This window comes from Podarcis raffonei, chromosome 15 (assembly GCF_027172205.1).
Source record: "Podarcis raffonei isolate rPodRaf1 chromosome 15, rPodRaf1.pri, whole genome shotgun sequence".
In the NCBI taxonomy this organism is placed as follows: Eukaryota; Metazoa; Chordata; class Lepidosauria; order Squamata; family Lacertidae; genus Podarcis; species Podarcis raffonei.
The window spans coordinates 38,686,354-38,758,442 of record NC_070616.1 but is presented as its reverse complement, the minus strand read 5'-3'; the positions used below and the strand labels follow the sequence as shown (position 1 = coordinate 38,758,442).

The 72,089-nt window shown below is 43.7% G+C and overlaps 1 protein-coding gene across 2 annotated transcripts; it reads left to right on the top strand.

Moving 5' to 3' along the window:
* Positions 1–36,242: 36,242 nt before the first annotated feature.
* LOC128402842 (ficolin-2-like) lies at positions 36,243–40,153 on the top strand. 2 transcript variants are annotated; one of them, XM_053367236.1, is made up of 3 exons: positions 36,243–36,608; positions 38,628–38,757; positions 39,678–40,153. In XM_053367236.1, exons 1-3 carry the CDS (start codon positions 36,543–36,545, stop codon positions 39,959–39,961), a joined length of 480 nt encoding a protein of 159 aa, XP_053223211.1. In that variant the 5' UTR covers positions 36,243–36,542; the 3' UTR covers positions 39,962–40,153. The 2 variants fall into 2 exon arrangements, with proteins under 2 accessions (XP_053223211.1, XP_053223212.1); XM_053367237.1 differs by having other exon boundaries at positions 39,647–39,908.
* The last annotated feature ends 31,936 nt before the right edge of the window (positions 40,154–72,089 follow it).

Sequence of the window (72,089 nt, the reverse complement as noted above, 5' to 3'; positions counted from 1 at the left end):
CTTTGAATTTAGAGAATCAGTCTGGGGTGAAAAGTTAGATTCCCATCTCCATCCTCTTCTCCACAGCACCAGCCAAATTGGAGGATGGAGTACTTCATCTGCTTTTTTATAAAAGAAAAATACAGTGCAAATTCCAATCACAAAATTCCCATATCTTGTGTAGCTTAGCAACCCTTAAATCAGGGAAATGGTGAAGCAGGAAAGGAGTAAACAATTCATTTCCCAGTACCAATTCTTCAATCTTTTTAAATCTCCAAAGCATCCAGATGGGGCTGCTAATTGGGGTTTTTTGTGGGAAACCTTTAGGTCATCAGAATTATATATCTTTGGCACCATATCCAGTTTGGTCCTCACTGGGTCCCCTCAGGAAGGGAGTTGTGAATGGATGTGGCTGGAAGGATGGACAGAAATTTCCCACCTGTTGATCACCTGATGCCATGTGATACCAGATGAATCAACCTTGAAAAGGATCAGGAATACATTCTCTGTTTTCCCTTTGCAGCCCCAGCTTGAAATAGGTCCAGCAAAGATGGGGACAGGCCCTGCAGGACTCACAGCAAGGTGGTCTCTGGTACCTTCCGTAGCCGCTTTGCATCTGGAGTCAATCAAGGTGAGGCAAAAATAAGCCAGACAAAGTAGGATGCTGGTCTTGTAGGACCCACAGTGAAAACAGAAGAGCAGAGTATGAGAAATTTGGCAAATTTATATGCTGAATCAAATGGTGGTGAATTTTTGCAACATCACCAGTTGCCTCCATGTGGTGCTTCTTTTGACTCTGATACTGCACAATGTTGCTTTATGAGACTTGTTTTTTAAAAGAATTACAGTTATTAAGTTGTTGGAAGTTGCATCTGTTTCAGTTCCATAATTATGCTCCATTCCTTTCTCCTGCTTAATTGAGTTAAGAAAACCTTCAGTGTCTACACACAGTTAAATATTATGAATGGGATTTGTATTTTTTTTTTTTTAAGAGATCAAAACTGCAACCCCGTCACGTTGCTCTGCTACCTTTTTCTCATTTTCTTTGTGGCATCAAGGATGGTTGAATTCAGGATGTATCTCTCAGCATCTTACTTGCCTGTATAGTAAATTGTTCCTGGGCCCTTGATCTTCCATCAGATTGCTTAAAGTCCTGACCTGTCTCTGGCTGTACCCTTCCTCCACCTTGACAGCAAGCTTGGCTTTCACTTACTTTCAGTCTGGTGAACACAGACAATTTGATTTTTGTAATTCCTGCTCAAACATCTGCGCCACAGTGAGAGGTTCTTGTGCAACACGGGCCAGGAGGTGATACAGGTTTTCCTGGGTTTGAATTTTGAAACAAAGAATGTGCAGTTTCCAGTGCCCCCCTCCTCTTTCTTTGATCGATAGAAACTACAGCTGAACCCTTTGCTTTAGAAGAATTCATCCATTCCTTTCAACCCTGTAGCCTGTAAGGATAACATGCTCTCTCATGTCTGCTTATTAGAGATGAAACAACAATTCTTTGAGTTCTGAAATGTTAACTTGAACACAGTATAAACTTTTCTTCGCTTTTTGTGCTTAGGCAGAAATGCATTATGATGAATTCTGATTGTTCTGAAAACAGTCTGTATGCATTGAGCATTCCCCCTGCTTTGTTTGCCCAATGCTTGTGGGGAGGTTAGATGATGTCTGTTATTTATTAAGCTTTCCCCAAAGAATCCTGGGAACTGTCATTTGTTAAGAATTCTGAGCATTATTAGGATACCCTATTCCCTTCACACAGCTACAATTCCCAGAGTATCCTGGAAAGAGCAACCTCTCTGGGAATTATAGCTGTGGGGAGTACCCCAGAGAGTTGCCCTCAAGAGAATGCAGCCCTCAGAATGAAAAATAAAACCCTCTCCCCAACGTTAGGAAGTCATGGGGTCACATGGGCCAGCCCCATTCCCTGCCACTGATACATGCATCGGCCATGCCACCTGCCACCTGGTGCCACCTGCCACCAGCCAAGTATCTCTAGATACTTGTATCAGTACATGTGCAGAGCTCCTCCATGCAAGGCAGACCCCACTGGACATGTGTAGAGAGCTCCTCCACATGCTAACGTAATGTGTGGGTAGTTAGGGTGTGACTACAACATGCTGTAGCAGGAGGTGAGCCACCCACAATGCATGGGGGGAGTTGTCTGAAGCCCCTTTTATGTGTGTTCAATTTCAAACATTGCTCTAAGTATGGAGAGGGGAGCAGTTCCATGATATATAGTCAAAAGGGTTAGTCAATCAACACCCACTACTACTGGATTTCCCCAGAAACACAGAGAGCTCACCACTCCTCATGAGCTGGGTTCAATTTGGATGTTTCCCAGTGGATGTTTCTAGAAAAAGAGGTGCCAGAACTCATCATGATCTCCTCCCTCGTTCTCTTCTAATGGCAATGGCGCCTGCCTGAGAGGTGCTGGAACTGAGTTCTAGTGAGTTCCAACTGGGTGTGGGGGAGAGCCCTGATGCTGCCTTTCTGTCCAAAAAGAGGTGCGTGGAGAGTCACAACAGGTTCAAGTCATATGCATCTTTCTTCAGCCTAATAATAAGAGGTGTATAAAATTCCGCATGAGGTGGATAAAGTAGACGCAGAGCTCCATGAAGTTGAATGTTGGGGAGTTCAGGGCAGACCAAAGAAAGTACTTCTTCACACAGCACATAGTTGAACTATGGAGTTCACTCCCATAAGAGGCAGAGATAGCCATCAACTTGGATGGGTTCAAAAGAGGCTTTAAAAGAGACAAATTCGTGGAGGGTGATGCCATTGGTGGTTACTAGCCACAGTGGCTATGTTCTACCTCCCCTGTTGGAGGCAATGTATTTCTGAAGACCAGTTGCTGGGAATCTCAGGTGGGGAGAGTGTTGTTGAATTCAGGTCCTTCCCACAGGCATCTGGTGGGTCTGATCCAGCAGAGCTCTTCATATGCTCTTTAGCTCCTTCCTGCAGATTAGTACACTGTTATGTGCATGTGTCGGTAACAAAGCAGCCCCCAGCATCTCTTATCAGCAGGTGGGAAGCTGCTATTACCATGTCAGTATTTGTGAAATTGGGAAGAAAACAATGACTTTTATATGTTGTGCATTTTTCACCTTCCCATCATTTACACTCGCTTGTGGGTGCTTTTTTTCCTCCCCATGGCTACTTAATACGTTACCTTTACAAGTCTTGACTTAGGCCCTTGTTGAATGCCAGAAGGAGCTCTTAAGTGATTTATTCCTGCAGATCCAAACATCTAATGAGTAATGCTGCAGCAAGCTCCCTGGATAGAGGCAGCACGTTTTACTACTGATTGTCAGAAGCAATAAAAAAGAGAGAGGATATGTTGGCAGTTTTCTGTGCTTTCTGCTCGCTGAGATTTTGTCCTGAATTAACCTCTGCAAAATACCTTGGATGAATAACTTTGGAACCATTCTTCCCAAGTGCAGCAGAGAAGCAGGCAGAAGGAAACAGGCACTCTGGAGCTGCTGCAGCAAAAAAAAAAAAAAAAAAAAGATTGCCTAGAGAGGTACAGGTGACCCACTGCTTAGTTAGTGTCTGAGGTCTGATCCACAGGGAGTCCCACAAATTGTTACAGCTCCCACTGTATTGACAACAACATTCATGCAATTACAGCAACTAGCATTTTCTTGCTTGTTTTCATCCCCTTTGATTCTACTCCTGCTGGCAAATGGTAAGAACTGGAACCAAAGGAAACCAATGCTCATTTATGGCAATCTTTTGAATCAACTTTGCATCATGGGCAATTTTCTGCCTTCACTGTTAAAGGCAGCATCACTCTCAATACCAGCTGCTAGGAGAGTACTTGTCGTCCTTACGTATTTCCTGTAGGCCACTGTGAGACTAGGATGCTGAACTAGATGGGCCCTATGGCCTGATCCAGCCAGGCTCTTCTTATGCTATTAGCCCATGTTTTCTCTTAATTCCAGAATAGCAAAGAGGGTTGTATCCAATGTTAGTCATAGTGAGAGTAGACCTACTGAGATGACTGTCTTAGGGTCTAAGTTGCTGGATACAACCAAAAGTGTTTTTACAGGCTGCAGCCCTAGGCAGGTACTCAACAGGTGTACACTTCTTGCATGTGAAGGGAGAAGTTGGCAAACTTGTGCACATTCAGAGTACGACTTACAGCTAAGGATAGGAGACAGGTTCAATTCAGTTCATAAGTGGAATTCCACTTGAACCACAAGGCTTTGACATCTCTTCTCCCTGTTCATCCTTTGAGACCACCACCCCAAAACACACACACTTTGCCTTTTACCAAGTCACACCACTAATCTACCCAGCTCTGTGTAGACCAGAGATAGCCAAAGTGGTGTCCTCCAGATGTTTTTGGATTACAGTTTTCATCATCCCTGACATTGACCTTGCTGTCTGGGGCTGTTGGGAGTTGTAAGGATGCTGTCATTGGCTTGGGGGTAGTTGCCCAGGAAAGTATAATGACAAGAGAGAGGCTATAGAACCCAGCCTCTTGGATAATGGCATTGTCCCAAGTGAATCTCCACCCTACCTCTCACCCCCGTCTCTCCCACTTCCTCATTCGTCATTCTCATCATCTTCTCTACGGGTGCTGCTACGTGCCCTCTGTCTTTGAGCTCTTTGCTCTCCTACTTTTAAGGCTAGGAGATGGAGGGTCTGGAATGCTTTCTAAGACACTGTGTCAGTCAGCTGCCATTCTGGTCGTGCCTCTTCCTCTCCCATTATTTCCCAGCTTTCCCCCTCATCTGCCTCTGAGCTGTGACCTCCCTCAAACCACTGTTGTAAATCTATACTGTCTTCCTCTTCCTCCTCCCTGGAGGGGCCAGGAGGGGGAGGCGGTCTCCACCATTCCTCATCTGCCCAGTCCCTGACATCAGTTGTATAACAACACTTGGAAAAGCACCACATTGGTTACCTGTCTAAATTGACTGGCATTGGCTCTCCAGGTTTCAAACAGGAGTCAGTCCCAATCATATCTGAAGATGCTGGGGGACTGGATCCTTTTTGTGTAAATCTTTTTCGTGTAAAGCATGTGCTCTACTAACAGCCCTCCTGAGCTGCTCCTGAGAACCAGGGATCTCGCCCAAATGGTGTGGGATGGGACATAGGGTGTTGCAGTGGAAGGTGTGAATTCCGAATGACCATCCTTCACCAGCAGCAGTTCCTTCCATTCATGCAAAACCAACTTTAGACCCAAGCCATTGAGGAGCTCCTGGATCAAATCCATTGATCTCCATTGGACTTCTGTCAGCACTCATTTCAGAGTGGGAGTTCCATCTGACCATTGGGAACCAGATCCAACTGTACCTTAAAAACAGGCATTGTCACCACCCACCTCCCCCTTGTAGAGATCTGTCCTTCATTCCTCAGGCAGGGCATCTGCTAAGAGGGGAAATTGATTAGCAACATCATTTCCCCCCTTCAATTCTCTCTGCACAGGCTGTCTTGTGTCTTTATTTACGTGACTTGTCTTCCACTACCACCCTGCAAGAACTTCAAAAGGAGAAAATTGCACCCAAAGACTGACATCTTAGTTTCTTGACTTGCAAATGTCTTGACTTATATTCCAATTATTTGGCTGTAGGTCTTCTTGTCTGTCCCAATGGAACAAGATGTCAAACAATCCCCTTTATTACTGTCTACAAACCTTCCAAACAACTGGTAAGCCTATGCAATGATTCAAGCTTTATGTTCCCTAGAATACACCTTAAGTGTAAAATATGTACGCTATCTTTCTTGATTGGCTTTTATCTATCCAACTCTACAAAAACACTAGAGTGATATTTGGCTCCACAGCAACATGACTGAAGTGAGAGATGGATGGACCCATTAAAGTCTAGTTTGCCCCAGTTCTTAGAAGGGGCAGGATAATTCTTTCCCATGCTGGTATCAGGCAGATATTTAATGGGGAATCCTTAAAAATCCACCTTGAAAGACACATTTAAAGCAAGCGTTTTAAGTAGCTTACAAGATGGTTTGAGGGTGTTGTGCTGTTTCCACTGTGCCCCTTTTCTAAAATATGTATTAAACTTAATAAAGCTATATAACCAGCCAGCCTAAGCCTGGGCTTCTTTCCATGTGCTTTCAATGCACCGAGAGCAAGTCTCCCTGGGAAAGATGAGAGTTGATTCTGTAGCTCCCAGGGAAAATTGCATGGGGGGAGGGGATGACTGTCCCCATGTAAACCCCCTGGGAGTGACAGAAAGTCATCATGACCCATCACTTCCAGGGAGGCATGCGCTACATGCCTTGGTAGCATGAGGTGGCAAGGAGCAGAATGTTAGCTGCTCAGGCTGTAGGTGGAAGGGAACACATCTCCGAGGTCATGGGATGTTTCAGATCTTCCCCTATGACAGGGGTTGGCAAAGTTTTTGTGGCTTGGGCCAGTTCATGGTCCCGCAGATGCTGCGGTGGGCCAGAGCGTGTGTGTGTGCGCACGCGCACACACACACACACACACATGCGCAAATGCTATTTCCAGCACTCCTTCCGGTGTGGAGGAGGCATCCGCAGCTTCCCATTGGCTGCAAGAGCTTCCTGCAGCCAATGGGAAGCTAGCCAGTGTCGCGGAAGGTGGTCCCCGCTCTGCTCCACGCTGGTTTAGTGCAGCGCATGGGAGCCAACGGAGCAGGCTGCAGGGGTCCCCGAGCGGGCGGCGGGGGTCCATGGGCCAGTTAAATGACCACCGTGGGTCGCTTGTGGGCCATGGGCCTTGGGTTGCCGACCCCAGAGAGAGAGAGCGCACCTTGGAGGCATGGTGATCTTACCTTGTACAGCCCACCCCCATCATGGACACCTCTGTAGTCCTTCCCTCACTGATGTCGGGGGGGGGCATGCCAGAGACATCTCAGGGGAAGATATGGATCCAAAAGATCCTCTAGCCATCCCAGTCTCCTGACCAGGAAGGTAAGGAGGCAGCCAATTTCGCCCCATCCTGTGTTTGTCACAAACAGCACTGCTTCCAGATCTTTGCATCCAAACCAAATTGGGGACCATGTATACTTTTTCTTAAGATTTAAAACTCTAATTAAGCATGTGATTGGGAGAGGCTGCCTACTTACACCTTCTCCCACTCCTCCTTGCTGCCCAACTGCCCCTGCTTTGGACAGTCTGACCTGAGATGATCTGAGGCTGCCTCAAGCCACTCTAGACAAATCCCAAGACGAACCAAATTGGACCAATTCGGTTCAGGATCTGGAATCTGACCAGAGTTGGTATGCAGCCACTCTATTGTTTAAATGGTGTATATGTATATTTCACTGAAAATATGAAATCGTAAGTCATTCGGTTTTTATTTTTCCCAAGCAAGTAAAATAATTGGAGTGGGGCTTCTCTGTGTGGAAAGGCTTTCAATTTTCTGCTGAAAAGTGCAAAGGAATATCATGTTCTGCTGAGAGTCGTAGTGGTATAATTCAGGCTGCATTCCTGCTTTGACCTCCATTTCATCCAACACTGAAAGGCTACCTATATGTCACATCCATTCATTAATGCTTTTAAGTTGTCGGGCAAAAAAATAGCTAACGTTGGCGAATTGCAGTGGGACTGCTGCAAGACTGCTCTGGAACAAGCAATTTGTGGGCTTCCGTCACCATCATTCATGAAGCGGATTTAGGAGAGCTTGACTGGTTCCTCCGCACAGAGCATATGGGCCGGGGGGGGTGCCTTCCCACCTCCTTCCCAAATCCTAGTAAGCACTGGACTATGGGAAGGAGGTGGGAGGGCTCTTAGAGGGTCCTAGAGTCCTCCAATCTCCTTCCCAAAGCCTACTTAGCTCTTGCCCAACTTTGGGAAGAAGGTAGGAGGGCTCTAGGACCCTGCCAGAGCCCCACGCCTCCTTCCCAAAGCATGGCACCTCTATACCTGGCTTTGGGAAGGTACTGTAAGGGCTGTGGGGATCAACTTTTGGCCTTGCACATAGCACCATATTACTACAATCTACATCTGAGGAGGTTAACCCTTTCCCATTCCACTGTGATTCTCCACCCCTTTCCTCAAAGCTGCTATTCCCCCAGAAGTAAGCTGCTATTTGCAGCAATGACAGTTTCTTCTCTCCAGGGAGAAATAGCAGCCGGGGTTAATTTTTAATGTGACTGCACCACACCATTGTGGGGGAGAAAGTTACCTCTGCTCCCTGGGTGCTGTGGTCCCAATCCTGAACAACTCCTGTCCATGCATGACTGTTACTTTTAAAGGGAAATATAGGCATATTCAACTCTTTCATACATTTAACATGGGGATTGGCAGCCTTTATATTGCAGATATTAACATTTTGCAGCTTGAAGTGCCTGGATGCATAAAACACTGACTCCTTTTACAGCAGATTAAAGCATTGTCCAGGCCCACAAGTTTGAGTCAAAGCTTTATTTGAAGAACTTCCTTCAAAACAGAACAGAAAACAGAAAATGTTACCGCCAAAGAGTTCTATAAGATCTTGTGCATGTTCAGCACAGGTTCGGCACCTTATAAGAAATAACTTTATTATTTTTATTTGTTGAATTTATATACTTCACTTCTTCCAAAAATCAAAATTGTGTGTCTCTCCCATTCCAACCTGCACCAGCCTGCCTAAGGGTCTGCAGCTCTTGGAGAGTCATTATTACATCTTACTTCCACTCTGACTAGGAGCTGGTGTCGTGGGCACTACGCACACGCTAAAAGCATACATGTATATGCACATTCACCCCAGCAATTAGGGATATAATGTACTGTCTAGTTTGGACCTTTCCAGTAGAAAGAATTATAAAGGGATCCAGGAAATGCTGGCCTCAATAAACTTCCATTGCCTTTTCAGAGTCTTTGAAAATACCTCTTACCTTTCGGGGAATATAATTTATTGATTAATTGAATGCATTTATACCCTGTCTTGAGAATATCGCTCAAAGTTTCAAGGCAGCCAACAATATATCATAAACCTTTTGCAGCCCGGGGCCTGCATAACCTCATAGGTAACTTCCAGTGGCCGCATGCCAGACCAAAGACCAGTGTGGGCAGAGCAACAGGTACAACTCTCACCTTGAGACAATATGCTGCTTTTCAGCCATGCAAAAGTCAAATGTTCTACACACACACCTCGCCCCACCCTCCACCCAGACTAAAAAGAGCCATTATTACACATGCCATCCAGGAGTGTGGAGCAGGACAGGTGAGAGTTGTGGCCTAGGGAGAGGGACATCATCTGGGGAGAGGCCCAGAGGCCAGATAGACAGGCCTGGAGGGCTGCATTGGGTTTGTGGTCCCCTACCCTGGTCTATGGGGAAGCGGGTGGCGCTGTGGGTAAAACCTCAGTGCCTAGGACTTGCCGATCGCATGGTCGGCGGTTCGAATCCCCGCGGCGGGGTGAGCTCCCGTCGTTCGGTCCCAGCTCCTGCCCACCTAGCAGTTCGAAAGCACGTCAAAGTGCAAGTAGATAAATAGGTACCGCTTTATAGCGGGAAGGTAACGGCGTTTCCGTGCGCTGCGCTGGTGCTGGCTCGCCAGAGCAGCTTCGTCACGCTGGCCACGTGACCCGGAAGTGTCTTCGGACAGCACTGGCTCCCGGCCTCTAGAGTGGGATGAGCACACAACCCTAGAGTCTGTCAAGACTGGCCCGTACGGGCAGGGGTACCTTTACCTTTATGCGAGCCATAGGGACGCGGGTGGTGCTGTGGGTTAAACCACAGAACCTAGGACTTGCCAATCAGAAGGCGGCAGTTCGAATCCCCTCGACGGAATGAGCTCCCATTGCTCGGTCCCTGCTCCTGCCAACCTAGCAGTTTGAAAGCACGTCAAAGTGCAAGTAGATAAATAGGTACCGCTTTATAGCGGGAAGGTAAACGGCGTTTCCGTGCGCTGCGCTGGTGCTGGCTCACCAGAGCAGCTTCGTCACGCTGGCCACGTGACCCGGAAGTGTCTTCGGACAGCGCTGGCTCCCGGCCTCTTAAGCAAGATGAGCACGCAACCCCAGAGTCGGACACGACTGGCCCGTATGGGCAGGGGTACCTTTACCTTTTTTACCTTGGTCTATGCTTTTGAATTATGGTGCTGGAGGAGACTCTTGAAAGTCCCATGGACTGCAAGAAGATCAAACTTATCCATTCTGAAGGAAATCAGCCCTGAGTGCTCACTGGAAGGACAGATCCTGAAGCTGAGGCTCCAATACTTTGGCACCTCATGAGAAGAGAAGACTCCCTGGAAAAGACCCTGATGTTGGGAAAGATGGAGGGCACAAGGAGAAGGGGACAACAGAGGACAAGATGGTTGGACAGTGTTCTCAAAGCTACCAGCATGAGTTGGACCAAACTGCGGGAGGCAGTGGAAGACAGAAGTGCCTGGCGTGCTCTGGTCCAGGGGGTCACGAAGAGTCGGACACGACTAAACGACTAAACGACTAAACAACAACAACACCCTGGTCTAACCTGAGTGATATCTTCTGACTTACTACTGAGCCTTGCATTGGTCTCCTTTTGGCCACAATTGATGGCTCTTGAGGGATGCCTCCTCCTCCTCTTTCAAGAATGACTACACTATGCTAATAGCTCTCCAAATCTTGAAAAACAAAAGAATGAATCAGGGGGCCCATGATCACCAGCTTAGCTCTGAAGTTTGCAGCGGTTAAGCACTCAGCTCACGAGCTATTTCCATGCCTTCTTTCTACTCAGCTGAACTTAATTCACTAAGCAAGTGAAGCCAGTGAAATCCTTTTCTCATTTTATTTACCTTTCGAGCAAGGTCACTTGCCTCGTTAGGCTCTTCTTTTCCCACCTCGTTTTTATGAGCTGTGGTTTAATTTGGCAGAATTAAACGTGCCGGTTGCTGGCTTTGCGGCTGCTTGCTGGCTACATGCTTCTCCTCCTCCTCGGAGGCCAATTTTTTGTTTTACAAAGGAGGCAACTTAACGGGGAGACTGATGACATGTCTCGAGAAAATCTAGTGCTATAATTAAAACTTGCATGGGAGACAAGTGGGTGGCATTTGACTTCCTGCCGCTCATTTTAATATACTGCTCCTGTCTGTCTAATGTGAAAAAACCGTGATGTGACTCACACTGCACGCTCCTTCTCTCCCTCAAGGGTCCTAGTAGGGAATGGCCACTAATTGGTGATTAACCAGATTCTCCATTATTGTGTTCGCTAGGCGGGGGTTTGATTGCCACCCCAATGGTTGCAAAAATGTTATGCACATTATAAATTGCTCGCAGCTCTGCCTTCCGCTGCCAAAGGGCAGACCGCTTAGCAGTCAGAGCATCAGATACCAGGAAAGTGGACAGGAGATGGACTTTTTTTTCATTCTTTTACAGGTGCAGGCATTTGCTATTGTAATAAATTTTCAGAAATTGTCCTTAATGGTTAAGGGGGTTGAAAGTTACTCAATCAAGGGTTTCCTGAATGCATCCTTCTTACTGAACATTGATGATGATTTGTGCTGATGATGTTTTAGGGGAGCTCATACATGATATTGATTTCAATACTCTGGGCACCTGCAAAGGTTTTTTGAGGGGAGGGAGTCACACAGCTTTATTCCCAGCCAATGCATATCCCATAACTTCCTGCTGATAGATAGCTCAATCAGTAGAGCATGAGACTTTTAATTTCAGGATCGTGGGTTCAAGCCCCATGTTAGGCAAAATATTCCTGCATTGCAGGGTTTTAGACAAGATGGTCTTTGTGGTCCCTTCCAACTCTACAATTCTATTATTCTATGTAATGTTTTACACTACAAATGTTCTAGTTTATTTTTGTTTGTTTTTGTTGTGTTACAGCTCCTCCCAGCAGGGAAATTGTGGTAGCATTGGGGAAGCTTTGCAGAACAAACTAAAGCTGAATAAATCCACCACTATTGCACTGTTATTGTATCAATAACATGTTGCAGAATGCACCTGCAATAAAAATACCAGTCTGGTTGGGCCCCAGAATTACACATCCTGGAACCTGAGGAGGGGCCATCCTATAATGAATTATAGTGAGAAACTGCTTGACAGCTCAGTGATCCATTACTCCCCAGAAATCATTGTTCTTACCATTCTGTCATATCTTGCAGATTTGCGGAAGTTCACAGGAATTTCTTTTTGGTATATGAAAACATTTATTTTGCCTGATCACCCTTTAAACTGCTGGCTTATTGTACTGATTTTGCGCATCTAGAAACGATTGGGGAGTCTCCGCTGCTAAAACTAGCATTTAGACAGTTTTTGAACATGTCCGTTGCTGGAATGGAATTTACATTATTCCATTGGTGGGTTAAATGTACTACAGGGTGCCTCCAGACTGCCATTTATTTGCAGGAGGGATTCAAGCAATACCAGAAATGTAGATTGGTGCAATTAAAAGTGGGTTAACAAAACATTGAAGTATGCATGGTAACATCTTGACAGCAAGTGCAGCTCCCTCTGCAGAGGTGCTATACGGTTCTCCCTGTGCCTCAAAGGACAGGTCAAATGGTTGCCATATTCAAAGTCGGGAAGGAATTAGCCTGCAAACAGAATGGCCCTGTTTGGAGGTTTCGCCTTCCTCATAGCAATAGTCGCAACTTTTGGCAGATAAGGCATTGGATGGAATGCCTCTAGTTTAGTATGAGGTTGGGGTGCATTTTTTTGTACATTGTTACCCGTTTTGTACATAAATGTACAAAACAGGTAACAAAGCTTGTTGGAAATGTAAGTGTAAGGATGGGGATCTCTACCATATGTGGTGGATATGTGATGAAATGAAAAAAAATTGGGAGCTTATATATAATGAATTAAAGAAACTTTTTAGATATACCTTCCCAAAAAAGCCGGAGGCATTTTTATTAGGAATAATAGGTGATGAAATAAAAAAGGAGGATCAGAAGTTATTCCAATATGCAACGGTGGCAGCTAGGGTTCTTGTAGCCCAAAAATGGAAGTCATCAGAGATCCCTACAGTTATGGAATGGCAGGCAAAATTATTTGAATATACGGAATTAGCGAAAATGACATACAAAATTCGACACCAAAAAGGGGCAAAGTTTATAGAAGATTGGAGTAAATTTGTAACATATATAGAATGTAATTGTAGAAGTTTAAGAACTACAGCAGGACTAATATAAATCTTGCGACGTGTACAGAAATGCAAAAGAAACTGTAAGAGAAGAGGTATTTCAAGAAAACTGCAACTGGGAAGGAAGGAAGTCGAGGCGTGATTTAGTGCAATGTAAATAAGATGATATTAAGAATGATTGTAAAGATTGTTTTATATATTTTTTGTTTTTGATTTTTGTTTATTGAAAAATGTCAATAAAAAGCATATTAAAAAAAAAGTATGAGGTTGGGGTGAAGTGGTGCAAGATCCCTATCCCAAACAGGTGCGATCGCAGGGTACCCCATTAGAGGGGTGCATTGGGAAGACTCTGTCCAGAAGCCAAGCGTGGTGGCAGACAGGCCACCTAGGGAGACCTGCATCTTGAGGTGGTTCCTTAAACCCGGGTACATCCCTGCTGAACCATCAGCCCTCCATCAAGAGGTTGAGAATGGATATACACCCAGTTCCTGAGCCAAAGCCTACAACTGTAATCAATAAATGTTGTGGCCAATTTTAAATCCCAGAACATTGGTCTTGTACAGTTTGTTAAAACTATCAACATCCTGGCCCTGGTCCCCTGGGGGCGAGAGTCACTGCAAGTGGGTCTGCAATTTCCACATTACATTTGAGCTTTCACACTATGCAAAAGCCACTTCCAGAACTATAGTGGAATATAGTGCAAGTTGAGCACTTATTTTTGTGTTTTTTTGCTTCCAGAATTTACAATTAGCATGGAAATGAGCACCAAACTTGTGCTATATTCTGCTGTATTTCTGGAATTGGCTTTTGCATCATGTGAAAGCTCAAATATAATGTGGAGATTAACAGGGAAATTTGGGGGGGGGGCAGAATAAGCTGCCATGTGAATGCAGAGATCTTTCCCAGTCTGTATCTACATTGGAATTGTTTTTCATTGCTTTTTCATTTGTGTATTTGCTGCGCTGGGCTCCTTTGGGAGGAAAGGCGGGATATACATTTCATAAATAATCAATAATAGAGCAGGATTTGTGTACATTTATGCAGTACGAAAGCAAAGAGTCAAAGCCTGCTGGGTTGACATGAAAGGGCACAATGCATTTTCCCCTCACCAAAGTCCTTCAGCATTTGGAAGCATCGCTGGTATGCATTTTTCATGTTTACATCACAGAGCAATTTGAAAACAGCAGGGGGAACCCTTCTGTGTGCCTGTGTCATGCACGTTGCTAAACATTAAGCCACCTCATTAAGCGTTTCACGCTTACAGAACAAATGAGGAAGCAACGAATTGTTAAATTTTGCAGGGATCTTTGCTTGCAGGCAGACGCCGCTGTTTGGAAGCCTGGTTGTTGTCACTGTATTTGTGCAGCAAGGGCAGAACAAGCCAACAAAGAATCGCATCAAACATGACAAACTTCCCACACATAGAATGAAATAGTATATAAACTGATGGTAGGCTGTACACTTGTCTTACATATGCAAACAAACTAGCTAGGGGAGTGCGTTAACATTAATCATGGTTTTGGTTTTTTTAATTATTTTCTTCTTTGTATGATGATGATTAAAAAGATACATAACATAGCAACCCCAGCCCCAATAATAGACATCAGGTTGTCCATCAACGTAAATTATCCTTATTAATCCATAAAGTCCACCATATAATGGCCCGGGAACAGCACACAAATTACTTAATCCATCACAGATAGTCATTCCCTGGGAAGAATATACCGTATTTTTCGCTCTATAGGACGCACCCGACCATAGGACGCATCTTGTTTTAGAGGGGGAGAACAAGAAAAAAAAATCTCCCCCTCTCTGCTCAGCGCCCTTTTAGCAAAGCGGCAGGAGAAACGGAGCCCCTTCCATTTCTCCTGCCTCTTCGCTGAAGGGGTGCTGCGCAGAGAGGGGGAGAATTTTTTTTCTTCTTCTCCCCCTCCGAAACAAGGTACATTCTGTGCATTCAAGGTACGTTCATGCGAAGCCTCCGGAGTGCAGCGGGAGTTTCCGCTGCGCTCTGGAGGCTTCAGGCAGCTACCTTGGAAGCCTGGAGAGTGAGGGGGGTCGCTGCGCACTGACCCCTCTCGCTCTCCAGGCTTCAGTGAAGGCAAGCCGAAGCCTCAGGAGCGTGACGGGAGTTCCCGCTGGGCTCCGGAGGCTTCGGGTTCCTTTCGACCTGCTCTTTGGGGCTGGTTCATAATTGAACATAAATATACATTGGAAATGGCTGTGTATAGTGAATACTTATCTACTTTTAAAATTCTCATTCTTGATCTTATTTCTTCGTTTTCTTTATCTTCTTCTTGTTCTTTTCTTTTATATTTTACCTTTCATTTCTTTTCTTTATTGTGAATATTGTTTTGTAGAGGTGCAAATAATTGTAAATATGAAAAGAGGTAAAATGTTTTCTAATTTTCTATTGGTTACATGTATTTTCCTTTTCTTGTATATTTGTATTTTTTTCTAATTTGTACTCAATAAAATTAAAAATAAATAAATAAATAAAGCTCATCACGTGTCCATCTCCTCGTCCCACTTGGCGGCGTCAGGCAACTTCATGTTTTGTCACATGAAATCAAGGAACATGGAGGCCTGCAGTAACCGGCCCAGCCTCTGGAAGTGCCGTGTATGGCAGGAGAGACTCCACAGCTGCTTTGATCCCTTCGTATTGCAAGAGGCTCTCTGGCGTCTCATGCTTGAGGAGGGTTTCCACCACTGCCTGAGCCTCGAGGTAGTTCCGCCAGTTTGTGTTCCACGTGATGGAAATCTTCAGCACAGCCTCTGGAAGAAGGGGTTTGGGGAAGACACGTCAGGAAGGAGTGGAAGTTGCAGGCAGCGTGGCCACCTTGAACCAACACACCTCTCTTGCGAAGCGTGGCCAGGTCTGGGCACACATCTGACCTGCGCCTTTCTTCAAGGCAGGGAAGCAGATCCAACACCCCTCCCCACCTAGTAGAAACAATTAATGGTGGGAGGGGTGACTGAGTTTATTCCAGACTACATGGCTTGCAGGAATGGGTTTTATAATATTTATAAAAGTACAACAACAACAATATGCATTATAATCTTTGCTCTAGTATTACAGAGCTGGTGGAGCTAATTTGAGGCTGTGTACACACCATACATTAAAAGCATTATCGCTTCTTCCCTGTAAGAATCCTGGGAACTGTAGATTACCCTTCTACCACATAGCTACAATTTGTAGCACCCTTTACAAACTGCAATTCCCAGGATTCTTTGGGAGAAATGTGCTTTTAATGCCTGTTTTTCCTGCAGCAGGCATGCTCAGCTATCCCTCTGGAAGCTCAATCCCACAGAAAGCTGTGACGGCCACCAACTTGGATGGTTTTATGCAGGAAAGGCTATCAATGGCCACTAGGCATGATGGCTATGCTCTACCTCCACAGTCAGTGGCAGTAACGTTTGTGAATAGTAGTTGCTGGAAGATGCAGGAAGGGAATACAGAATGCTCTTGTTTCCACAGGCCTCTGGTTGGCCACTGTGAGAACAGGATGCTGGACTAGGCAGGCCAATGTGGCCTCATCCAGCAGGCACTTCTTATGTCCTTACATGGTTCAAGGGTAGAGATTGTGAGAAGGCATCTTCCAAAGCAATCCCACCCCGCAAATAGCTTTGGAGCCTTCTTGCCTCTAGCCTAGCCCTCACCCCTTTTCCTGTTCCCGCTGGAGTCTTCTTTTGCTTGCCACGCCTGCGGGCTCTCTTCTGGCCACGCTGCCAATGACAGATCTTAAAAACTTGGGGTCGGTGAGATTCGGCAATCGCAGCACCTTGCACCTGCTGGACCTCCTGAGTGGAGCGGGTTGTGTCTTGCTCCTTGTGAAGTAGGGTGAAATGTGAGGAGTGTTGCAAGCCGGTGCAGAGGCAGAAGGTCTGGCAAAGATGGTAGAGCACGGCTTCTCTGTCAGGGGCTTCTTCCTAACCCAGTAGAACACCAGTATCATATGCCTCTTAGATGGGTTGGACATGCTGAAGAAGGTGCTGGAGGCCCAAAGACCAGAGTGACTTCAAAGCGGAGGACACAGCAGGCAGTTCCCTATAAATGGTGCCAAATCCAAGCAAATGTTAGCTCCAGTCCTGTTAAATCGATCCAGCAATTATGAACGTTAAATAAGGGATTAATTCCTCAGGCAGTATGAAAAGACTTTCTGTGACTTTTTAATAGATGGGAGCCCCCAACTACTGCCACTGTTGACAGCCTGTTGCCCCTTCACTCTGCTTGAGTGGGTTATGTCACAATGGTTCCTTCATCAGGTGTTTGTGAGCATGAAAATGCTGTTGGGAGTTTCAGCAATGAAGGCTCAGGCATAACATACTGTTTGAAAGTCTGAACATTTCCTCTTTTTTTATTTAACAAAATTTATATACCACTTTTATAATTTATATACAAATTATTAGGAGAGTAAGTTAAAAATATACTGTAGTTTATTCACAGGCTAGTTTACATACTTTATTCCTTCTTAAACTTCTATCCCACCTTTCCTCCACAGAGCATACACACTTCAGTCTCCACCTTCTCCATTTTATCCTGACAGCAATACTGTGAGCTAGGGCCATAGCTCTGTGGTAGAACAACTGCTTAGCATGCAGAAGGCATCAGGTTCCATCCCCAGTATCTCCTGGTGGAACTGGGAGCGCTCCCTCTGCACTTCGGAGGCTGAAACCAAGGAGCCTGCATTCGCTCCATAGGACGCACACACATTTCCCCTTAATTTTTGGAGGGGAAAAAGTGCGTCCTATACAGCGAAAAAAACGGTACTTTAAGTCACACTGTTCAGTACAGCCGTATCTGCAGATATGCTTTAGGGAGCTTATCTTTAAGACTAGTTTCATTTGTATACTGAATAAATGGCCACCACAGTGCATACAATTTGTCTGGTTTTTCTGTTCCTTTTATCTCTTTTATTTTCTCAGTGACAGCCTTTTGCTAGACATTTCTATATCGTAAGTCAAGGGTTCCTTCCAGGTTTGAGCTATAGAGAGCCGAGTGGCCACTAAAAGAAAAGTCAATAAAACCGAAGTCTTTCTATTAGCGTTTAGGCATTCAAAGAAGGGCAATGAACAAAATCAGGTTAAGAAATCCCTGGGCTCCCGAATTATTTTTGATACTTCCAAGGACACCAGTCCTCAAAATGCCTGCTTTTCCGGACAACCCCAACATACATGATAATAAGTCCCCTTAGTACCACATCACCATGAGCTTCATGGCTGAACTGCGGGCAATATATGAGCAAACTGAATCACTATGCAGCACCACAGCTTTTCATGTACAGTATTTTCTCTAATATATGCAGAGATGGATTTTGTTAAGGCCAAAAGCCATAATTTCCATTGCATTTCACCTATGCCCTGCCCTAAATCTTTCCCCCAAACCCTTTAAAATTCAGCCAAGGCCCCCATTTGGTTGTTGACTACTTTGTGACTAATGACTCATTCTGGTTTCATAAACCATGGTTGCACAAATTGTGATTTCATAAACCATGAAACAATTGCTGTGATTTGGTGTACACTTTCCTATTTTGCCCCCCTCAGGCCCATGAGCAGATCAGAAACTTGACCTGTGGGTTGACACTGCATAAACTACAAGATGAGTAGCTTGTTCTGGAAGACTTACTGAATAATAAAGACTTGCTGAATAGGGACGCGGGTGGCGCTGTGGGTTAAACCACAGAGCCTAGAACTTGCTGATCAGAAGGTCAGCGGTTCAAATCCCCGTGACGGCGTGAGCTCCTGTTGCTCGGTCCCTGCTCCTGCCAACCTAGCAGTTCGAAAGCACGTCAAAGTGCAAGTAGATAAATAGGTACCGCTCCAGCGGGAAGGTAATCGGCGTTTCTGTGCGCTGCTCTGGTTCGCCAAAAGCGGCTTAGTCATGCTGGCCACATGACCCGGAAGCTGTACGCCGGCAGCCTCGGCCAGTAAAGTGAGATGAGCGCCGCAACCCCAGAGTCGGCCACAACTGGACCTAATGGTCAGGGGTTCCTTTACCTTTACCTTTAAACTACAAGATGAGTAGCTTGTTCTGGAAGACTTGCCGAATAATGACGTTGTCACATGGCAGCATTCAAAACAAGCAAACAAAGAAACCCAGAAACTATACCACAATAAATACTAAGTGGTATAGATTTACAGATTACTTGCATCATTGAAATGGCTACACTCCTTTCATTCCATAAAAAAAAATAATCCCCCAACTGTCTGTAATTTGCATGTTCCAAGACTAAAAACAACAACAACAACAACAATAATAATAATAATATAGGGGGAGAAAGAAAAAGCAGGGTGATCATTTGGTTCCTTAGTGCCATCTAGTGCTGAGAGACTTGTTGGTTTTGCTGCAAAAGACTTAGATCAAGTTTCATTCACATGGCAATTTATTATTTTTGAGCTTCCCCAGGATTTAAAAGCCACTTCCAGAAACGTAGTGGGATATAGTGCAAGTTTGCCACTCTTTCTGTGTTATTTGTTTCCAGGGGAGGGAAATCTGTTTGCAAATTACATGGATTACTAAATTACATGGATTACAAATTACTAAACTTGTACTATATTCCAATAGATTTCTGGAAATGACTTTTAAATCATGAGGAAGCACAAACAGAATGGTCAATCAAAACAGAATAAACTGTTATGTGATTGTAGCCTAGCATAGCTACCCCACTAGTAATTCAAATATTTGGTATCCATTTCACTCATTAGTCTACAGTGGTGTGTGTGTGATATTGGGAGCATTTTTACATTGGACGCTTGAAGCCATTATGTTGCTGAGAGGCTGCGTAGACATGCTGCCACTCCAAATAGCAGTGGTATGTTTTGCATGCAGAAGATCCCAGGTTTAGCCCCTGGCAACTCCAGTTAAAGCCAGAGTAGCTCCACAAAGCTACTGATGCCATAACAGGCATGTCCATGATGAGCAGTGATGTTGTACGATGTCATAAAATGTGCTTGCTTACAACTTACTTCTCCCTGCACACAAACATTCTCCTTGGACTTTTAGCACCTAAGTGACCTCCCCGGGGTGCAAGCCTGGGCAGTGTGCATGGAGGTCCTGGGCTGCCTAGACAAGAAGAGCCCCCTTTTAGTCTTGCTGACGGGATCCAAAGGAAGAGAAAGCAATATGTTTGGCACCAGCTTGGCTGCAGGAGTTGCCAGAAGAAGGTGTACAAGGTGCCATCCAACCGTCTTAGGGACTCCACTGTGGATTTGTGTAGGGTTACTCCTTAGTCTTCTCTTCTCTCAAAGATATCCCGCAGGACAGCAGAGGTTTAGGATCAGAGTTTTCCTTCTCCTAGATGGTCTGCCTTTCCAGCTGGATGAGCCCCACCTGCCCCTCACTTTCCTCTACAGCAGGTGCAGAAACCCCCTCTCTTGGTCTTGACCACTCAATCCACCAGAACCTGTCTCTACATGTCTAAATCATCATCATCATCCAAGTTCCAAAGTCCTTTATAGGGCATGCAGGAATCTTGATCCATATTCTCCTCGTCACATAAAAAGGTCATCCCTATATTGTACTGAGCTATTGCCTCCTCAGACACAGCATCAACAATCTCTGAAACATTTCATGGTGATTTCCATCACACAACTATATTGGAAAACCTATCCCAGTCAGAGTCCTAAGCAACTCACTGTGTCAAGAAATCGACACAGCAACCAAAACTGCACAGATTTAAGTGACGGATCGATCTTCCATCACATGGAAGCCAAAGCCCAAATTGTTTTCTATGGTATTAAAGTTAAGGAAAGGATGCTCTCTGGGCAAAAAAGAATCCCCAAGAGTTTTATTTTATAATTAAAGATTTAAAAGGGAGAAATAATACATAATGAATCTCCCAAATTCACATTGTAACATATTTATTATTTATTCTAATATCCTCATCCTTCTTAGAATTCTTTCTAAAGGGGACCTGGCAATTTTAAAACAGAAAAGAATAAAGAAAGACTCCATTATTAAGCAACTAACCCCATATTTGAAAAATATTCAACCTCCTGAAGCATAAAAGTCTATTGCATTATATATGCTGCTGTATATTTCTGGGCCAAAATAAATATTTAACTTTCAGGTTGTTTTATTTTTCCCCAGACATAAGACAAATTCTGGGGTTGCCAAATTTTGAGGGGGTCTGTGGGCATATTTGGAATTTCCAGAGTGCTGTGAGAGCCTCTTCTTACTTATTCCCTCTGCCCCCAGTAGACAGAAAGAGAGAAAAAACACAGACATAATCATTTGCTTTTCCATGAGGTCTGGGTAAAGGTCAAATCCAGTAGCATTAAAACATCATCTTGAATTTTTGTTTCACATGGGGTCTCTCCCCACAGCAAACACACAATATTCAATTCATACCAGTAGACTATTTAGATTGGTAGATTATTTAGATCCATTCCAATCTGCGTTCAGGCCTGGCCTGGGAATGAGTTGGCCTTGGTCACCCTGACTGATAGGGCAGGACAAGGGGAGCGAGACTTTGCTCCTGATTCTCAGTCTCTCAGTTACTTTTGATACCATTAACCATGGTATCTTCCCAGACCAGCTCCGGGAATTGGGACTTGAAACCCTGTATTACAGTGGTCCTGGTCCTACTTATAGGACCTAGTCCAAAAAGTGGCATGGGGAGAGTGCTTTTTGGACTCCTGGCTATGGGGGACTACGGGGTGCTGTTTATACCCAATGCTAAATAATTTCTATATAGGTAAAAAGGTAAAGGACCCCTGTAAGGTTAAGTCCAGTCAAAGGTAACTATGGGGTTGCGGCGTTCTTCTGGCTTTCAGGTAGAGGGAGCCGGCATTTGTCCACAGACAGCTTTCCAGGTCATGTGGAAAGCATGATGAAACCGCTTCTGGCGCAATGGAACACCGTGAAAGAAACCAGAGTACATGGAAACACCGTTTATCTTCCTGCCACAGCAGTACCTATTTATCTACTTGCACAGGCGTGCTTTCGAAATTCTAGGTTGGCAGGAGCTGGGACAGAGCAACGGGAGCTCACTTGGTTGCAGAGATTTGAACCGCCAACCTTCCGATCAGCGAGCCCAAGAGGTTCAGTGGTTTAGACCACAGTGCCACCCACGCCCCTCAATTTCTATATGAAGCCACTGGGAGTGGCCGTTAGGCGTTTGGGAGAAAGGTGTCATCAATATGCTAATGACACACAGCCCTATTATTCCATAGTATCTCAATCAGGAGAGGTTGTGTGGTGAGGTGGATGAGAAAAAATAAGCTGAAGGACTGTGAGTGGCTCGGTCCTCTGTCAGACAACTTAGTCAATTGCCTGACCTGGATAGGGTTGCACTCCCCATGAAGGAGCAAGTATAAAGTCTGGGAATGATCTGGCGCTTTCTCATGCAGCACAGATGTTGACTGGAGTGAGAGCCTGTCAGCATGCATGCAGCACCTCTGCTGGTTGATGATTTGTTTCTGGGCCAAGTTCAAGGTGTTAGCACTGGTATATAAAGCTTGAGGGCAGCTCGCTTGCAGAATTGTCTTGTAAATCTCAGGTCTGGTGCTTGCCAGCACTGCAAAAGGATTGACCCTATACACAGATCTTCATGAATCTTCAGGATGTTTACATAAGAGGACAACAAATCACAGCAGGATGCATCTGTGGGCGCACATCAGATTCATAGTTTTTAATTGTTCAGTCAATGTAATTGTGATTTGATGGTGGCTGGAAATGGAGGCAGGTTGAGGGGTGGGTTTCAGCAGAACCTGTGTGTGTAGGGATGAGGAAGAAATTTGGTTCAGTTATCATTTAAAGCAGAACCTACAGGTGAAACTTGGAAAATTAGAATATCGTGGAAAAGTTCATTTATTTCAGTAATTCAACTTAAAAGGTGAAACCAATATTTGAGATAGACTCATAACACACAAAGCGAGCTATGTCACGCCTTTATTTGTTATAATTGTGATGATTATGTGGTACAGCTTATATACCCCAAATTAACAATCTCAGAAAATTAGAATATTAAATGAAATCAGGAATTTTCTAATTTTCCGAGTTTCACCTGTATCTAATCTGCACATCCTGAAACAATACGTGAACCGAAACACAGCCAGCATCTGAAATTTGCACTTCTCCAAATTCTGCAACTCTAGCCAAGTTTTGTGTATGAAAATGCATATGCTAGAGTAAAGTATGCATAAAAGTGTATATGGTAGTGGAAACCATGCAGAAATGCATGTTATTAGGTGAAATAGCTCTGCAAAAATGTGTACACTAGGAGAAATTTACATTATAATGCTAATGAATTTTCATGAGGACCTTCTTTACCAAAAATGCAAACTGATATAGGAACACAAAGAACTGGAGAGTGGGAAAATGAGAAAAATTGACACTGAAATTAATAATTTGTCCATCTCTGTTCTAAACCTATCTCTCCCCCCCCCATTCTCTCCGATTCCTGCTGTACCCCATTTTCTCTCCCCCCCCCACCTCCTGCTGGTCACTCAATTTTCCTTCCCCCCCCCAGTCTTCTTGATTGTTCTCTTTTCACCCCTAACCAATCAAAGAGGGGGAGGCCTCTTCCAGCTTTGTCCTTCAGCTCTATGTACTTTTCAAGGGAAAAGGGAGAGGAATTGCTTACAGGTTTTGTGTGTGCCATGGTAAGTCCTCAATAACCCACAGGCACCACACTGCTAGGGATGGATGAATATATCAATTTCACTTTCTCATTTTCCCCATCTGAAGTACTCCAGATTTCTTCTTCAGTTTGATCCATAAAAAGAAGAAGTAGACCTCATGAAAATTCATTAGCACTTTTGGTGCATCTGTGGGCCTAAGAAATGCTTTGATGCCCTGCTCTGGTTGTGTTTCCATGCTTCTCTTTATCCATATGATTGAACTCTGGCCTTTTTTTTATTTAGAACATCATCATATTAGAAGCTTCTTCCCTATAATGGGAGGTGAGCAACTGTAGTTGTAATACAAACGTCTTTTTTTCCCTTGGGGTGTTTTCAAAGCCGCCTTTGAAATGTTTGAAGAGAACAGAAGCCTTCCATCCAGGCTGTTTGAGCCAAAAATGCTGGCAAGGGCTTGTAGAATGAACCAAGCAAGGACATTCATCAGAAATACAAAAGCAACAAGAAAAACCAGCCTCTCTTTCAAAAGAAAAAAGCCCACAATAGAAAGCCACAATGAGTCTGTCGCATTTCTAGAGCCAACATTTCTCTCCCCTCTCTCCATTCCCCCCTCCCTTTTGTTGCATAGCCCTGCCATTTTAAATGGGTTGGTGATGCACTCTCTGTGACAGAATATGAAAAGGAAGCAAAGTAACTATAAGTTTGGTTTCAATACATCCAGAGGAACTTTGTACTTATTTATAAGCAGACTCGATCTTTTGCCTGTCAGAAAAAAAAGAAAGTAAAAATGCCCACCAGTTTCAGAGCTTTTATCACATTTTCTATGACCAAAAGCAATCCAGGAATGGTAAACGACAAAGCTTTGTGCCCGATGTTAGTCACAAAGAAGACCCATTGAAGCTAATGGCCATGACTAACTTAGGTTCATATGGATCTACTCTGAGTAGTACTTAGTTATTTGTTTGTTCATGTTTCACAAGATTTTTAAGCTGCTTGGTTACAACAAAACCTCAACCAGGCTACAAGAAGAGTAAAACGTTGAAATTGCCACTTTAAAAAGCAACTATTTCGGTTTTTTTAAAATAATGTCTATTGAGTTTCCAAAAACAACAACATGCACACAAGACAAAACAAAGAAACACAGAACAATGACAGTGTGCAGCACCTTATTGCATTTGGGATAAAATTAACAGAATGTTAAGGACACTTTTGCAGAATCGTAATAAAATAGATTCCACAAAGGAAGCTTTTTTAAAAAAGTAAGCAGCACATATCAATAAAGTAATTTCACCAGGTAAGGTTTTGCCCTCGGAAAGTGCTTGTACTGTTACCAGATAAGCTGTATATGATTAAACATTTCAGCACAACACTAACTCTCGTGGAATTTAGAGGATAAACAGAGAGAGGCACCGAGTGAGAGCAATGAGAAAACTAAGATGATAAAATAGAAAGATGGATGGTTTGACTTTAGAGACACTTAATGAATCAATCAGTGTTTTAAAACCCTGGCTTTATGAAAGAACTGATGATAGATAGATAGATAGATAGATAGATAGATAGATGATAGATAGATAGATAGATAGATAGATAGATAGATAGATAGATGATAGATAGATAGACAGACAGACATATGTTCCATAGTCTCCCTGGTCAGAAGATATTTGAAAATGTAATATTAGATGAGAAGGTTTCAGGAAAAAAACAACATAAACTGAATGTCGCTCTGTTGCTGGGTGACCTCCTCTCTCTCTAATATTTACTAGCACAACCTCCCTGACCCAGAGGCAAGGGAGATGGATGTTTTACAGTTTGCAAATGCTTCTTGAAAGACACTGAAGACTACTTGAGGTAGTTGGTCTAACTCTAGGCTCAAGTGATCAGAGAGGGTGAAAGGATGAATTAGAAGCAAATTGCCTGTAGTCAGAAAGCGTCCCCTTGGGAATAATAAAATGGGCATCATAATCCGCTTTTCCAAATTATTGCAGAAAAGAGAATGAACTCAGGGTTGCTGTGAGAGGCATAGAAAGCAGAAGTCTCTTCCCACAGCACAGCTTTGTTGGAGTTTTTTTTAAAAAAAATGGAGCAGTAAGGTTATCAAAAGCAGGAGGATGCTTTTACAGGTTTGCAAGAGGGGAGGGGCTACTAATCCGTAGTGGAACTTTGGCTTTGCACAGTTCAATCCCTGTTCTGATATACTGTTCCTTGTAAATTTCACTTTACTGTAGGTTTGCTTTCTGTTTCCTATTTCACTTTCAATCAGTAAAACGATGCTAACCATGGCTGCTGGTCTCCCGTGAGTTGCTTTACGGCAGGCATGTCCAACTTCAAGTAGCCTGTGATCCGCGATCCAATATAAAAAACAGGCAGTGATCTACCACCCAGGGATGGGTGCAGGGTGGAAGGGCGGGCGCTGGCTGCTTCCACCAAGGGGGCAGGGTGGGTGGCAGGCTGGGTGGGTGCCCAGCTCTCCGCCCCAAGCCAGCCCTTTCTCTCTCCCCCCACAAACAGCTCTCTGTCTCTCTCTCTCCCTCCACAAACCAGCTGGGCTGCAGAGGTGTCCAGGGGGATGCTTCTCCTCCCTCCCCCCCAACCAGTGTGATCTCTCTCTCCCTCCCTCCATCCCTCCCTCCCTGTTAAAGGGAGCCTCGCAGCTGATGTGGCTCCCAACAGTGTCATGTGACAAAGACACATGAGAGCAGAAGCAGCAAAGCAGGCTGGGAAGTGCTGGGACTGCACAGTGATTTGGGCCTAACTGCTAACTGTTGAGTCACTCTGACATGTGACTTAGCAGCCATTTTCTCTGTGTGTTCTCTGTATGATTTCAGTCAGTCTGCCTCAGTTGTGAGCAGTATCTAATCTCAGTCAAACTGTTTGGAACCATGTTGTTTATGAAGAAGTTTATTTTAACCCTGTAAAGCTCTTATTCTTTCACTTAAAAACTCTGCATTATTAATTTACGCTGCGCGTCAAATAGTGCCTGCCCTCCCTCCTTCCGTCCCTCCTTCCCCACTCAAATAGGGCCACGCAGCTGGTCCTAATCCTCATCCATCCTTCCCTCCCTGTCAAAGGGAGCTTTCTCACACAGCTCCTCCTCATGCCTCTCTCCATCTCTGGCAGCCACCCCCTTTCTCAATTGGGAAAGCCACTATAAGCCCACCTCCCCTCTTCCAGCAGCATTGCGCAGGCCTCTCCCCAGCTTCCTCGTGCCTCCCTCCGTCCCCCGTTCCCCCCGTGTGCACTGCTCACAGTTGCATCGTTGCAGAGACTGGCAGCGGCTGCTGCTGCACCTGAGGTTGCAGAGAAAGGCCCTGTAATCTTGCGATCAATGTGCTGTACATGGCTGCTGTAGTCTACCACTAGGTGCCACACTTCGTGTACAGTGGTGCCCCGCAAGACGAATGCCTCGCAAAACGAAAAACGCGCAAGACGAAAGGGTTTTTCGGTTTTTGCGCCGCTTCGCTAGACGAATTTCCCTATGAGCTTGCTTCGCAAGACGAAACGTCTTGTGAGTTCTTGCAAGTTTTTTCCCTTTTTCTTAAAGCCGCTAAGCCGTTAATAACCGCTAAGCCGCTAAGCTGTTAATAGCCGCTAAACCGCTAATAGCCGCTAAGCCGCTAATAGCCGTGCTTCGCAAGACGAAAAAACCGCAAGACGAAGAGACTCGCGGAACGGATTAATTTCGTCTTGCGAGGCACCACTGTATTTTGCTCACCAAGGTTATTACCGTTTTCTATAATGTTATTTTCTAATTTATGTGATTCAACTGCACTACATATTCCGGGGATAGCCAAGCTGTGTGCCTCCAGGTGTCCCTAGACTCCAGCTCCCATCAGTCCTAGCTACCATGGGATTATGGAAGTTGTAATCCAACAATATATAGCTGCTCTGAGATGACTTCCAAGTTTTGATGACTTCCAAGGTTACCTCTGAACACTTTTGTGTTCAGTAATGTTCAATAGTATGCGAAGAGTGTGTGACTCAGTGCATGCAGAAGGAAATCCTTAGCATACTAGCACCTTCACAAAAAAAGTGTCTCCTAAAGCATATCTGAGAAGGACTCAAGAGGAAATTGTGCAGAGTTGAGAAGAGCTAGGTATTGGTGTCCTGGAAGTGGATAACTTGCTGTAGATCTGCTAGGTAGCTCTACCTCTTTGGGAAGTAAAGCTAGCTTTACTAGAGCCTTTGAAGGTTATTGTGGCGTTTGCCCATTCCTTGTGTTTATGTTTGTACAGGGGGGTGGAAATGGTTAATGTAGATTGACCAATGAGAAAGCTAAGAGGCGGAGCCTACCTGGTTTTGAGGCTCAGCCCAGGGGTTTTAGCATTGGGAGTCAGTCAGAGCGAGTAAAAGTCGAACATAGCGGTTGTGACAGCTAGAGTGAGAGACGGGGATAGAACTCAGAGAGAAGAGTGTGACAGTGTGAGATAGTGCCACATCTAGTTAAGGGCGCGCATTTGAGAAACTGTTCTAAACTTATTTAAAACTTGTTTGTTCTTCAATAAACTTTAATCTTCGTTGTTGACTTTACAACCTGACTGAGACTCAGTATTTCACCAGAGGAAACCTGGTTGGTGGCAGCGGAAGAATAAAGCAGTGGTGTACAGGTCAATAGTCCATGAAACGACCGGAGGCTCTGTACGAACGCCACACTTATCAATAGCCTGCTATTTTGTTTTTTTCCTTTTGCCCACATTGTTATTATCAGAAGGGTTTGCCAGGTGGCTCAGACCTACATCAAATTTCCTAAGAAGCTCATTGAACCTCTCAGTTGGCAGCTGACAGTGTGCCTGAGCTACTTTAGGTGTGAAGGGTCTCAGAGGGGTTGTGTAGCCTCTCTTGCAGACCTTTGTATGCCAAATGTAGCTGTTTAAATTACTTTTGAGCAAGCAAACATTTTAGTGATTATTTTGTACTTGTTTATATCTTGATCACCGTGTAGATATTTTAGGAGTTGGTGGTATATGACTCTATCTATCTATCTATCTATCTATCTAGGTCTCATCAAAAATTGCAGAGCATCATGGGAAACATTGGGACCTCTTTCTCCCCACCCAGTATGCTACGCAAGTGATAAAACCACCAATTTCAGGAATTAAGAAACATTTACCACTTAGAGGCAGAGAGTGGTCATTGTGGCTAGTAGCTTTTGCCGGCCTTCTCCTCCATGAATTTGTCTGATCTTCTTTTAAAGCCATTGGCCTGACCCAGTAGACCCTTCTGATGTTCTGGTGGTGAGTTTGCCCAGAGGAAGGGCAACAGGTGACCAAGGGTCACTGTGACTCAGAATGTGGCAAATACCTGAAGGACGGCCTCCTTCCCTACAGACCCTCTCTGGTGCTACAATTGGCTGCTCCACCACCCTCAGAAGCTGGGGTGGGTGTGATGCAGCCTGGGAATGGGTCTTCTCTGGGGAAGCTCCTACCCTATGGAAACCTCTCTTCAGAGAGGAGTGCCTGGCACCTTAATTACCCAGCTTCTGATGAATGCTGAAGATGCACCTCTCAGGGGTAAGGAGGTGCATTTTTTAGACCTGCATTACTGCTGCAATTTTATTTTGCACTGCCTTTGGGCTGTAATTATTGAAACCTGCCCTGGCAAAGGATGGGTAATAAATAAATACATGGCTGGACAATGGATGTTACTTTGCACATCCAGCCAGGAAAAGTCTGGTGCATATTTTGCCTGGGAGCAAGTGCCACTGAACACAATGAGACATTATAACAATGTGAAAGGCCATAATTCAGTGGCAGAGCATCTGCTTTGCCTGCAGAAGCTCATGGGTTCAAGAGAGGGCATCACTAGGCAGCGCTGGGCACATCCCCTGCACCTGCTGCTCTTGAGTCTTCCCCGCTTATTTTCATATCGTGGGGATAAGTGACAAAGGCAGGAACCGTACTGTTTCCTGCTTTTGTCACTACAACTTCCTCTCGGCTGGCCATCTCCAGAGTGCAATTCTCTTTCTCCAACATCGTCTCCATGAAGGGAGTAACAAACTGCAAAGGAAAATTCAGATGACTATGTTTAAAAATAGGTAGGGAGCATTTGTGAAGATGAATGGTCAACCAGGAAGGGTGAACTGATCACCATTTTCTCACGCCTGGGCTGCTCTTCCACCTTCCATGATGACATCATCTGATTCTGATTCTAATATTCTCCTAGCCCCTTCCTCACATTCCGCAGGGTTAGCATAGAGACAGCAAGAAACAACTTTGCATCATCGCTATTCCGTTGCCAACTTCTTAGCGGCCATCTTTGCCAGTGCGAGACAGTGGGAGACGGATTAGAACATTGTGCTTTTTGCGTCAGCATTATCAACATGGCAGGTAGGAAATTGTGCCATCTAGATGTTCACCTGTTCTGCTTCATTGTCCCATGAAGCAGACAGAGAAGCCAGCTGAGAAGTTCAGGATTTATAGCTGGGGAATGGATGAAATCTTTGGACAATTTAGAGACAGTAACATACATGCAAGTGGATGCTGTGATAGACAGCAATAGAAAAGGGAGAAAGACAGATTCCCTTAAAAAGCCACTCCAGTTAGTCAAGGTCCCAGTACCCACCATGGGGCTTAGATAAGCCATGACTAAGGCCCATTCAATGGCCTTCAGTGGAACCTAGTCTTGAATCTATCTTTCACTCGATGTGGCGATAAAGTCTGAGGCACCTTCAAAATCAAATCTTTATTAACGGTACTACTGTCAATCTACATTGCATTTTGTAGAGCAATGTACGTTGTACTTTTCCAAAGCAGCTTACGAACCAAGAGTTTCTAGGAAGAAACAACACAAAACATCAGTTTGGGAGGGGAAAGCAGTAGATAAATAAGTAAATATCCATCAATGCTCCACATTGATCCTGAACCAAAAGCAGTTTGGTTAGATTCTGCTCTTGTGTGAGAGCCTGAAATAGCCATTGTTCTTTAGATGAATCTTTCTTGCTGTTGTAACCCCTATCTCACCGAATTAGAGAAACAGGTGAGCTTAAGAGGTGTAAGACAAACTAGTGTCATTGGAAATAAGGATTGTACCTCCATTTCTTTTCTTCCAGACTTCTTCCAGAGAAGGCGAAGGACCCTGGAACAATGCGCACCTACCCGTGGGAAGCAAGATAGGGGAGACCTGGCCATCAAGGGGATAGGAATACCTATCCCCAAAAAAGAGAACCCCCAAAGAAAACCCTAGAAAAGCCCCAAAAGGAAGCCCCCAAGGTAGAGAAAGGGGGCATTCTCCAAGGCATCCGAGGGAACAAAATCATCCTGGAGGAAAGGCCTAAAAAACATCCCCAAAACTTCTTTCGACCCGGACTTCCGGGTTGGCGCCATCGGCAAATGGCGGAGTTCCTCTGATCTCCTGAGGAACTAGCTCCGTGAGATCGGGTCCCGCGCTGCGGCGAAAGCGGGGACGCTTCAAAAATCACAGGCGGGTGAAGCCTGTGAACTTGGGATTCGGCGGGCACCATTTGCGCCTCCCCTACTCGCGGGGAGACCCGATTTTTCGGGGCTCCGGAGCGAGATAGAGTGAGCGGCGCGGTGCTGCGAACAGACTGCTTCTTTCACGGAGTGAAGCCGGACAGCCGTTGCCGGAGAGCGCTGACTTTTTCCTATGGACAATTTGATCCTAAAAGCAACTACCCGTGAGTAGAACAAATCGGAAGATTTTAAAAGAAAAGGGGTCAAAAAGAACTTTAATTTTAATTGGAGGACATAAAAAGGGAAAGAATCAATTTGGCAGCTACGCGGGGAGGCTCAAATAGGAAGTCCGCCTTCCGCTTTTGTATATAGATCGAAACAAAGACCCTACAAGCTAAAATCTTGAAAGTTTTTGATAAAGGTTTAAATATTCATCGATTAAAACGCAAACTCCCCTTTTGAAGAAGTAGGGGGAAACTTTGAATTCAGCAAGTCTTAGGAAATTAAAAAACTGCAGCTCTGAGCCTGGGAACGGGCTGCCTTTGACGTTCGGAGAATTACATTAAAAGATTTTTGAGAGAATGGACTTGACAGTCAGTTAAAATACAAAGTTTCTTCCGTCCTCTTCTGCTTTTAAGATGGAGGAAAGTAACTTAAATGGATACAAATGGAGACTGTGTCCCTCTAGTGGGAGATTTTTGATACTATTGCAGGAGTGAGTGCCAGCTGGAAAGATAAGATCCTGAGAAACTAGAGACTGACCTTGAAACACTCAAAATGTTGCTTACTGAAGCAATTGTGAACTCACTGTTTAAGATAAACTACTTGCTGGAAGAACTCCATAAGAAGGTGAATGACAGGATTCCAAAAAAAATTGACAATTGGGAACAGGAAATTCCTAACTACAGACAAGAAATGAGCACCAATGCTAGTTCGTTACAGGAATCTACTTTGGCAGCAGCCGTTGTTTTAGAATCCAAAACAACACAAGTGAGATCCTTAGTCCCACAGAAGCAAACTGAGGACTACAAATGGAGGATGCTTATGACTGAATTTGGTAAAAGTCGGATTCTGAAAACCGGATCCTGGCCTGGAGTGAAGATGGAAAGTTGGAAAGATTTTATTACACAGGGACCTACAGACTGTTGGTATTCGGAGGGAGTTGAAGGCTTGGGGGCTCTTGGACTTGGAGACATTTTGAAATATAACTCTAGCTTCAGCTATGAAAACTTGGCTGGATTGCTCAGAGGATACAACCGTAATATTAGGATGGAATTTCCTTGGGATCTGTTATTTGGCATTAAGGAACATGAAGAAAATCTGCAGAAGGGGCCTGGAGGGGACTTAAGAGCCTCGGATATTAGATTTCCAGAATGAAGGACTATAGGGAATTGACGGAAAGGACTGGCAGTTTTCCAAAACCAGGGGGGGAGCTGAGGGAAGAAGATTGGAAATTTAAAGTTCTTACTAAAGTATATATTAAGTTTAAGGTTTATATGAAACTAACAAAAAAATTCTTTTGAGGGCTAGAAAAACGGAGGATTGACACTTCATGGATTTAGCAGAAATGTTATCAGAAGTTAAGTACTTATAACTTTTAGCTTTAAGGTTAAAATAAGGTTAAGAAAATTATGTTATGTATAATTGAGATTTAAGAGAAAGATGGAAAGGATTTGTTGAAATTATCTAACAGAAGTGGAATACAAGGAGGGAGGTGTGAGGAAGTCGAGGAAACAAGTGAAAGAAAGAAAGGTTGTGTTTTGAAATGTTTTTTCTTTTTTATTCTTTTTGTATTGTGTTTTTGGTTTGTCTTATTTTTGTTATGTTTTTCCTTTTTTGTTATTAAAAGCAATAAAGATCATTTTTTTAAAAAAACTTCTTTTGCCCGGTGCCCCCTCCCCAGCACCCCTCCCTGCCCAAGCCATCAGCCCCATTTCGGCAGAGGCTGGCACCCCTCTCCCTACCCACCCATGTGGATTGCCACAAGCCCTTAACATCTGGCTTGCATCCACATGGGTGGGCACCCCCCTCTCACCCTTCCCTCCTCACCCGCTGGAGACCCTTGTCCAGCATTTCTGGCTGGGGTCCCCCCCCTACCTGACCCGTCACCTTTGCCCCCCCTTCCAACCCTCCATATGTCCAGACACCCAGCCCCCTGAAGGAGCCCCTTCAGCCCACCCCATCCAACCCCAGCCCATCAGAGCTGAAATACATATGAAGCTTCCAGAGAATTGGAGACATTGAGTCAGGCGATGAGAGCTTCCCTCCATTGACCAAGGTGAGTCTGTGCCCGCTCGGTAAACCTCTCAGCTTGGACCAAGAGGGAAGGGTCTTGCCCAACTAAGGAGTGTTACCAGTACAGCAAAGTAGGACATATAGGGAGATTTGGCCAACAAGCCAACAATGCTAACCCAAAGAATTCAGAGACGTGGCAAAACTTAATTCCCAAACGCCTGCAAGAGCATCCTCTGAGGGGCGAGGCACCTCATCAACAGACTAATCCTTTTTCCAACCAAGAGGGGTGGTGTGTGCCTTTGCCCCACCTCCAAAACCTTCTGGCAGTCAAATAGGAGAATAGCGACAACTAAATAGGAATCCCATCCACTCAGAACTCCTGTGTCCCGTCTTAACCCTCTCTGCCACTGACCCCATGGGCAAAATGCACCTAGATGGCCACCAGTCCAATTGCCAACTAGACACAGGAGCCGTGTTTTCTACCTTGAGTGAAAGCCACCTAAAGCCAAGGAAAACTTGCTAGAGGTAAAGCAGGAGCACCCAGAGATACCTTGGCAACTGGAGGCAGCAGTGCTCTCTTGGTTCTGTGGTACCACTCAGTGGCATAGCTAGAGGGGTGGGGGAAGGATGGGGAGAAGGGGAGCTGTGGTTTCTTGCTGAGGACAAGCTGTAGTTTGGTGGGTAAAAGACACTTGTTGCATCCAGAAGGGTCACAAGTTCAATCTCCAAGGAGAGCTTTGGAGATCCATTGCCAGTTTGTGAAACCCTGCAGACAATGGTGGGGTAGGGACACCTTGATGTCCTGGTTTTGGAAGAACTTTATCTCTCCTTGCCCTGTGGGTGGGTGAATGGTCCCACCCATCTCTCAAAGTGGGCCCCCAGGAGCTTGAGAAGAGAAAAAGCAAACAGGACAGGCCTCCCTGCAAATCAGCTGATGAGGGGCACCACTGGGTGTGTTCAGCCCTGCTTCCTGCAGGGTCTGGCCAAGTCTCATGAGGAACTCTCTCATGGATGCCAAGCAGGAAGGATTGAACTCATCACCCATCGGCTGAGCTTCAGGCAGCTCAGTCCCGCTCTCCACAGGGCACAGCGGATGTCAGGTGTGGGGCAGGGGGCCCCGGTTTGGACAAAAGACCTTGCTGCCCAAACTTGGCCCACGCACTGGAGGTTCCCTGGTGGTGTGGGCATTGTTGAGCCAGACAGGCCCCACAGATTTCCACCATTGTTTGTTAATCAGGTTAAAACGTTAGCAGGGTTATTGTAAATTCAGTAGTGTAAAGTATGCTAGATATAGTGGGAAGGGAGAAATAGGAATATATGGGGAAATTAAAATAGGCAGTGTGGCATTTGTACGGAGCCCCTGGTCGTCTCACGGACTATTGAACAAATGCACTCTTAACATGCTCTAGGAGATCCCAGCCGATAAAAACTACTGCTGGAACCTCCTCAGAAATGGCTACCTGCCACTTCCCAGACCAATCACGGAAGTTAATATCCACTTCAGCTACTTTTAGGATCACTGATTCTTTGGCAATTCTTTTTAATTTTATTGTTTTCTCAGGTATTAATTTAGTGGTGGAAATTATGTCCGGATGGACGATTGTAATCTGTGAGCTGGTGTCCCTTAACCCAAGATACTTTTTATCATCAACCCAGATGTTTTCCCCAGCATTTCTCTTTTTTTTTTATATTTAAATTTTTTATTGATTTACAAATAAAAGATAAACAAAAAATAAGAAGAAAATAAAAAGAAAAGAAGAAGAAGAAAAAAATAGTACACGTTACATGTTTCACATCAGATATTTCACATTTCCATCTCTTATAAGACTTCCTTCAGCTTGTCCGTAAATCATTCGTGGTAATAATTAAGATTACGCATTTCCTAGCTTATATTGACAATATATATATCTCTCTCTTCTATTCCCTTTAGTCAATAACTCTTCGTCTTTCACAATGCTTCTTTAAATCCCCTTAACGTTGTTTGTCCCTCACTTATATATTCCAGGTAATCTACATATTTTCCCCAATCCTTAATGAACTTTTGGTCTCTTAAATATCTAATCTTTCCTGTCAATTTATCCAACTCCGCGTAGTCTAATAATTTTGCTCTCCACTCATCCACCGTTGGTATTTCCTGCTGTTTCCACTTCTGGGCTAGCGTTACCCTTGCTGCTGTAACCGCGTAGTACACAAATTTACAATCCTTCTTTTGTATCTCGTTCCCTAGTATCCCCAATAGGAAGATTTCTGGTTTCTTTAAAAACGTATATTTTAGGATCTTCTTGAGTTCAATATATATTTTTTCCCAGAATTCTTTCACTTTTCTACACTCCCACCACATGTGGTAAAAGGAGCCTTCCTTGTCTTTGCATTTCCAGCACTTATTACAAACCTTGTACATTTTCGATAATTTTATAGGTGTTATATACCACCTATAAAACATCTTCATGACATTTTCTTTTATTGTCGTACATGCTGTAAAGTTTAATCCATCTTTCCACAGTTTTTCCCAATCTTCAAATTGTATACTATGCCCCACATCTCTAGCCCAGTGAATCATAACGGACTTGACTTCCTCATCTACTAAATTCCAATCTAACAACATCTTATACATTTTAGATAAAGTTTTCACATCATTGTCTATAATTTCCGTCTGAAATTTAGAGTCTTTATCCACATATCCTCTTTCTTTGTTGTCTTTTTTAAACATTGCATTTATTTGGAAATACTGTAGCCAATCAAATACTAGTTCTTTAACCTGCCCATAAGGTTTCAATCTCCATTTCCCACCTTCTTTAATTAATAATTGGCTGTATGTTACCCAGTTACTTCTCATATTAATCTTTTTCACACTTAACACTTCAAGAGGTGATAACCAGTGTGGAACTTTAGGCTCCAACAGGTTTTTGTACCTTTCCCATATTTCAATTAGTGGGCCTCGAAAGATGTGGTTTTCGAATCCCTTATGTACTTTCCTTTTTCCGTGCCACAAGTAGGTGTGCCAACCGAACCTGTTGTCGAAACCCTCCAGATCTAGCAATTTTCCCCAGCATTTCTCAAGAGGAAACTATCCTGTTTAATCAAGTAGCATTGTACCACACGAGCTTCAAAATTTTCCTCAGGCTCAGGCCTAGCTAAAACCTCGGTTTCCTTCGCAACCTGCCTAGCCTCTTCCTGCGCCACTGAGTGGATACAATAAGTCTGTTTTTGAGAACCCAAATTCACAGTTTTACCCTTTCCATCCCCGCAGTCCAAACTCCTGTGGCCTAATTTACCACACATCCAGCACTTTATTTCCCTGTACCCAGTATAATTATTTTTATTTCCTTCTCCTTCAGTGGGACCAATGTTAGTCAGGGCCTTGTCAGTTGGACTTTTAGTTTGTGGCATATTTCCCTTATTTGTCACTGAGGTAGGGCTTTCCTTGACATATTGAAATTTGTTTTTGGGGTACTCCCACACTTTCCCACCAAATTTCAGACCATCACATCCATGGTCTCTAATTTCATCAATTTGGTCAGCTAAAGTGGCTGCCTCCTGTATAGTTTTGGGATGTCATTCTTTTACCAGATATTTCAATTTCTCATTGATGGTTGTATAAAATTGTTCAAGCGCTATAATCTCCCTGATCTTCTGAACTGAATCGGCACCCTCCTGCTCTAGCCACTTTGTGAGGTAATTTGAAATTTTGGCTCCAAGTTGAGCAAACATTTCTTCCCTCACTTTTGTCACACTCCTGAACTTCTTTCTTAACTGTTCTGAGGCGATTCCAAATCGGGTGTAAATTAATTGTTTAAACATGTCAAAATTTCTAGACTGGTCTTCTGGCATTTGTGCATATATTTCAGCTAAGGTTCCACTAATTCTAGCCCTTAATATTATCATTTTTTCCTCATCTTTTACTTGGAAATCTTTGCATGCTCTTTCAAATGAGACGTTAAAGCCTCCGGATTATCCTTCTCTTTGAACTCAGGAAAACGCTTGAGGTCTATCTTAACCTGACTTTGATCATTTGTGCTATTATTATTATTTTGGTTTTCCACAGATGCCAATTCCATTTTCTGCATTTCTAACTGAAATTGCATCTCTTTTCCCCACAGATGGTACTGCTCCCTTTCTCTTTCTCTTTCTTGTTCACCTTTCATTTTACCTTTCTTTTTCTTGTTCAACTTTCATTTTATGTCTTTCTTGTTCAGCCTTAATTTTTTCTCTAAATTTCTTGTTCAGCCTTAATTTTTCTCTAATTTAAATTTGTATTCCTGTTCCAACTTCCATTTTTCAAATTCTAAAGAGAGTCTAGGCTCTACTGCCTCAGAAGGAATTTCTGATATCTCCTCTAAACTCTGCCCTTCTCCCTGAGGATTCCCATTTTCCTCTCCCTCAGAGCTTCCATAGGTTGGTTCCCTAACAGGATTTCTTGACTTTTTGGGTGGCATATTGAGCACTTGTGGCCTGACAGCAAAATAGAGTCAGTTGAGAGATTTTTTTCCCCAAGTCAAGTTATAGTTCCCAAGTTTTCCCCCCAAGTTATTCTTTCTGGCTAGGTTTTCTTTTAGACTTTGGCCTTGAAGCCTTGCACTGGGTCTTCACACTGGCCCTGCACAGACACTTCTTCCAACAAGTCCAATACCTCTGCCAAAATAACCTCACTCCCAGATCCAACTTCCTCTTCACGAGCGTATAAACCAATCCCGCCACAGGCGTATAAATCTATCCCATCACAGGTGTATTTATTTCTCCCACCACAGACATATTCTTTTATTCCACCACGGGCGTATTTATTTATCACGCCGCTGCCGCCAATTTTGTGGTGTTCGTACGGAGCCCCCGGTCGTCTCACAAACTATTGACCCGTACACCACTAATCCGCTGCCACCAACCAGGTCCTCCCCGGTAAAATCACTTCAGCCTCAGTCAGGTTCTCAATTAATAAAGAAGAGTGTATTTTATTTCAGACACAAACTGTTACAGTATTCCAAACGTTCTTACTCTTTACTTTCTTAGTCTTATTTTCCTCTCTCTATCTCTTCTACCTCCCCTCAATCAAGAACCCACCGCCCTGTCTATCTCCAACTGCCTGCCAACTGCTCCTCCAACTGCCTTTCCCAACCAGCCAACCCACTAAAGCCAACCAACTACCCACTAACAACTCCCAACAACAACTCACTCAAACCTCGGGCTAAACCCTTTTATACACAGGTAGGCTCCGCCTCCGGCTTTCCTATTGGTCTATATTTTTAACCCTATCTCTCCCCACGTTCAAACATTTTCTAAATGAACGGGCAAACGCCACATCCAGTCTTAATGGAGAAAGAAATAGAACCATGGAAGGGGGAAGGGAAGTCAAGGAAAGAATGTACGGTTGTATTCAATGAAATGTAAAAGACTCAAATGAAGGCCTAAAAGATACCTTGTCATCATGTCCTTGCAGGTGTTCCAAAGGCCCAGTGATGGCTCTGTGGATTTTGACCAGGACTGGGATTCTTGGAAGAGAGCTTTTGGAAGCCAGCTGACGGAATTCTGGCTGGGAAATGACCACCTTCACCTGCTGAGCTCCTTGGGTAATTGGCTCTCCTTCTTCATTCAAGTCCTTCTGCTCCGACCACCACTTTCTGTTTCACTGCCATCTCCCAGGTCCTCTCCTTGGGAAGGTGGGAGAGGCAGGGTGGTGTGGGACAGTTAGAGTGTTGGACTAGAACCAGAGAGACCCGGGTTCAAATCTCATGGCAAGACAGTGGTGCAAGAGTCACCTGGTGCACATGTGAGAAGCTTCCTGCCGGACTGGGACTGTGTCTAGGTCTCCTTCCATAGCCATCCTCCGCCCCCCTCTAGGGAGGAAGGGTGGCTGTGGCGTGGAATCGCAGGGCTGGGGAGAAGCAGCAGGCAGCGTGACTCCCCCCAGACTTGTGAAAGTGTTTGGGCCAGCTGAAGTAGGCAAGGAGGGTGAGGCCCTTCAGGGGTGGGGGCAGGGGTGGGGAGGATGGTTTTTTGTGTGACACCCTTTAAAGACCATTTTAACCTTATTTGTCACACTGGGGGGGGGGGATTGCAGCTGCTGCTGCTGCTGCTGCTGCTTTGGAATCTGCAACCCAAGGTGTTGCTACAAGTCTTGTTTGTTTGTTTGTTTGTTTGTTTGTTTGTTTTTGTTACTACAAAGGATAATAGACCTTGGATGACTCTGTTGCACCCCCTGGTGATGTCATTGGGAGTGCAACATGGTCCAGCTTCCCCCTCCCTCCCTTACAGTTCGAAGTGACTAAACCAGCCTCCCTGGCCATTATATAGGTGACGCTGTAGCAGAGGAAAAATGAGGTCAACAGTTTCCTTTGCCTCCATGGTGTGTAGCCGGAATCTCTGGCTTTCCCCCTCTTACAAATTGGCATGGGAGGGATTGGCACATAGGTGCAAAGTTGGTCTGACTTTGACTGGAGTTTGTTCTCTTCCTCACAGGCGATTCGCTTTCCTATGATGCCTTTCTCAGCCAAGGACAGACAGCAGGAGCCCAAGAAGAGGAAATGGGCAGAGGTGTATCAAGGAGTCTGGTGCTACGACGACTGCCACCTCTACAACGCCCACCCCTCCTTTGCAGATGGGCTGAACTGTGAAAGTGGCCAGGAGGACCACGATTGCTCCAAGCACTCAGAAATGACATTCAGGAGCATGTCATCCCCTGGCTTGATGTTTTCCTTTCCTCCAGAGGCTCTGTGTGTCTTTCATCCCCTGATGGGGTGGGCTGGAGGTTTGACTTCAGGGTGGTTTTTTTAGGCCATTCCTCCAAGGTGATTTTGTTCCCTCAGATGCCCCCTTTCTCTATCTTTTTGGCTTCCTTTTGGGCCTCGTAGGATTTTATCTTTGGGGGGTTCTCTTTATTGGGGTTAGGTGTGCCAGGTCTCCCCTATCTACCTTCCCACGGGCAGGACAGCTTTTTCTGAATAGGTTCCAGGGTCCTTCTCCCTTTGCTTCTATCTTTTTAAATATATATGAGTGTGTGTCATTAAAGAATTATTAGTTTTAAAACATATGTGCATTGTCTCTTTTTTCAGGTTGCGGTTTCCACAGATCAGCTTCATTTGTTGTGAGACATTAGTGTTCCATACAGTGTTAGGTTAGGAAGAAAAAGGGGCAAGAGGGGGCGGCAGTGGTGAGTGGGGTGGGGTGGGGATGCTTCTGTTCTTCTACTTACTGTATGTGGGGGGGGGGTTGTGTCAGTGTCGCTTGTGTGGGTTCTCTTACTATAAAAAGTATAAACCTAAATCAAACAAGTGTTGGAAAGGTAAAGAGAAAGAAGGTTCTTTTTCTCATATGTGGTGGTGTCAGCGCTGCCCGAGGTCCCAGCTCACACAAGACCAACGCTGCTTCGTTCTTTAGTATAAAAGTCTTTATTGAAGTTCAGTTTCACTTCCACACGCGCAGCGTGCAACGCTACGTCTGTAACCTTAGACCGCCGAAGCTCCGTCTGAATCTCCTCCCCCCTGACACCAGCTTAAGATTCTAGCCTTACTCCACCTCTTCCTCTGTTCCTTCCTTCTCTGGGTCCGCCTGCTAGTCGGGGTCTCACCCTTCCTAGACTCTTCTGACGCTGAGTCCCCTGACTCTTCCCCCTCCCTCCTTCGGGCTTTAGGACCTGGCTCCCAATCCGGGTTTTCTGCTGTCCCGCGCTCCTGCACATTTGAACTTGGCGCGCGCGCGCAGCCTCCCACTTTCCTTCTGACCGTTACACTTGTGTCACTGCTCCCTCCTTCGGGGAGGCTAGCTGGACCTGACCTCCCCTCCGTTTCCCCACTTTCCGATGGGGGCGTGGTCAGCCCTGACTCATCTTCTCTCCCCGCTGGAGGAGAGGCTGGTCCTGACACATGTGACTCTTCCCCCCCCCCCACTGCACTCTGGTGGGGGAGCCTGTCATGCTCTTCCGCTGCTCCCTTGGGAGTCCCCGCTGGCCCCTTGCTTCTGGTGCGTCCCCCCTGGGACCCCCCTTGCCCTTACCATAGGCGCCCCCTTCTGGGAATCTTCTGATTCGCTGGAGAAGCTCATGGAATCTCTCGGGTCACTGTCATATTCCCCTACGCTCCCCTCGGATTCCTCTCCTCCGCTCTCTATTTGCTCTCTCCCCTGTGCTTCTGCTCCTGAGCCTCTGACAGGTGGTTAAAGCTTACGGGGAAATTATATATAATGAATTGAAAAGGATCTTCAAAATAACCTTTGTAAAAAAACAAAAAACAAGAAGCTTTTCCTTGGGGAATTATACCGACAGCACTATGTAAACTGTATAGAAATTTATTTATGTATGCTACTACAGCAGCAAGAATGCTACTCGCCCCAAAATGGAAAGAAGCGAAGTCCCAGCAAAGGAAGAATGGATACAAAAACTTAATGGAATATGCAGAAATGGCAAAATTTGCTGGAAGAATAAGAAATCAAGATAACAAACTTTTTATTAAAAAATAGAAATGGTTTATTGAATATTTATAGGTAAATAGCAAACAGATAAAAAACATGCGTAAGATTCTTGTAATAACCTGCAGTTTCATAAAAATGTATATTTAAAATAGATAATTAAATGAGCAAGTAGATGAATTTGGATATGCAGAAGATATTAAAAAATAAATTTAAGGAATCACAGAAACAGAGGGAAGGAAGTCAAACATTGACATGTTAAAATGCTTGTAAAATTATGAAATTTATACATTTTAAAAGTATAACCAAAAACCTAGAAAAAAAGAGAAGAAAAAGGATGAGTTCTTGGTCTAGGAAGGTGCCCCTTTGTAGTCCACTGGGATGAGTCCTAAAGAACTGGTCTCTCCTGGAGGAAGGGCTGGGGGCCAACTGGACCAAGCAAAAAGTAAGGCAATTTTGCCAGCAGGAATGGCCCCTTTATGTCCTCAGTAAACTTGTTGTTTGGCCTGAATTTGGAATGATAGATGGCGGCAGAATTTTGAATTTGTTGGAGTTCCTTAGGAACACTGGGAAATGGGATGAACATGACTATGGAGAATTGTTGAATGATTTGACGTTGAAACCTGCTTTGAGGAAGCCTTGCAAGTTTCTGCCAGTCTTAGAAAAGGTTCCTCTGCATAAACCTTCTGTCCCTGCCCCCGGTATTTTCTGATCCTGAAGAAGAGGACCCTCCCCCTTATGTGTCTCACCCCAATCCTGTCCCTCTCGATCACACTCTTCTTCACCCCGACCTGGCGCCATCCCCAGTTCAAGAAGCACCCTCAGGCATAAGGTCCCCATATCAGACTCGCTCATTTCTTTGGTCTCAGCATCCTGAGGACCCTGCAAGTGGGGGGAGGACAACCCAACATGGCTCCTCTGGGTGTCCCCTGGACAAGCTGAGGGAATTGGGTGCTGTAGGCAAAGAAGAAGAGCTTGGGGAGGCCAATGAGATGGAAATCTCCCTGTTGGATTTGCAGTATAGAGGATTTGAGCAGAGGCCTTGCTCATCTGGAACAAGTGAAAAGAAAAACACCGTCCTCACCTGTGAGGGATGGGGATGAATTGGGAACAGCCTTAGTTGATGTAAGAAGACAGGTTGTTCAAAAGGTGGCATGAGAAAGGAGGAGGCCTGACCTCACAGAGTCTTTACCCTCTGAGGCAAATGCCTGCAGGTCTCCAGGCACAACTCACCTGGGTTCACGTCCCATTCTCCAGCACTGACCTTTTCAACTGGAAGAATCAAAGGCCCAGTTTTTTTCAGCTGAAGCAGATCAAATGACCAGTCTAATGGAATCAGCCAGTCCTTTCTCTCCCCCCCCCCAACAGCTCTCTCTCCCCTCAAACCAGCTGGGCTGCAGAATTTTCCCTCTCCTCCCCCATCCCTAAACCAGTGCGCGATCTCTCTATCCCTCCCTCCCCCCCATCAAAGGCAGCCTCGCAAGTGATGTGGACCAAAGCATCTGTCACTGTGACTAGATGAGGAATGGCCATAGCTGGAAATAGAAATTCTTTGGTACCTTGGCCACCTGGGCCATAAATGTTGGGTCCATAAATGTTGGGTCCTCAAGATAAGCTGTTCCGTCACTGAAATTCCCTCTGAAATAGGCTATCTCCACACTTCCTAGACACATCCGTCCTGTCAAGATGCCATTTCAGTTTGTTTGTTTGTTTGTTTGTTTTATAAGATATTTATTAAGATTTTTTATAATATTACAGTAAAATAAAAAAAGAAAAAACACAATAACAAAAATACAGAGTAAAGAAAATTTAAAAGAAAAAACACATAAATTTTCAGTTACTTATTTTCTTTTAACTTGTTTCCCGGACCTCCTCATACCTCCCTTTTTTGTATTCCACCCCAAATTGTTAGTTCAGCAAATCCTTACCATTATATTATTACCTATTTATAATCCTTTTTTCATATTCTCTTAAAGCATTACAGCTGGAAACCACTTAATTTCAATCCAACATCATTCTAACACTCATTAATTTTACAATATTTCTGTAGATAATCTTTAAATTTCTTCCAATCTTCTTCCACCGACTCTTCTCCCTGGTCTCGGATTCTGCCAGTCATTTCTGCCAATCCCATATAGTCCATCACCTTCATCTGCCATTCTTCCAAAGTGGGTAGATCTTGTGTCTTCCAATACTTTGCAATAAGTATTCTTGCTGCTGTTGTAGCATACATAAAAAACGTTCTGTCCTTCTTTGGCACCAATTGGCCGACAATGCCCAGAAGAAAGGCCTCTGGTTTCTTCAGAAAGGTATATTTAAATACCTTTTTCATTTCATTATAGATCATTTCCCAGAAAGCCTTAATTCTTGGGCACGTCCACCAAAGGTGAAAGAATGTACCTTCAGTTTCTTTGCATTTCCAACATTTATTATCGGGCAAATGATATATTTTTGCAAGCTTGACTGGGGTCATGTACCACCTGTATATCATTTTCATAATATTCTCTCTTAAGGCATTGCATGCCGTGAATTTCATACCTGTGGTCCACAACTGTTCCCAGTCAGCAAACATAATGTTATGTCCAACATCTTGTGCCCATTTAATCATAGCAGATTTCACCATTTCATCCTGAGTGTTCCATTTCAACAGCAAGTTATACATCTTTGACAAAATCTTAGTTTTGGGTTCTAACAGTTCTGTTTCTAATTTTGATTTTTCCACCTCGAAGCCAATTTTCTTGTCCAAATTATATGCCTCCATTATCTGATAATAATGAAGCCAATCTCGCACTTTGTTTTTTAGTTTCTCAAAGCTCTGCAGTTTTAGTCTATCTCCCTCCTGTTCCAAAATTTCCCAATATTTCGGCCATTTGGCCTCCATATTGAGCTTTTTCTGAGCCTTCGCTTCCATTGGTGACAGCCACCTTGGGGTTTTATTTTCCAATAAATCTTTGTATCTTAGCCAAACATTGAACAATGCTTTCCTGACAATATGGTTTTTGAATGCTTTATGTGCTTTAACCTTGTCATACCACAAATATGCATGCCAACCAAAAACGTTGTTAAAACCTTCTAAATCCAAAATGTCTGTGTTCTCAAGAAGCAGCCAGTCTTTCAGCCAGCAGAATGCTGCTAATTCATAGTAAAGTTTAAAGTCTGGCAGGGCAAATCAGCCTCTTTCCTTTGCATCAGTTAATATCTTAAATTTTATTCTGGGCTTCTTGCCCTGCCAGACAAATCTAGAAATATCTTTCTGCCACTTCTTGAAACAATCCATTTTGTCCACAATCTGCAATGTTTGAAACAAAAACAACATTCTAGGCAAAACATTCATCTTTATAGCTGCAATTCGACCCAACAAGGAAAGCTTCAAATTTGACCAAATTTCTAAATCTTTTTTCACTTCCGTCCAACATTTTTCATAAGTTCCCATTTTTTGCTGTCATATTAATCCCCAAATATTTCACTTTCTTGACCACAGTTAAACCTGTCTCATTCTGAAACCTCTCTCTTTCGATCGGTGTTAAGTTTTTCTCTAAAACCTTAGTTTTTGACTTGTTCAGTTTAAATCCTGCCACTTGACCAAATTCTTGAATTAGTTCTAAAACCCTTTTGGTACTAGATTCTGGCTCCTGTAACGTCAATACTAAATCATCCGCAAATGCTCTCAATTTGTACTGTTTGGCTCCGACTTGTATACCTTTAACCAACCGGTCCCTTCTAATCATATTCAGCAAAACCTCCAGGACCGATATAAAAAGCAATGGAGAGATTGGGCACCCCTGTCGTGTCCCTTTTTCTATCTTAAATTCTTCCGTCACCACATTGTTTACAATTAATTTTGCCTTTTGTTCAGAATATATTGCACCTATACCATTTTCAAAACCTTGGCCTACCCCCATCCCCTGTAGATTCTTCTTCATAAAGCTCCAAGAGATGTTATCAAAAGCTTTCTCCGCATCCACAAATATCAGAACTGCCTTAGTGTTTATATTCACTTCTAGTTTTTCCAATATATCAATTATATTCCTCAAATTGTCAGACAAATGTCTTCCCGGGAGAAAGCCCGCTTGATCTTTATGAATCTCTTCCATCAATACTTTTTTCAATCTCTTGGCCAAAATGTCAGCAAAAATTTTGTAATCCACATTAAGTAACGATATAGGGCGGTAGTTCTTAAGTTGAGTCTTTTCAGTCTCTGTATAGTATAGTTAATATACTATACTCTTTCCACGACTCTGGTACCCTTTTCCCTTCCAAAATTTCATTGCAGACTTCCTTCAAAGGTTGTAATAGCCACTCTTTCAAAGATCTATAATATCTAGAAGTCAGCCCATCCGGTCCTGGAGATTTGCCCAATTGCATATTTTGAATGGCACCTTCTACTTCCTGTTCAGATATTTTATAGTTCAACATTAATTTACTTTCTTGGGAGATTTTCAGTAATCCATTTATTTTCAAAAATCGGTCTATATCCATTTCTTTCTGAGGCCCTTGTGAATATAATTGTTTAAAGTACTTCTGGAAACAGTTTCTAATCTCAATTGGGTTGTGTGTGTTCTTTCCTTCCACTTCTAAATTTGTAATAGTATTTAATTTTTGTCTTTTTTTCATTTGCCAAGCCAGCAGTTTCCCACATTTGTTGGCTGATTCAAATGCCTTTTGTCTCATTTGTTTAATTTTCCATTCTATTTCCTGATTCATCATTTCCATATATTGTACTTGATATAATTTTATTTCTCTCAAAATCTCCTGCGACTTTGGTTTTGCCCTCAATTTCTTCTCACTTTCTTTTATTTTCTCCAAAATTTTATCTTTCTTCTCATTTTGACTTCTCTTCTTTATTGCATTCTGTTGTATCAGAAACCCTCTCATAACAGCTTTGCTTGCGTCCCAGATTACTCTTTTTTCTACATTGGTGTTCATGTTTATTTCAAAATAGTCTCTCAAAGTTTTTTGGGCCTTTTTATAGACTTCTTCATCTCCAAATAAGGGGTCATTCATCCTCCATCTGAAGGAGCCGGATGATATTTGCTTCATCTCCATCCTTAGAGCGTTATGGTCGGAGCAAGTTTTTGGGCAGATTTCCACTTTCTTTATCTTTGGTGCCATTCCTCTAGTTACCCATATTTGGTCAATTCTAGTCCATGTCATCTTGGCTTCAGAAAAGAAGGTTCCCTCTCTTCCCAAGGGATTCTTCGTTCTCCAAATGTCCACTAAATCCATATTGTCTGTCATCTCAAAAAAGGTTTTGGGTAGTCTCCCATCCTTGGTGACTACCTGCCTTTGTGCCTTGTCCATGTTTGTAGATACTACTCCATTCATGTCCCCCATCAAAATCGTGTTATAATCCAAATAGTCCAATAAAATCTCATGCAACTTTTTAAAGAATTCAGATTTCCCCTCATTCGGTGCATAAATTCCTACAATCAAAAATTTCTCTCCTTGAACTTGAATTTCAATTGCCAAAAATCTTCCTTGTTCATCTTTGAAAATTAGTTTCGGTAATAGTCTCTCCTTTGCATATATCACAACTCCTCTTTTTTTAACTTTATCCGATGAAATAAACTCCTGTCCCAATCTCTTGTTAATAAGTATTTTCCTGTGTAACCTTGTTACATGGGTTTCTTGTAAGCAAATCAAGTCCAATTGTTCCTTTTTTAGTAGGTGAAAAACACTTTTTCTCTTCCGAGGGGAGTTAAGGCCATTACAATTCCAACTTAAAAGTTGCAGAGCCATGGTGGGGTTACTTCGCTTTACCTCCAACTGCTCCAAGTGTCTGTTCTTGTTCTGTCGGTGGTGTCTCTTTCTCTGGGCCGTGTAATCCAAAGGATAAATTTGCTATGTCTAGTATTCCTTTTTCCAATGCTCTTGGCTCTTCTCCGGCTTCCACTTCTTTCTGTAAATCTTCTTCGTGGTCTTTCAAAAACCTGTCTTTGTCGCTAACTGATCTTATTTTTATCTTTCTTCCTTTATATTTAAAGAATAGTCCTTGAGGAAATTCCCACCTAAAAAGAACTCTATTTCTTCTCAGCAGGGCAACTAGGTCACTGTAGTTAAGCCTTAAATCCAAAAGATGTTTTGGGATATCCTTGAATATCTCCACTCTTGAGTCGTCAATCTCCAAAGTCCTTTGATAGTGCAAATTCAAAATTTTATCTCTCTCCTCCTTTGATCGGAAAGTAATCAAACAGTCTCTCACCTTGTTCCTCCTTTGTCCTCTTCCAAGTCTAAATGCACTCACTATCTTAAATTCTTCCTTCCCCAAGTCCTGTTGCCAAAAATCTGTAAATTCCTGTGTAAGAAAGTCAGCCAAATTTTCTTTCTCACGTTCTGGTACCGCCCTAATTCTTAAATTCTTTTGTTTATCTTTCAATTCAATCATAGACAATGTCAAACCGTGGTCCTCCAATTGCTTATATACTGGTGGTATCTTCTCTTGAGTAGCAGTTGCTATGTCTTTTGCTTCTTCAGCTATCTTTCTGGTCGAAGCAGATTCCTGCAATAGTTTTTCAATAGATTGTGTATTGGTAGTGACCTTCTGTCCCAAATTGTTAATGCTTGTAGTATTCAGATCAATTTTAACTGATGCTTCAAATACTTGTTTATTTGTCTCAGCTACCTGCTTGGCTAAATTTTCCAAGGATTCATTAATTTTTCCAAGTGCATGTGCTAAAACATCTTCAGATGACATAACTTTTGGTTTAACCTGTGAGGGGGCAGCCCCTGGTATTCCAGATGCACCAGATGTTGAAGTCCTTCGCTGTTGTGCAGTGTCTGTTCGGTATTGCCTGCCAGACCTAGTAGTCTTTTCTTGCACCGGCTCTAATTTTCCTCTTCCATCTGCCATAACACTCTCATGAGAATCCAAGGTCAGCCCCACGGTTTGAAAGATTGTTTTGAAAATGAATTTTCCAATCCAGTTGTTATTGTAACAATGTCAACCTCCTCTAGGGGGACACAATAGCAGCCAGAACTTGCAACTTTTAAAGTACAAATATAGTCCTAATAAGTCCCCCTATTCACTTAAAAAGAAGACAACAGTTTCAGTCCACTTAAAAAGTTACTTTAAAACCAGGAGAAGTCCAGAAACGCTGTATCTTTTTTTGCAGGGCTAAGTCAAAAATCCTCTGCTTACCGATAGGCTTTCCACTAAACGGCTTCTTTACCTGGGGGCAGTCCGTTCCCAGGTTTTAGGCAGCAGATTTTAGCTTCCTTTTCCTCTTATTTTGCAGGTAATTAAGCCACAAACTTTCCCCCTTCCACTCCTGCAATTTGGAGGGGAGACCGCTTTCTTGATGTTAGGATTTGAGCCTTTTTTAAAACGTCTTTCCAAGCTTCCGCTTTACAGTCTCTTTGCTTTGATCTATTTACAAGAAAGGAAGGCAGACTTCCTGTTTATACCTTCCCGCTTCGGTATCAAATTAGCTTAATTTAGTCCTTTTAAATCCAATTTTTAATCCTACTCACGAGTAGTTACTTTAGAATCCAATTGTCCCAGGAAAAAGTCAGCGCTCTCCGATCACGGCTGTGCGGCTTCGCTCCGTGGAAGAAGCAGTCGACTCTCAGCACCGCGCTGCTCCCCGTCCCGCTCCGGAGCCCTTAAAGGGGTCCCTTTGCAGATTGGGGGGGCGCAAATGGTGCCCGCCGAGTCCTCCATTTCAGTTTGTTGGTCTGGTCCTCATTTGGGCTATTATCACCTCTAGACCCTGACCCAGCCCCTGCAGAGACCCACCTGGTTCAGATGATACGGAGGGATAGAGCTGTCTGTCATCTGCATATTGGGGCCACCTCACTCCAAATCTCCAGATCATGACCTAACGCAGCACAGATGTTAAAGATCATGGGGGACAGAAAACATGGAATCTTGTGGGACCCCCACAGTGCAATTTCCACAGGACCGGGCAGAAGTTCACCAACTTCTGGTAGCAGTTCTGCAGATAGGAGTGGGATCATCATTGTGCCTCCAATATACAACTTGCAAAGTCACTCTAGGAGGATACCATCCATGGTCAATGTCATCGAAAGCCGCTGAGAAGTCAAGGAGCATTAGCAGAGACACACCTTGGTTGTCTCTCTCCCAATACATGTCATCAAACAAGGCAACACAGGTCTAAATCCAGATTGAAATGGGTTCAGCTAATCTATTCATTCTGAAACTGTTTGGTGACCATTCTCTCAACCACTTTACCTCAAAAGTAGTTGTTTGTCATTAAGTGGTAGTTGTCATACACCTCATTCTGTACTGGAATATTTAATCAGAATATTTAACCATTTTGCAATCAGAATCAATATAATCATTATGATATAAATTTGAGCAACAATTATCATTATTTCTCTTCTGTTAAGATTATAAATTCATTAAGTATATTTTTAGGATTGAGAATAGAGGGAACTGTGTAGACAAATGGTGTTAATGGTTCTATAATGTAAAATTGAATTGTATTATGACACTGAATATCAGGTGTAGTAGATATAGTTGAAAAAATTGCAATTTATATACCTTTGCTTTTCATTGTTTGCCTACATAACTTATTAAAGGAAATCAAATAATAAATGTTGCACTTAAAAAGAAAAGAAGAAAAGAAAAGAAAAGCAACGATGGTAATCCAATTAATCCACCATTGCATTCTCAAGAATTAATAGAGAAGATGCAGGAAGAAAAAAGTTAACATAAGGACCCACAAAGGGGAGGAGGGAAATTCATGGGAATTGATGGAATTCTCTTTCTGGTTTTGGTTGTTTGACAATTGTTTGTAAATTTCAAAATCTGAAAATTAAATACAGTGGTACCTTGGTTTTCGAACGTCTCTATTGACAAACATTTCGGAACCCGAACACCGTAAACCCGGAAATAAATGCTTCGGTTTTCGAACGAGCCTTAGAAGTCAATCAGGAAACGCGGCTTCCACTGAGTGCAAATCCCCAAAGCCTAGCTGTCAGCTATTGAGGTTTTGGTTTTCAAATGTTTCGGAACTCGAACAGTCCAGTCTTCTGGAACAGATTACATTTGAAAACTGAGGTAATGCTGGAGAGAGAGAGAGAGAGAGAGAGAGAGAGAATGCAATGGTGGTAGACAGAGGCACCAACTTGTGAGCGAGATTGGGTGTGTGACATCCCAGTGTTGTGTCAGGACATTGGAGGAGCCAGATGTCAGAGAAGCGCAGATGCTGACAGGAGGAGAAGAAGCAGGCACAGAGAGAGGACAGTTAACAGCAGAAAGCAGAGAGGAGGGGGAGAGCAGCTGCAATCTGAGCTCTGACCAAAGGGACAGACAGATGTGCGAGAACTACGATAGTGGGCAAGAGGGGGTTGTGCCCGTGCCTGACCCCAGGGGAGCACCTGGGGAGTGAACAGAGTCTGTTCCCGGGTGTTATGTACTGAAGTTCTCACCCTGGGCCAGCAGGGGGATACTGTAGATAGTCATGCAAATGAAGGATCGAAAGTGACGTTCAGTGATTGGATAGCTTGTATGCAAATGAAGGATCAAAAGTGACGTTCAGTGATTGGATAGTTTTAGAAAGTTGCTACAGTTACATTGTTCTGGAGCTCTACATAAGCAGGCTGACTGAGCTCTTCAGTTCAGATCTATTCTGGCCTTTGAATAAACAAGAGCTGTTTGAAGAATCGCTGTGTCGTCTGATATGTTCGCCCACAACTTAACACCAGGCTTTTCACCTACCTCAGGTGTTCACCCTTGGCTGACCTATGCTGGAGCCCTGGGTCAGCGCTCCCTTTCTGATGCCCGGTGTGCTGTTATATGGCCTGCCAGAAACAAGTTGTGACAGGAAATGTACGGTAATTTCCCCAAGGACTACAGGCATCTAGAAGGAGTGGGGCAAGGGTGGAAAGCTAAGGATCGGGCACTGAATGGGTCTGAAGTGATTTGGATTGGCTTACAGTTGTTGAGCTATTTATTGATTTGTAGAGGAGGTGAATCACTTGGCTTATCTGAGCCTAGGGTAGCACCCATTATTAAAGCTATGGGTCACAGAGGAGAGAGGTACGGCTGTCCTGAAAGAAGGGAAAGCCTTGCTGAGCATAAAGATTTGCTTATCCATTTCTCTGGATTCAGCCAAACAGTCCTGTTAACTTGATCTTTGAGTGCTGGAGGCCAGATATACGTTGAAGGGAGTAAATGTTGGAAGGTAATCAGAAATTTGCCATAGAAATTAACGATGCACCTAATGCAGAATGTCTGAACTCATTTGTTATTTGGTGGGGAGAATTTAATGTATGCACAGTGCAGGTTGAATAAACACCAAATTAGCACCCAGCCTGTCAGAGCTAAAATAATAATAAATTACTGTTTTCAGAATTCAATCTTGCCTCTGAAAGCAAACATTGTCCTTTGTTCAACTTTAATTGAAAAAATATATATTGTTTTAAACCCAATGAGACAGAACGCAGACATTTATACAGTCTACATATTACCACGACAAGAAATTTAGTTCATTATAAGTTGTTTTTCAAAAGAAACAACATTTTATGACTCAGAGGTGTCTTTCCCTGGCAATTAGGCCGGGGAGCCTAATTAAATATTAAATCAGTGTTCAGATAAGCATAATGGAATAATTCTGAAAAACCCTCTAAGCTATTAAGGCACAGTAACAGCTGGAATACAGTTTTGGTTTTCTACATTTAAATGCACTGATGAATGTTCATTAAAGCATACTCTTAAGGTTTTTTTTTAGCCAAAAAAGAAATCACCTTTGAGTAACTTTGGCCACATTCACACAATACATGTTAAAGCACTATGATGCTTTATGTCTTCCCCCTCAAAGAAGTCTGGGAGCCATAATTTGTTAAGCATGCTAAGAGTTTAAGTTACCCCTAACGACTTTGGCATAAGAAGTGAATTGTTACAAATGTGTCCCATACCACTTAACCCTCCCGATTTAAGTGATACATCCCAGAATTACAGAAACCATCCCAGCTTCTGATTGGTACCAGTTGGTATAAAAAGTGCCCGTATTTTTCACTCTATAAGATGCACCAGACCATAAGACACACCTAGTTTTGGGAGGAGGAAAATAAGAAAAAAAATATTCTGAATCTCAGAAGCCAGAACAGCAAGAGGGATCGCTGCGCAGTGAAAGCAGCAATCCCTCTTGCTGTTCTGGTGTCTGGGATAGCTGCACAGCCTGCATTCGCTCCATAAGACGCACACACATTTCCCCTTACTTTTTAGGAGGGAAAAAGTAAGTCTTATAGAGCAAAAAATACGGTAGTTATGTAATATGATATCTAACCACTTCTGAGAGGAAGAAAATAACCACTGAGCCTCTATAAAGGCTCCAATGCAGACAAACAGCCAGAGGATCTGCTTCTAGGTTCCACATTTGCATAACAAATGAATTTCTATTGACACGACAGTCAATGTATTAAAACTGTTCAAAAAGGGTTATCTTCCTGAAATTGAATTTTACTTAAATAAAACAAGACAGGTACGGCAATTAACCTACGTTCAGCTAATTGATTTCCTGTTAACCTGCCACAGGTGCCTTGGTGTTTGCTTTTAGAGCCTAAATATACATTGACGCTTTAATCAATGGTGAAGATTGTAATTACACCTTTATTGCACCTTTAATTTTGAGTTAATTATGATCCCACTTGACTAATGCCTCATAAATATGAAAACTCAAAATATGGTCTTTTAATCGTGTGAACATTACGGTGTGATAACCTCAATAAACTCCAGTCTAAATGTTTATTTTAACTTGTAAAAAAAAAAAATCTTTAAAAGGCTACAGCAGTCAGGTAAATTGTCCTAAGGCAGAGCTTTTCAGTGATGCAGTGTAGGGCCTAGTGGTTAAATTGAGGGTCGTTCAGGTTCATTAAATAGATATTAAATTGGGTCGGGGGGAGATTCATTGAAATTTGTTTTAAACTTTCCATAGAAATGTACTGGATGCTTTGGCTTGGATGTGGGCAAACGTGCTTCTCAATGAATCAGTTGCTCAGTGTGATAGTACCAGGGGCGTAGGAAGGGGGGCGGGGTGCCCCAGGTGCCATCATGGAGGGGGGTGACAAATGATCAAGGAACAATACAAGATGGGTGACACCTGGCTTGAGAGCAGTACATGTGAAAAGGATCTAGGAGTCTTGGTTGACCACAAACTTGACATGAGCCAACAGTGTGACGCGGCAGCTAAAAAAGTCAATGCAATTCTGGGCTGCATCAATAGGAGTATAGCATCTAGATCAAGGGAAGTAATAGTGCCACTGTATTCTGCTCTGGTCAGACCTCACCTGGAGTACTGTGTCCAGTTCTGGGCACCACGGTTCAAGAAGGACACTGACAAACTGGAACGTGTCCAGAGGAGGGCAACCAAAATGGTCAAAGGCCTGGAAACGATGCCTTATGAGGAACGGCTAAGGGAGCTGGGCATGTTTAGCCTGGAGAAGAGGAGGTTAAGGGGTGATATGATAGCCATGTTCAACTATATAAAAGGATGTCACAAAGAGGAGGGAGAAAGGTTGTTTTCTGCTGCTCCAGAGAAGCGGACACGGAGCAATGGATCCAAACTACATGAAAGAAGATTCCACCTAAACATTAGGAAGAACTTCCTGACAGTAAGAGCTGTTCGACAGTGGAATTTGCTGCCAAGGAGTGTGGTGGAGTCTCCTTCTTTGGAGGTCTTTAAGCAGAGGCTTGACAACCATATGTCAGGAGTGCTCTGATGGTGTTTCCTGCTTGGCAGGGGGTTGGACTCGATGGCCCTTGTGGTCTCCTCCAACTCTATGATTCTATGATTCTATGATTCTAACAATTACTGCCCTACTAGGGTGGTTCATAAAAAACTTTTTTTTGAAAATGCCTGCTCCAAAGATCTTATCTTACTACACTAGGGATTATATAGCTATATATGAAATTTCATGCATATCAGTTAATATCTTGACCCTCCTCCACAAAAATAGCTGTTTACTTGGCCGTTTTCCTATGTCGTGAAGGCTGAAATTTCAATTTAGTGAAGCAGGGTCAAGATATTAACTGATATGTTTTTTTGTTTTGGTAAACCACTTTGCAGGTTTTTTAAAATAAAATTTATTAAATAAATAAACAATAGATATAAATAAAATAACACAAGCCAAAACACAATCCATCCTGTAGGTTTAAGTATCTGTCCAGAGTCACCTACTTGTTATCAGAGGCCCAGAATGTGAGAAAATATGAAATAATATAAAACCATTTTTGCAGGCAAAAAAAAATTAAATCAATGGGGGGGTGACAATAAATTTTCCTCACCTGGTACCACCTGACCTTCCTATGCCTCTGGGTGGTACTACCTATTTGGAACTCTGATGAAACTAAATCCAGCACTTCCAAACCCATCCACAGGGGCAATCCGAAAGGCAAGTTCTGGTCCTGGTCCAAAGTCAGGGAGTAGAGGTGTGATTCCTGTGACCCTTCAGATATTGTTGGATTCCAACTCCCAGGCAGCATGGCCAATACTTAGACATGATGGGAGTTCTAGGCCATCAAATCAGGAGGGCCACAAGTTGCTCAAGCCAGTGCTAGGATGGAGAAATTAGAATAATCCAGCAGGATCTGGCCAAAGACCTATCTAGTGTAGGCTTCACATTCCAACAGTAGCCAATCTGATGGTTGTGGTAAGCCCACTAGCAGGACCACAATAGCTATCTCCAACTGTTGCTCCTCAGCATGGTGCCTCAGATCTTGGAGGCAGCACATAGTCACCATGCCTAGTACCTTTGTAAAGGGACCCCTGACCATTAGGTCCAGTCATGGCCGACTCTGGGGTTGCGGCACTCATCTCTCTTTACTGGCTGAAGGAGCCATGTGGCCAGCATGACTAAGCCGCTTCTGGCGAACCAGAGCAGCGCACGGAAACGCCGTTTACCTTCCCGCTGGAGCGGTACCTATTTATCAACTTGCACTTTGACGTGCTTTTGAACTGCTAGGTTGGCAGGAGCAGGGACTGAGCAACAGGAGCTCACCCCGTCGCAGGGATTCGAACCGCTGACCTTCTGATTGGCAAGTCCTAGGCTCTGTGGCTTAACCCACAGCGCCACCTGTGTCCCTATCATGCCTAGTAGCCACTGACAAAATAGAGACAGTGATTTACCAGAGACCAGAAACTGAGGACTGTCTCTGCTTAACAGGGACCTTTGTTGGAAGCCATTTCTAAAAGTAATACCCGGTCAGTCAGCCCTAGCATGTCATTAACCACGCAGTCATGCCATGGGACAAGCGCAGAAAATCAGCTCTCACTGCTGATGTGAGAGGATATGGGAGCCATGAAAAATGGGGGAGGGTTATAATTTTGACTCTTACTAAATCAAATGGCCCCAAAGACTCATCCATAAAAGCTTGACCAGGAGAAGCTGTCAGTGGAACGAGAAATGTAAAATCACTTCAGAAAGTGGAAGTATTGATTGGCCGAGTGTAAATCCACAAAGCATTAATTTCTCCAAAGCTGGATGGCTTTTGGTGGGTCTCCAGGTAGCTACACATCAGATTGGTTGGCCACAATTGCACAGAAAGTTCCATTTGTCAAGCTTCCCTCCTCCTTGATTGAAATCGCCCAAGCAGCTGAGACAGGAAGGGTGCAGCAATAAGAAACTCAGGGGCATGAATGATTGACAGAGAACACAATGCATTGGTATGCAATCTTTGCATTGGACTAGTAATCGGATTGCTAACTAACTGTCCAAGTGTTTCACACCCCCTATTTCCTAAATTCCAAAGACAACCTTTTATAGTAAAACATGGGGAGGCAGAACCTTCTTAGTTTGGGGGGGGGGAGAGAAAGATGAGAAAAGAGGGGTTTATTAGGAATGGTGGATAAAATATATGAAAATAATAATTTCTCCCTCTCTTGTAATACTAGAATTTGGGGAATGGGGTGGCACTTAGTGAAAATGACTGATTGGTAGTTGATTCAGGAACAGACAAATGGAAATATTTCTTCACACAAAACAAGTTTACCTTGTGGAACTCAATGACACAAGATGTGGTGATTGGTGCTGGCTTGAATGGCTTTAGAAGAAGACTAGACCAATTCTTGAACGGAATATCAATCAGTGGATATTCACCCAACAGAACATGGTTAGCAGAAGATTGTGCTCACATGAAGAGGTGTGTGGAAATAGATTACAGGGCGACGCCACTAGCCCTGCCCCTGACAACACAAGACTCTCTGCACTCCACTCTTTCCAGGTAGCTATCTGAGGTGGGGAAGCTTTGACACTCTGGTGGTGCAGGGTCCCTTTTTAAATAAATAAATTGGGTTTAAATTTTGTTCTATACAGTATTTCAGTTTCACAGGCAGCTCATTATTCAAAAGCAGAAATGGTCTACGGTCACTAACCAGCAGATTTTTATGGCAAATAGGTATGAGTCTTCTCCAGTCTGCTCTGGAGATTCCAGGGATTGAACATGGAACCATCTGCACGCAAAATGGATGCTCTGCCACTGAGATGCACCCCTTTCCGCATGTGTGTGTGGCTGCACATGCACATGTTTTGAATTTTTATTTGATTATTTCACACTCCTTCCGGATTTACTTTCCTATCTGCAGATGAGAACAACAGGGAGCTGCATCTCACAGCAAGCTTGTGGCTGGTAAGAAACAGCAAATGGAGGGGCAATCAATTATCCATATGAAGTAACCACTGCAAGTTTTATCAGACTGGGAAATGTCTGATAAAAATTCATTTTCACTGCTCAGCATGCACCTTCTGAAAGGTCTCTCATTATTCTTTCTTCTTTTAAAAGCTGCATCAGTGGTTTTTTCAGAGCTCATGATACAGATGCTCCAGTATGGGGGATTTTGAAGGTGAGGCACATTGTGGCAAATAAACTTATTCCACATATGCTCTTCATGCCTTCCCCTCCATGCATATCCTTGGCACACAGAAGGAAGAGTGTGCCAAAGCAAGCAGATGGCCATCTTTCATGGATGCTTTAGCTGAGATTCCTGCATCGCAGGGGGTTGGACTAGATGACCCTCAGGGTCCCTTCCAACTCCCTTCCAGTTTTATAATTCAATGATTTTTGTACATTATTTTTTATTTCTGTGTTAGGCATTATTCTCTCTCCTGTTTAAAGCTGTCAACTTAGTTTGGTTTATTTGTCTTGTTTTATACAAACTTGTGTGGGTTGGTTGTTTCTGTATTTATTGTGTTGTTTCAGATTGTTTCTAATATACGTTTTTTGAATTGCTATTCCTAATTGTTCATTTGATAGGTTGTGAGCAAGCCACTTTGCGCACAATTTTGTGGAAAAGTGGCATGCAAATAAATAGATTTATTTGCATAAACAGAATTACAAGCCTGGTAGATGAAGGGAACGCAGTGGATGTAGCCTACCTTGATTTCAGCAAGGCATTTGACAAGGTGTCCCATGATATTCTTGTAAAGAAGCTGGTAAAATGCGGTCTTGACTATGTTACCACTCAGTGGATTTGTAACTGGCTGACTGACTGAACCCAAAGGGTGCTCATCAATGGTTCCTCTTCATCCTGGAGAAGAGTGACTAGTGGGGTGCCACAGGGTTCTGTCTTGGGCCCGGTCTTATTCAACATCTTTATCAACGACTTGGATGATGGACTCAAGGGCATCCTGATCAAATTTGCAGATGACACCAAACTGGGAGGGGTGGCTAACACCCCAGAGGACAGGATCACACTTCAAAACGACCTTGACAGATTAGAGAACTGGGCCAAAACAAACAAGATGAATTTTAACAGGGAGAAATGTAAAGTATTGCACTTGGGCAAAAAAAATGAGAGGCACAAATACAAGATGGGTGGCACCTGGCTTGAGAGCAGTACATGTGAAAAGGATCTAGGAGTCTTGGTTGACCACAAACTTGACATGAGCCAACAGTGTGACGCGGCAGCTAAAAAAGCCAATGCAATTCTGGGCTGCATCAATAGGAGTATAGCATCTAGATCAAGGGAAGTAATAGTGCCACTGTATTCTGCTCTGGTCAGACCTCACCTGGAGTACTGTGTCCAGTTCTGGGCACCACGGTTCAAGAAGGACACTGACAAACTGGAACGTGTCCAGGAGGGCAACCAAAATGGTCAAAGGCCTGGAAACGATGCCTTATGAGGAACGGCTAAGGGAGCTGGGCATGTTTAGCCTGGAGAAGAGGAGGTTAAGGGGTGATATGATAGCCATGTTCAAATATATAAAAGGATGTCACATAGAGGAGGGAGAAAGGTTGTTTTCTGCTGCTCCAGAGAAACGGACACGGAGCAATGGATCCAAACTACATGAAAGAAGATTCCACCTAAACATTAGGAAGAACTTCCTGACAGTAAGAGCTGTTCGACAGTGGAATTTGCTGCCAAGGAGTGTGGTGGAGTCTCCTCCTTTGGAGGTCTTTAAGCAGAGGCTTGACAACCATATGTCAGGAGTGCTCTGATGGTGTTTCCTGCTTGGCAGGGGGTTGGACTCGATGGCCCTTGTGGTCTCTTCCAACTCTATGATTCTATGAGATGATAATGGTGATGATCTACCATCTCTCCACCTGTGCCAAACATGGGTCAGATTATTTATATGCTGTCCACATGTTACACTGAACACAGATACAAACTGCCTCTACAAATGTGCAAGTGTTTGTGTGAAAGGGTATGCTTGTTCCTTTGCAAGGCTCAGCTCTTGTGTGTACAGACTATACTGAATGAACATTACATATGAATTGCTGTATGGCTCAATTATTTGTGTACACAAATGGTGCACTCATTGAATGTAATGTATAAAGAGCATTTGTTGTTGTTGTTGTTTAGTCATTTAGTCGTGTCCGACTCTTCGTGACCCCATGGACAAGAGAACGCCAGGCACTCCTGTCTTCCACTGCCTCCCGCAGTTTGGTCAAACTCATGTTAGTAGCTTTGAGAACATTGTCCAACCACCTTGTCCTCTGTCGTCCCCTTCTCCTTGTGCCCTCCATCTTTCCCAACATCAGGGTCTTTTCCAGGGAGTCTTCTCTTCTCATGAGGTGACCAAAATATTGGAGCCTTAGCTTCAGGATCTGTCCTTCCAGTGAGCACTCAGGGCTGATTTCCTTCAGAATGGAGAGGTTTGATCTTGCAGTCCATGGGACTCTCAAGAGTCTCCTCCAGCACCATAATTCAAAAGCATCAATTCTTCAGCGATCAGCCTTCATAAAGCATTACATGTGTATAAATAGCACTTTATGTTTCCAAGACATTCGTCCTCAGCCATGTCCCAACTGCTTTGCTATGGGAGTTAAGAACTCTAGTGGAGCAAGGATAATGGTAAGAAAAGCACCCCCTGGTTTCACAGGTAAAATAAAATTTACTTAGGATCCAGATTAATTCTGCTCCACAGTGCCTCTCATCATCCTGAGATTACTCAGAATTCAGGTACACAGACTCCACAGAAGCATCTTTTCTGCTCTTTAATTCTGCCAGCAATTTAATCAAAGGAGTGGCTGGAGATGCCCTTATCCCTTGCCCAAGTCTGACGGATGTGAAATCAAAACAAATATTTGCACTTTAAAAATTGCTTGGCTGCTGCTCTCTCCGGAAGGCTGCCAGAGAGTTCAGCCCTCAGAACCTCTGCCAGAACAGCCTTTGCTAAACCGCCATCCTGCCGAGCTCTGAATGTCAGACACAAAACATGAGGACCTTTGCTTTTGAGAACCACAGCGGTGGCTGAGCTTCACGAAACGCTCTCTCTTTCCCTGCCCCACGCAGTTCCTTCAGATACATGAACATTTGCGGAATCTGCCAGATTCACAGCTTCTCCTACTATGACAAAGGTAGGGTTTCAGCTGCAAGATTTCCCCAGCCATCTAGGCTGAACTCCATTGATATTGTTACACACCACTCCAATAATCTCTTCCAAGCAGTGCATGAAATTCCAGGGGACCCAGGTGCTTACTCAGGGTCCGTGTTTCCTTTTGGAAATGAGGCACAGTAGAGACCGCAGTGTCTTTATGATATATGGTTCATTTACACATATATACAACTTGAATCTGGGTGGAGAGAGTTTCCAGCATTACAATCCAAAAGGCTCTCTTGCTTCTCCTGTTGGCACAGCTGCAATTGGATCCCCAGTGCCAAAATCAGCCATGCTCTTTGTCTCTTTGTTACAGCCTGTCACAGTCAGCCCCCACCCCCACCCCCGACTCCTTGCTAGTCACTGCTGACAGGCTTCAAGGGATTTTTCCTCCCACCCACATCAGGCAAACAGAAATCCTATACCCGTTTGTGTCTGCCCGCTAATGCACAGATTGCAATTTCAGTTATAAATGGCCTTTTTAAAGTTACAACTGACCAATGATCTGCTGTTGTGCCTTTTGAATTATGTGGATGATCAACCAAGGAGCACTCTTACTCGGGTGCTGTATCTCTCTACGCTATAGGCCAGGGGTCAGCAAACTTTTTCAGCAGGGGGCCGGTCCACTGTCCCTCAGGCCTTGTGGGGAGCCGGACTAAATTTTTCAGGGGAAAATGAACGAATTCCTATGCCCCACAAATAACCCAGAGATGCATTTTAAATAAAAGGACACATTCTACTCACGTAAAAACACGCTGGTTCCCGGACCGTCCACAGGCCGGATTTAGAAGGCGATTGGGCTGGATCTGGCGCCTGGGCCTTAGTTTGCCTACCCAGGCTATAGTCCATCACCACACTTCCGTGCATGCGCATGGTGTCATTTTGATCATCTGCGCATACGCAAGCGGCGAAACCCGGACGTAACGCGTTCCGTTACTTCCGGGTCGCCATGGAGTGCAACCCAAAAGCGCTCAACCTGAAGCAACTTCAACCCGAAGCATGATTGTAGTAACTTGTACAAAGCTGTGCTATACTCTGTGTATAATAAAAGCAAATACAAATCAAGTTACTGTTCAGCAAGTTATGTTCCTGAGTCGTCATCCTGGACTACATGGAGTAAGCAGCCAGTAGCAGAGAGTTTTGGTTGAGATCCATCAACAGAGAGGGTGCAGAATAGGAGAGAAAAGAGGCATGGAAATGGGAGTGTTCTGTGCGCAAGGAAGAGTGGGGGAAAGGAGGAAGGGAGAAGAAGAAGCAGGGGAAGGTGAAAATGGGAGGGGGCAGAAAAGGAAAGAGGAAGAGGCATGGAAATTGGGTTAGGACTTGGGGCATAAAAGGGTCTGACATACAGGAAGAGAGCGTGACTTCCTAGCTGGCCATGGGGCCAGCCCATCCATGAGAAAAGGTGAGGCAACTGTCTTCCTCAGGAAGTTGCAGACTCTCTTTCCTTGGAGGTTTTTAAGGAGAGGTTCAAGGGCCGTCTGCCATGGCTGCTTTAATTGAGATTCCTGTATTGCATGGGGTCAGGGCCTTGCAGAGCCAGGCAGAGGCCCGGGCCAGGTAGATAATGTGCCCCCTCCCTTTTTTTTACCCTGGGGATAACTGAAGTCTTATAAATAAGTAAGTATATAAATAATTTTCACAAAAGTTATGCTGACAAATAATTTTATTTCAAGGCTTGAACCGTATCAGCATATAAAGACAAAATGGAAAATATAGATATACAATTGTGAATATGCTGACCGAGGCCCCCTTTGGAATCAGAGGCCCGGTCTGGGCCTGCATGGGGTTGGACTAGATGACCCCTGGGACCCTTCGGACTCTATGATTCCATGATTTCACGACCGCCTCAGGGGGCAGCCCCCACAGGGGCAGCATGGAGGTGAAGGTGAAAGAAGGCACACAGAGCAGGGATCCAGAAGAGAAGAGAGAAGTGGCTTCAAAAAATAGAGTTGGGAAGGTGAAAAGGAGGGCTTTCCCAGGGGTGGAAACTCCAGAAGGCTTAATGTGGGCGAGTGAGAGGTTGGTGAGCAGAGTGAACTTTGGGGGGGGGGGCAGAGCCCCGTAGTATATTAATGTAGGGCCATAGCAAACCCCCCAAAGGCCTTTCTGAGAAAGGAGAGGTCCGTCAGGAGAGCAAGGCTGACATTGATGGAACAGGCTCAAATGTTTAATATTCAAGGTTGTAAAAAGATAAGCAAACTCAGGAATGCACATGGCGGTGGTGTTGTGGGGGGTGTTAAGTTGTGGGCGAACATAGCAGACGACACAGCGATTCTTCAAACAGCTCTTCTTTATTCAGATGTCAGAACAGAACTCTGCTGAGGAGCTCAGTCAGCCTGCTTATATAGCGCTCCAGAACAATGTAACTGTTGCCATTTTCTAAAACTATCCAATCACTGAACGTCACTTTTCAATCCTTCATTTGCATAACTATCTACAGTATCCCCCTGCTGGCCCAGGGCGAGAACTTCAGTACATAACAGGGGGCATGGCAGGGAGGGGGGAGATGGCAGGAAGGAGGGAGGCCAAGACCTTACATGGTAATAGGAACTTACTATAACTTTCGATTTCCCAGAAATCAGGTGGTTTACAAGAAATCAGGTGGTATTGTATTCTGCAAATGTATAAAAAGCTGGCTAGCTCAGAATTCAGGGGCAGACATCGGGCAAACGCTTGTCTGTACCATTTTTGTCATGACAAAATAAACGATTCTGTTATTGCTGTCATTTTGACTCTTTGAAGCAACTCCCTGATTGCTCCAAGGATCCCAGGAAAGAACAAAACAAAACAAAACAAAGAAAGGGTCCTTCATTAATATTATCAAGAATCATGTTTGTGAAAGCTTAGAATGATAATTGCAAGCCTAAGAAGGAGGAATTGCAGAGCTAAGCCTAACCGTGTCTACTCAGAAGTAAATTCTATTTAATTGAATGGAGCTTACTCCCAACTCATTGGAGCTTATTTGTTTTTATTGACTTGATTTCTTACCCTCTCTTAGCGATAAAGTCCAAGAGCGCAGGCTACAGCAATTTAAAAGGATAGAATCTTTACAATATTAAGGATAGGATTACAGCCTAACTGAGTTTACGGGAGCAGATGGCAGTTAAAGAAACATGGGGATTATAAAGAGACTGAGTGGCTGGAGACCAGGAGCCCAAAATATAAGAAAAGAATTAGCTGGGATTGGAGCAGATCATATATTAATGTAATATAAGCAAATTCAATCATAGAAGAGGTAAAATAAGGGACAGACTTATCTGTTTATTATTCATGTTTTTGCCATTTACAAAATGATTTGGTTGTGATATGTGATTCTTAAATATTCAGTATTTATTTACAAGATGTTTTGCATAAAGAAATAATGAATTGTTTTGAAATTAATATTTAATACAATGGAATCACTTTTAATCTATTAGGCTACCTGTGAACTGTGCACCAGAATCATTATGCCATTATGTATTTCCTCAAGCTCCCTTATCTTAACATCCTGGCTACGGGACTGTGCCAAATGTCTGATTTGGCCCCGTGGATCAAAAATGAAACTTGACTTTTATTTCCTCAGATATTATGTGTTTCCCCCAGGAAATAACAGCATTATAGACAAAGTTTGCCTGATTAGAAAGGCTCTTTAGGTAAATAGCAGCCAGGTGCTTCGTCCTTACTGGCAAACAAAGCTTCCAATTAATTTTAATTTATGTTGCAAACTTGAACAATACTTAAATATTTGGATTATGATCCTCTTCTGCCCAGTTCAATTAAAACACAAATTGCACAGTGGACGCTCGAGGAAGCTGCTTTTAGCGGTTGCTATCCCAACCTTCTGAATTATCATCAGCATTCAGCTTGTTGCAGGGATGTTGCAGATGGGCCTTAAGATTCAGTCCTAGACTTGAGATATCTGGTGGAGTATCTCCTGGTGGAGTACGCAGTCAGATGCTCCCACTGCCACATGTTGCACTGGGCCAAACTCCCCACACCTCATAACTCCCTCTGGACCTATGGGTCAGGGGTCCCGTTACCTTTTATGGTGAAACTGGGAGAGAAATGGTGCCCCACCCACACTTCCCTATAGGATATGGCAGAAGCCCTGTTTATGCTGATGGAATGTGCAATACACCACTGCCACCCAGCAATAAAATTACAAATGCAACTCCATGTAAACAAGTCTAAAGCAATGCACATTGGGGCAAAAAGCCTTCATATGAAAGACCTACATTCATCTTGAAAGACCTACATTGGCTCCTAGTCCGTTTCCGAGCACAATTCAAAGTGTTGGTGCTGACCTTTAAAGCCCTAAATGGCCTCGGCCCAGTATACCTGAAGGAGCATCTCCACCCCTTTCGTTCTACCCGGACGCTGAGTTCCAGCTCTGAGGGCCTTCTGGCAGTTCCCTCATTGCGAGAAGTGAGGTTACAGGGAACCAGACAGAGGGCCTTCTCGGTAGTGGTGCCCACCCTGTGGAACGCCCTCCCAACAGATGTCAAAGAGAACAACAACTACCAGACTTTTAGAAGACATCTGAAGGCCGCCCTGTTTAGGGAAGCTTTTAATGTTTGATGTATTACAGTATTTTAATATTTTTTTGGAAGCCACCCAGAGTGGCTAGGGAAGCCCAGCCAGATGGGCGGGGTATAAATAATAAATTATTATTATTATTATTATTATTATTATTATTATTACTACTACTATTATTATTATTATTATTATTATTATTATTATTATTATTATTATTATTATAGGTCTGAACTGGCAGTGACTGACCAGGAATGAAACCTTGGAGTCATAGTGGATTGCTCAATGAAGATGCATTCCATGCTAGAGATTATTGGGGGGGGTGGGATTGAAAATAGAACTCCTGATATCATAATGCCATTGTTCAATTTTATGATGCAATTACACATGGAATACTCTGTTCAATTCTAGAAGCCTCACTTCCAAAATGATATTGTAGAGCTGGAAATGGTTCAGAAAAGGATGGCCAGAATGATCATAGGAGCAAGCCTCCTATGAAAAACGGTTGGGGCTTTTAAGTTTAGAGGTGGGGAGAGACGTAATAGAAGTGTGTAAAAAGTTTTACTCTGTATCATAGAATTGTAGAGTTGGGAGGGACATGAAAGGTCCCTTCTAATAACAGAAGAACTCGGAAACACCCAACACAGCTGAAGGTTGGAAGATTTGAGACAGACAAAAGAAAGCATTTCTTCGCAGAAAGTATAGTTAACCTGTGGGACCCTCTTCTGCAGGAGGCAGTGATGATTTTGAAAGAGGATTAGATAAGTTTAGTGAGGAGAGGGTTATTGATGGCTCCTGGCCTTGATGGCTATGCTCTGCTTCATGGTTAGAGGCAGCAATGCTATCTCAGTTCCAGTTGCTGGAAACAGCATGAGGGGCGAAGGCTCTTGTGCTTGAATTCTGCTTGTGGTTTTCCCACAGGTCTCTGGTTGGCCACTGTGAGAACAGGATATGGAAGGGATTGTTCAGGACGAAAAGAGGCATCCTATCGCATTTAGGTAGAGTGTGTTTTTAACATTTTGTTGGGAGCCGCCCAGAGTGGCTGGGGCAACCCAGCCGGATGGGTGGGAAATAAATAAAAATAAAATAAATAAAATAAAATAGTAGCTGCTAGACATGTCATAATTTGTTCACTTGTAGTATACAATATATTAATACATATTAATTAAATTAAATTTGTCTCCCCCCAACTAAATCTTTGTCATTTTTGCGTGGTAATATCACAAATTATTTGGTATATTTTTTTAGTAGACATAAAATCCATGGCTTATTAGGAACTACCCCAAATTTTCTTCAAAAAGTTGCTTTGCTCAGGTAACTACCATAGAGTTACCAAAATTTTCAGAAGTAGGGGATCCGTGACTTGGCTTTTGAAAAACAGGGGGTCCTCAGTAATTAGTTAATTGGGAACCACTGCCCTATAATACAGTTTTGCAATGCACAGATGAAATAACCAAATGGGCTATTCCATCCGTCACCATCATCCTCTGCATAGTCCATCACGGGGCACATGCATGTTTCAGTGGAAAGTGAATTAACCCCCCAACATTTCAACTCTAAGCAAAGCATTTGGAACAGTTTAGTCATGAGCCAAAGATCCCGCCAGCCAAGCAAAGGCAAATTTTGTTTACGAGACACCTGCCCAGAGTCTACATCCCTTTGTTCATCCAGCTTTGTGCTCATTTTTGCAGATCCTGTAGCGGTGCAAAGAATGATTTCCCTCCGGTTTAAACAGCAGGGATGCTCCCTTTGAACAATTTGCTTGCATAGGAAATGAACCCCTTGATTTCTGTTGACATTTGCACGCAAGGTGTAGGTGGCTCTCGTAACATTTTTCAAAGCTTCTTGGCTGTGTTTGTTCAGATACTTTCATGCAACTGTGAAACGCGATAATGCCAGGCAATGGGTTCAGGGAATGGCATTGATGTCCCTCTAGGAAGCAGCGGATTTTCAGAGTTCTCTGCATGTAACAGTGGTTTTTGTCATTACAAATCCCCACTCCCTTGCCAGAGCAGCTCTTGTACACATGGTGCCTTAATTGCCAAAGCACCGAGCAGCGTGCCTCTGCATTCCCCCCATACTTTAAAACAACCACTAAAATGACTGCCATGGATTGTTATCGCAGGGAACTTCATAATATAAATGTGAAGAACGCTCCCCCAGCTATCACAACAGCAGGAGGCTTAGAAAAGTTTCAAAGCTTGCGCTTGCAACACTTCTGCCAGGCCCTGTCACTGGTAAAAATGATTGTGTTCTCAGAGATTAGGCAAACCCATGAAAAGCACCAGCCAGAGAAGAATGTGACAGTCATTGCTCAAGGTGATGCTCTCCTCTGACACAGAGGGGGGGGCGGGTAAAGAACCCCTGGACGGTTAAATCCAGTCAAAGGCAACTATGGGGTTGTGGCGCTCATCTCACTTTCAGGCTGAGGGAGCTGGCATTTCTCCACAGATAGCTTTCTTTTCTTTCTTTCTTTTAAATATATTTTTATTAAACAATTTTAACAAAGCAACTTATCAGTCAATATATCCAATTACACTTCCCCCCCTTCTTATTCCCCCCCCATCCCTCCCTCTCCCACCCACTAAGGACTTCCCTCAGCTCCCCTCTCTGATTTATTTGCACATATTATTCTCTGCATGTTATAAAATTGTACATACCATTCTTTACCTTATCTATCATAAAGGTAAAGGGACCCCTGACCATTAGGTTCAGTCATGGGGTTGCGGTGCTCATCTCGCTTTATTGGCCAAGGGAGCTGGCGTTTGTCCACAGACAGCTTGTGGGTCATGTGGCCAGCATGACAAACCACAGCAGCGCACGGAAACGCCGTTTACCTTCCCGCCGGAGCAGTACCTATTTATCTACTTGCACTTTGACGTGCTTTCGAACTGCTAGGTTGGCAGTAGCAGGGACCGAGCAATGGGAGCTCACCCCGTCGTGGGGATTCGAACCGCCGACCTTCTGATCGGCAAGCCCTAGGCTCTGTGGTTTAACCCACAGCGCCACCCGCGTCTCACCTTATCTATCATATATTCTACTAATAAATTTGTGGGTGTTTATTCAAAACCCACCAAGGAGTCCAGATCATTTTGTTGTCTTTTTAGGTAATTTGCAAAAAGTTCCCATTCTTCCTTGAAGTCGCAGTTGTCCTTCTCACGTAGTTTGTATGTCAACTTTACCAACTCCGCATAGCTCATCAGACAGCTTCCCGGCCATGTGACTAGCATGACTAAATCGCTTCTGGTGCAACAGAACACTGTAACGGAAACCAGAGTGCACGGAAATGCTGTTTATCTTCCTGCTGCGGTGGTACTTATTTATCTACTTGCACTGGCATGCTTTTGAACTGCTAGGTTGGCAGGAGCTGGGACAGAGCAATGGGAGTTCACTCCATTGCGGGGATTTGAACCGCCGACCTTCCTATTGGCAAGCCCAAGAGGCTTAGTGGTTTAGACCACAATGCCACTCGCCCTTCACAGATTTATATGCTCCAGCAGTTCTTATTCTTGGTTAATCAATGCCATCTCTACTTTTGCCTTTCAGTTAGATTTTGGGGGTGGGTTTTACAAATTCCTCCAGCATGCACATTGGGAAGAGGTCATAGCTTAGTGGCAAAGTTCCATGTTCAATGCCCCAGAATCTCCATACAGAGCTGGGGAAAAGTACCCTCAAGCCCTGAAACCTTGGAGAGCTGCTTCCAGTCAATGTAATCAATATGGAACTCAGTTGAATCATAGAATTGTAAAGTTGGAAAGGACCCCAAGGGTCATCTAGTCCAACCCCCTGCAGTGCAGGCATGAGTGGACCAATGACCTGAGGCAATGTGAGCTATGCTGCAACAAACTGGAGTAGCTTTTCAGAACACACACAATGAATTACATTTCTTGTTCGCACATGAATCGTATATATTGCTACAAACCATCCTAATCTCTGAGCGGTGTGAGATTCTAGGGTTACCTGGCAGATACCCAGGATTGTGCTTTATTTTGGGAATGAGGCACAATGGAGACTGCGGTGTCTTTAGGATATATGGTTTATTTAAACATATATACAGTGGTACATATGCTTCAGGTTACATACGCTTCAGGTTACAGACTCCGCTAACGCAGAAATAGTACCTCAGGTTAAGAACTTTGCTTCAGGATGAGAACAGAAATCGTGCTCTGGCGGCATGGCAGCAGCAGGAGGCCCCATTAGCTAAAGTGGTGCTTCAGGTTAAGAATGGACCTCCAGAACAAATTAAGTACTTAACCCAAGGTACCATTTATATACTGTACAACCTGAACCTACAATGTAGGGGTTCATAGCATCAGCACCCAAAGAGGGTCTTGTTTCTCCCATAACCACAGCCTTGGATTCAAGCATAGGTCTAGCATAGTGTTTGCCATCTCTCTCTCTGCTTGCTTCTTTGCTTCTAGATCACGTTCATAAAAACAATCATAGAACTGTAGAATTAGAAAGGATCATGACCATCATCTAGTCCTGCAATGCAAGAATCTTTCGCCCAACGTGGGGCTCAAACTCATGACCATGAGATTAGGAGTCTCATGCTCCACCAACTGAGCTATTCTGCAAGCTCTCTAAACTCAGCCTTTGTCCTTCTATCTCTGAGTTAAGGGAGGGATGGTGGACCCACCCATTTGCCATCTCACACCGAGCCCCTTTCCTTTGTTCTCTTAATGGAAACAGTGCTGCTTGTGATGAATATAGGCCATAATGGAAATTGCTGCCTTCTTGCCTTAGTTGTGAATGAAGCGGAGGGCAGGGAATAAAAGCTTCTAGCTGTTACCTCCACTGCAACTCAGCATCCCTTGCTTACATACAACGTCAAATCTACACATTTTTCTCGTCTCATTGTGTAGCTTCACTCAAAAGAGCCCCCCTGCTCTGAAAACCTCGCAGGTGATCCAGAGAGAGAGCGAAGAAGCAGCTATGTCTTTATTAAGCAGGACTGAGAGGAAAGCATGTGTTTCTTATCACACTTTAAAATTTTATTTTTAAACCTCTCTCAGCATGTTATGACTCCACTGATAACGCATCCTAATTTGCCCCCTGCAGCCGCACCATGGTTGTGAGGGAGCCAGTGTTATTACATTTCTACCCTTTGGAACAATGAAGTAGCAGCATCTACCTTCACTCTTTGACAGGCTTCCTTGTTATTGAAATACAAGGGAATGCTGACATCTGCAGGCCACCAGCTTCGTTACAGAGTGCAAGGCAATTCTGATGTTTCTTCAACAAAAATTTTTTTTCCTTCCAGTAGCACCTTAAAGACCAACTAAGTTATGGTGTTTTCTGGTCACATCTGTTTGGATTCTGTGGCGGAAGCAGTCAATGTACTGGAAGGGGGGGGAAATTTGTTTTGACTATGGCAGACCAACACGGCTACCTATCTGTAACTGATGTTTCTTGTTATGTACTGAGTTGAATAGGATCCAAACTGCAGCAGTCTGATTGGTCCTAGAACAATAGGATCCAAAAGGCAGCAGTCTGATTGGTCCTAGAACAATAGGATTCAGAATGCAGCAGTCTGATTGGTCCTAGAACAATGCAGCAGTATGATTGGTTGGCAGGAACCACCCAATCATGCTCCAGATAGAAGTGAATCCACAACCTGATTGGCTTACAGTAGAATTCCGGAATTAGCCAATCATGTGCAACCCATTGTGTAAATAATGTATATAAAGCAGATACTTTGAGGGGACATTCATTCATTCCTCCTCACCACTATGAGCTGAATAAAGAGCATGAAATCACTTTGCGACTCTGAGTATATTTCATTTCTGTTACTTGCCTCCCATGTCATTATAGGCACAACCGGCAAAGGCAGGTGAGGGACTTAAAATACCCATTTTAAGATCAGCAGCACTTGGGGGTAGCCAGGTTTTTGTAAGGGGGGCCAGGACTTTTGATAGGGGAGGCAGAACCGACCTAATTGGTCAGTTAAGTATTTCTATTGTTTTACTTGTTGTCTTTGATGCTTTGGAATTCTGGTGCTGGAGGAGACTCTTGAGAGTCCCGTGGACTGCAAGAAGATCAAACCTATCCATTCTGAAGGGGTGGGTGCTGGGAAGAACATTGAAGGGCTGCATTCAGGCTCCAGGGCTGAGGTTTTTCTCACCTTTTAAGCATGAGCCTTCCTAATCCATATAGAAACTAATACATGAAGCAGAACACAGTTGATTTTTTTTAAAAAAAATTGCAATGCACATCTCCAACTAAAAGTGAAAAAAGTGTACAAATGCATATATTAGAGGAAATAAACATCAAAATGCATATAACCTCTAAGTTAGATCACTGCAACATGTTATACATTGGGCTGCCTCTGAAGATGGTTCAGAAGCTGGAATTCAGGAGCCAGGTTGCTCACTGGGGCAAGGCGGTATGAGCACATAACGCCAATTCTGGCTCCAACTACACTGGCTGCCAATTAGCTTCCAGACCGCAATACCTCCTCATATGAACCGACCGGGACCCTGAGATCATCATCTGAAGCCATTCTTCATGTGCCTCCACAAGAGGTCCAGAGGGTGGCAACATGAGAACAGTACTTTTCTGAAGTTGCTCCCTGCTTGTGGTATGCTCTCTTTAGGCGCCAGGCAAGAGCATTCCTCTTCTCCCAGGCATTTGGCTGATTAATCAATCTATGGTGAGTGTTGTTTTTGTTTGTTACTCTATTATGTATTTTTGTGTTTTTATATTGTAAACCGCCCTGTGATCCTCAGATGAAGGGCAGTATAGAAAATTAATTAATTATCTGTGTGTGTGTGTGTGTGTGTGTGTGTGTGTTATTTGTATATATATTAGTAAAAATAACATACAAAACTGAATTATATCAGGGGAAATTGCTTGCCCTAACTACATCAGGGGAAACATGCAGCTTAGGGAAAATTGCGCACAAACCTAGGAGAAAAGTGTAATAAAATGCTGACAAATTTCCATGAGAACATAAGAATTGCCGGCTGGATCAGGCCAGTGTCCCAGTTAATCCAGCATCCTGTTTTCCTGCTGCTGGACCTGAGCACCACAGCCTTCTCCCCCACCCCTGGAATGTCCAGCAACTGATGTTCTGAAGCAAGCTGCCTCCGACTGTTGACTTCTTATTTCAAAAACTTGCAAACTGATGTGGTAATGTGGCAAACTTAATTTACAATTGGGGGGGGGGAATGTGAAACGTAGAAAGAGACATTGTCTGATTCAT

Coding starts and splice junctions, on each gene's coding strand:
- LOC128402842 (XM_053367236.1), top strand. CDS start 36,543: ATGTTAGTCAGGGCCTTGTCAGTTGGACTTTTAGTTTGTGGCATATTT. Junction 36,609..38,627: donor TTCCCTTATTTGTCACTGAG/GTAGGGCTTTCC, acceptor ATGTCCTTGCAG/GTGTTCCAAAGGCCCAGTGA. Junction 38,758..39,677: donor TCACCTGCTGAGCTCCTTGG/GTAATTGGCTCT, acceptor TGCCTTTCTCAG/CCAAGGACAGACAGCAGGAG.